Here is a 72,089-nt window from a genome sequence, read left to right on the forward strand (position 1 = left end):
CACACTCTGTTACAATACTTAATCACTCAATCCACTGTTCATTCTCTCACATTTATTCTACGCTCTCATGCTCTCTCAACTCTCATTTCCCTCCACCCTTCCACCCTCCTCCTCTCCCCCTGCCTCACTCTCTCAAATATTTCATAATCACCTTCTCTTTCTCTCCTAATGACCGGGAACTAAGCGTCTTTCCCTGACTTCCCATTATTCTGAAACGTAATAGCTTTGGACCCAGACGACACGCCCATTTATATATAGCATAATTTTTTTTATCGCTTTTAGTGGGCTATGGGCCACATTATTTTTTGTCGAGGTTCATTTGTTATAATGATCTATAGGCTTTATTATATTTACTAATGATATTTTATTGTTCTTTATTCACTTTGAGCATTACTAAATTCTCTCTCTCTCTCTCTCTCTCAAAGGTATGAGTAAGTCACTTTGCTAAGGCCTCTATGTTCCCAGTGGAGCAAGAATTAGTAACAGATAATACATAAAGATGAAAAAATGATGATAATGATAATGGTGATGGTGATGGTCATAGTGATAGTGATGATGATGATGATGATGATGATGATGATGTTGATGAAGTATATAATAAATTACCGCCATCGTAATGAAAGCGTCAACAAACCAATCCAGCAGAAACATACCATTCCATGACTAACTAGAAAGCAATTAGAGAGGGCATACCTCCGCCAATGGCTATAAAATTAACGAATTATTTGTCATTCTCCTTTCCTATGAGACGAATACTTTTACCGTCTCACACAGCCAATTAATTCTACGATCTTCATCTGCCCTGTTAAGCGATATCAGAGAGTGCATATATCCGCGACCGCCAATTAAATTTACGATCTCCGGCATCCAGAACCGGACCCACCTCAAAATCTAAACAATTCTTGCCTGACTCCCTGCCTACCTATCCAACAGAGTTCATCAAAATCCAATAACAACTTTCTTAGATATCTTGTACACAGACACACACGGACAAATACATAACCTCCTCCAACTTCATGGGTGAGGTAATTATACTGGACCCGAGAAAAGTGTAGCTTGCTAACTTTTGCCCGTGCTGTCGCTGCAGAGTAAAAATCGTCTGTAGGCAGCAGGAATAAAGGTAAAAATGTTTACACACAGAACAAAGTTGCCATTTCGACCACCGTTCATATTTGGCACCAGAAGTGCGGTTAGCTGAGTTCTTCCCCGCTCTTTGTTTCAGTCTGTTCACAGTGCGTTTCTTAATCTGGGATGCTAGCACCCCAGGGGGTGCTGAAGTCAATTTTAGGGGGTGCTGGAAAATGCAGCATATACAGGCATACCCCAGTCTAACGATGTAATTGGTTAGGTAAAACCCCATCGTTAGGCAGGGTATCGCGTATCAGGGTACTTTTAACATGTTAAGTAATGGGAAGCGTTTACCAGCCTTGGGTTTCCCCCCAATCAAGCCCAAAACTCACCCAAATGAGCCCAAAAACAAGCTTAAAGCCAATCTAAACGACCTAACAGGAGTAAAACAAGCTAACCTAAGCCAAAAACCTGCAATTAACTCACTAAAACCAACAAATAAAGTCTGAAAATCGTCAAATATAATCTGGAAAAAATCAAGTTTAGTAAACTGTACCCCAAAATGACAATGTTCACTCCACCTATGGCTAAAACGCATTAATCTTAGTCTAAAAACTGTTTATAAATCAACCTAAACACACAATTTTAATCAAAAATATCACCAAAATCGATTTACAAAAATCAAACCCATCATTATACCGGGGTTTGGCCATGGTTAGGCAGGGTATGGTGGTATTTCTACCCCCATTGTTAAGCTGGGGTATCACATCAAGGGGTATCGTATAATAAGGTACAGTATTACTGTATTGGTTTTGCTTAGCATGGGCAGCATTGATATTTTATTTTGGGATAATGTACAAAATAAATTGTCAAGGAGTACTTCACTTTTCTTTATCCTTGTAGTAGTAGTGTAGTAAGAGTAGCAGTGTAGGAACTGTAGTCCGAGTAACCAGATGTAAAGGGGTGCTGGACTGTGTGGCCTTACTGCAGGGGGTGCTGAGGTCGGAAAAGGTTAAGCAACGCTGGTTCACACACACACACACACACACACACACACACACACACAGCTCGCTGGCTCAGTGGTAGCGTTCTCGCTTGCCTTCTGGCAGATGGGAGTTCGCGCCTCGTTCGGGTTGCGAAGTTTCATTGACGAAGTGGACGGTTACTGTCCCCCTTGAGCAAGGGGATGGGTGTGTGCGTGTGTGAAGGTCACAGCCTTGCCCTTAGATCGGGCTATATGAGCTCTCAGCTCCCTTCTGGGAGGGTAAAAAGATGACGATCACGACCATCAAGTGATCCTGACCGACCCGGTGAAATACACACACACACACACACACACACACACACACACACACACACACACACACACACAATACACATAGTAAAGTCGACAAAGTAAGCTGAATTAACGAAAAAGAAATCAAGGAAATTGCTGACACACGAAGATGAAGTTGAAGAAAAAACAAGTTATACAGGAACAAATCAAAACAGTCCAAATGAGGAGTGTGAATGTTGAAATAAATCAGGGAAGTTGCTGATAAATGAAGATAAATGAAAAAGAAGTATAATGTCAGTGTGTTCGTCGAATACGTCAAGAAAATGTTAAACAAAGAAGCTTAAATGTCGAATGAATGAGCTTGAATGTCAAACAATGAAGCTTAAATGTGGAATAAATAAACTTGTATGTCGAAAAAATACGCTTAAATGTGGTATAAATAAGTATAAATGTGGAATAAGTAAGCATAAATGTTGAATCAACAGGCTTAAATGTTGAATAAATGAGCTTAAATTTCGAATAAACAAGCTTAAATGTCCAATAAATAAGCTTAAATGTCCAATAAATAAGTTTCCATATGGAAGAAATTCATGTGAATATCGGTTACATTCAACCTCCCATCACTACTTGAAAACTGACGCTAACAGGAAAGCCGTAATTTTGACTGGGACGTTCCAACCACTACACCAACAAAGGAAAGAAGAAACTGTCATTTAAAGGTAATTAGTATCCCACAAAACAAAGGCTTATTTAAAATTTCAGGTAATGCATGAACACTAGCCTAAAAAAAAAACAATATATTTTTAACGAGGTGAGTGAAGTACCCGACCTAAATCATTCAGGCATCGGGGAAGTACACTAAAAATATACGCCTCTTTTCGGCAAATTCCTGTTTCAAAATAATCCACGGGCCCGGTACCCCTGCGTTATATCCTGGAAAAAATAAATGTGGGTTATAAAGAAGGCTAAATTTTTGAGAGGTGAGGTATCAGCATCCTCATTAACACTATAAGCTCATTAGGCTTTATTATATACCGTATCTATTAGGAAGGGTTTTTTCTTTACTCTTTCCTAATCTACTTTCAATAGCGGTTCACTGTTTCCATGCTTACAGTGTTCTGTTTTGTTTTAAATTCCTGATGCCTCTGACGATTTCACGAAGTAATTTGGGGTGGCTGGGTATATACATTCTTTAATAACCACTACACTAAAAAAATCTCTCCCTACACTAAATTATATCTCCTGATAGTGGTAATTATGAAGTGTGTTAAGACGTCACCACTGAAGTAACTTTACACACTCTTCAGAATTTACTGTACATCTTTTTCAGGGGAAGTTTATGATGTTGATAATGATAATGGTGATAATGCTAATATATTTTTACGCCCGTGTCTTGCGGAACGAAAGTGGTGTTGTTTTTAGGTGTGTGTGTGTGTGTGTGTGTGTGTGTGTGTGTGTGTGTGTGTGTGTGTGTGTGTGTGTGTGTGTGTGTGTGTGTGTGTGTGTGTGTGTGTGTGTGTGTGTGTGTGTGTGTGTGTGTATTGAAAAAATAACTTGCACAGTTTTTATTTGCTTTGGACCAAACTCGGCGTACGGGTAGAAGGTCAGCAGTGAGTAAACCTTCTGTTTCGTGAAAATTAGGTCAGAGGTCAAGGTCACATGACATATCAACTTATTATTATTATTTTTTTTTTTTCGATTTAGACCATACTTTGTGGAAGGGTTCAGGAGGAGACAAAAATAAGAGGATTCGATTTTGAAAACAATCACTCAAATGTCAAAGTCACTGAGAAGAGTCAAAGGCCATGGATATAGGGCATGATCAACTCAAACAATACTGATCTGATTTATACCAAACTACTTGATGGAAGGGTTGAAAGTCAGGCAAAAACGATGGGATCCATTTTTGCAAACAATCAGTAGTGGAGGGTCACAGTACATAGTAAAAGTTCAACCGTGTATCTGTGTGAGAACAAAATAAATGAAATGCTTTTGTTCTTATTTGGAGCTAACTTGGTGGATGAGTTGAGGAACACCCAAGAAGCTGACTTTTTTCTTTCCTCTCTTTCTCGAAACAATAAATCAAACCTCAAGGTCACATAGCAAGGTCATCTTAAACAGCTTTTATATGATGTAGACGAAACTATGTAGAAGGGTTCACTCTACATAACGATGAAAGGAGACGATTATGGGAAACATGTCAATGGTCAAGGTCGAAGGGAAAGGTCAAAGGCGAAGGTCACATTGCAAAATCAACTCAGTTTTGATTTAATCTGACTCAACGTTGGTGGAAGGAATCTCAGCTAGGCAAAAATGAAGTGACGAGTTTAAGATTAAAATGTCAAAGGTCAAGGTCACAGGAGAAAGTCAAATATTCTGTCAATGGACCAGTTGGTGGGCGCGGGTATTGCACTCAGAGTGATCCTTCTTGATTATTTATGTAGAGTTTATGAAGGAATGATTTATTATTATTATTATTATTATTATTATTATTATTATTATCGTTATCATCATTATTATTATTATAATTATTATTATTCTTATGAATATCATCATCATCATCATCATCATACCACCACCACCACCACCACCATCATCGTCAACCAGATGACAAGGCATTATAATTATTATTTTTTTCAGGCGTAATAAGGTGACCAAATATCCCAGACTAACCACTGGTAAAGAAGCACAAATCCACGGAGGCCAAATAAGTCAGTAGTGGCAACAGATATAAATTTTGGTGTGTGCTGCCTAGTTCATTAGCGCTGTACCGGCCAGATTGCAGACCTCACTTGTTTACGGCCATTATACCTTTACTTCAGAGTGGATTGCCCCACATTACTAAAAGTCACTGATTATTATTCTGTAATTATTGTCTTTAAAAAATGAAAATTATTGTCAAGTGCAACGGGTCTGTGTTATCAAGAGGCGATCTGATTCAGATTAAATTGAACCAGGGGAGCCTAGGAGTGTTAATACTGTCACCATTATTCTTCTCATGATGGAGACAACTCTAGCAATTACAGATCCCACAAAACGATAATATTTTCACAACAGGGAGTTTGTGGAGCCTGAAACTACAAAAAACCAAAGAGAGTTGTTTCATCCCCCCTCCCTCGTTCCTTTAAATGGCTAGTACAAAAAAATCATCATCGTAAACGTCATCGTCATCATCATCATCGTTATCGTCACTATCATCATCATCATCATGGTTGTTTTTCCCCACTTCAGCCGTATATTCCCCCATCCCCTTGTTTTTAACTTGTATAAAATCGTCGTCGTCGTCGTCCTCCTCCTCCTACTTCTCTTCCCCCTCCTCCTCCTCCTCCTCATCATCATCATCATCATCATCATCATCATTCAGGTCTTTTCCCCTTTAACCGTATTATCGTTAAAGCTACACACCATGCAACGCTCACTAGTTCACGGCAATTATACCTTTATTTCAGAACGGCCTGTGTGGAATTATAGAAATAATGGGTAATGAACCTGCATTCTGTCGAGTTTCTGCCTTCCCTCCCTCCAAAAAAAAAAAAAAAAAGAATTATAATTGACGGGCAATTATTCCTCTGACAATAATTTTTTCACAGACAATTATTCCCTTGTTTCCAGCAGCTTGTGGAAAAATCAGCGAATTTCTGTACCATTTTTCTATATTTGTCAAGTCTGTTTAAAAAAAATCATAATCATAAACAGTGAGGTGTAGGGACGGAGTGGAGAGGGGGTGTGTGATCAGGAGGGAAGGCAGCGAAATGGCAGGAGACAGTGACATGGAGGCGATTTGTTTGTGGCCACCCCTTACGGGAATAAGGTACCTGCTAACAGACAGACAGATAAGTTATTATTCATTTCCAACAATTTCTAGAGTGGCTTGTGAAGAACCAGGAAAAATTATGATTATTCCAGGGCCGCAATACATAATAGGACTTACGATCATTTCACTCTCGTAACTCAGATATTGAATTGCAGGAAGGACAAGGAGGTTGTCGAAAATTTCCCTGTCCCCTATTCTAACTTCATATATAAATCTTAGTGGCGAGACGAAAATTACTGCAGGTTCTAACTATTTTCTGCAGGATTATCAAGGTAAGGAGTGAAAAAAAAAAAAAAGAAAATCCTCCCTTGTCTACTTCTTCCTGTAAAATCGTATCTAAATTACGACAGGGAATCATTATTTAATAATTCTGAGAATCCCACCCTAGTAAAAAAATACGTTCACTCGTTCCAGAAAGTATCGGTGTACTGTGGGTCCGATGTCATCCAGAATGACTGGATCATGTGGCGGTGACAGCCCGTTAATACCTGTATATATCATAACATTTACGGCCATTCCCTACACATTATGAAGGACACAAGTGATATCTGATGTAGCTGTCATCTATCGTCTGGGATACCTGCGTGAGGGAGGACAGAACCGCAATTTCCAGTTTCCTTTGTTTCGTGTGTCAAAATATTTCACACACCTTCTGCACCGATACTTTCTGGAGGGAGTGTACGTACATTACGATTATTCTCTGTTTCTGCCGAGTCTCTGAAACCCATGGTAATTACGGTCTCTTATCCCAATTACCTTTTGATTACAATGTGCAAAATTAGGGAAACTACAGACAATTATTTTGTACGTCTGCTTATATATTCAAAATCTTAAAAATTATAGACATATAGAAAAATAATTAGATTTTCCATATTTACTCTATCGTTTTTTATTCCTTCGAGCTTTTTTTTTTTTTCGACACTGGTCATAGTTTACATAGCCCATTCCGTCATGCCCGGCAGTTCAACAACCAACACTCCTACGCATGTCATGGTGTGGGAGGCGTAGGACTAATGGGCTGCAGGGAGAGGAGTATTACGCCTACACCAGAAGCTACAGCAGATTCAAAAAGAAAAAGAAAAAAGAAAAGACGAAAGAAAATGAAAGAATAAAAGAAAGAAAGCTTCAGCAAAATTCGAGAAATTTCCTAGTTCTCTACTTCTGTTCGTCTCCAATAAAATCACCCACAGGTATTGTATATTTCCCAACTGCCTTGTCATACAAAATAAAGAATCATTCCTTTGTTTATTATCATCATCATCCTGGCTTTGATATCTTAATATATGTTGTACAATGGACTCTCAACCGTACAGTAATGCATAATTAGGAGAGCGTGAACCCCTATTCTTTCTCGGGGGTCAACCTCGCTCTTAAAAATGAAAACGATCAGAAATTGGTGAAGGTGTGCACATGGATGTCAACAAAATCGGCATACATATCACGGGACTGAGGCTGAGGTTTCCTTGTGTTCCCTTAATGCACAGGAGGAAACTGCACTTTTTTTTTTCTTTTTTTTCATTTTTCTATTTTTCCATTTTGTTTTATATACTTAAGAAATTTTCAAACCGGTCTGAGTTGCCTCCAGCACTCGGATCTGCCCCATTATACGGCAGCCTTGATGACCCCTTCAGTACCAGAGGGTTTTACGAAGCTGAATAAAATCGTCTGGAGGCAGCAAGAAAAAACTAAATATTTCGTCTTGAAATTCTAAAGGCTAAATATATTATCGGACAAAAGGGGTTAATCGAGATAATTTTTAATCCTGAGTACTTAAATCTCTCCTTTGTCAACTCTCGCATCTTGTCTCTCTATCTCGTTCTTGGTCTCCCTCTCCTCTCATTCTTCTCACTGCTAGATCTCTCCCTTGTTAACTCTCACTTCATCTCTCTCTATCTTGTTCTCGGTCTCCCTCTCCTCCCATCATTCTTCTCACTGCTAGGATCTCTTTCTTCTACACTCTCCAATCATACCTCTCCATCTCCTTTTCGGCCTCCCTCTTCCCTTTCCCCTCATTCACATAAAACAGGCTGTAGCTACATGACATTGATATGCACCGCCGGAGTCAAAAGTTGTGTCTGAGACGCTGTAATGGAGGATATACAGTTGGGGTCAGAAGTTGGGGTGAAGAGAATGGCGGTGGAAGCAAGGTACTCCGTTACCACTAATTTTTGTGACAACTTTTAACCACTACGTTACCTCCATCTGACACAACAACTGACCCCGACTGTACCTCCATCTGACACAACAACTGACCCCGACTGTAGCTTCATCTGACACAACAACTGACCCCGACTGTACCTCCATGTGACACAACTGACCCCGACTGTACCTCCATCTGACACAACAACTGACCCCGACTGTACCTCCATCTGACACAACAACTGACCCCGACTGTACCTCCATCTGACACAACAACTGACCCCGACTGTACCTCCATCTGACACAACAACTGACCCTGACTGTACCTCCATCTAACACAACAACTGACCCCGACTGTACCTCCACCTGACACAATTTCTGACGCAGACTGTTCGCTCCGAGACATTTAAAATTTACCAGAATAATAAAAGGTATAATAATCTCTGTGCCAAAGCAATCTCTCTCTCTCTCTCTCTCTCTCTCTCTCTCTCTCTCTCGTCAACAAACATTCACCATACCAGGGGCGCGGAGAGGTAATTGGTTCACAAATATTCATTAATCACTCACTTGCCTAATCACTGTTTACCGTTCACAAAAGCACTAACTACACCCCAAAGACAAAACAAACACAAAGAATTAAGCGTTAAAAACAAGAAAGAAAATGAAAATAAAGTTACACAAATGGAAAGACTATGAAAATGCTGTCTGGGGGAATAGTTCACTAGAAATGACATGTTGGCTTTTATTTTTTTTTATGCAAAGAAGAAGGAACCAAAGGCCAGGGGTCCGCAAACCGTTCCTTCCAAGAAAAAACCAAAAACAATACAAAAAAGAGCCACATTCAAGATCTACTCCCAGTCTTGCATTTTGCAGCTGATTAACTCTGTAAATGTCGTCCTTACTCTACTTATCCCACTGCCTACGACATCCTTCAGTCTTGTAAATGTGATTTGTCTAAGCATCTCGAAAGAAAGGGATCTTTATTTTGGCTTTTTTTTTGCAGACCTTTCAATGGAAGACTCCGTAATACTACTGGATGCTTTACTGGGAGAGTTGTGTTACACCCCAGAGCCTAGTTGACGTCTCTGTCTCTCGTACAATCTTTCAGGGCAAAAAGAAGAGAGTTTCCTTTGTGTGTGTTACCCAGTGTCATGGCTACGCTGTGTACACATGAAACAGTCTTCTTAGCAGACCTGGCAAAGAAGGCAGCCGACCAATGCCGATCCATGACATTCTGGCAGCGTCTGAGTCATGACGACCATGCAACAAACATCCGCTCGCTGACAGCTCAGCTGGACAGTTCTTGTCTTTACACATACTATAATTATACAATAAAAAACACACATACACACGCATGCATAAAACACACACACACACACACACACACACACACACACACACACACACACACACACACACAGATCGAATACTGTTCGTCACTGTGGAGTGGATGTGGAGTAGTTGCACTGAGGCAGTTGGACAAAATTCAAACTAAAGTCATTAATCAATAATCCTTCCATTACGCAGAACCTTCCTCCATTATCAGTACGTAGAGATGTTGCATCTTTAGTATTATTTTATCGATATTTTTACCGTAAGTGGTCCGATGAACTTGCGTCAATTATGCCTCCCCTTCACATTTTCTCCCGAAATACTCGGGCAGCTGGAGCGCCCATGAACTCACACTCTCCCCCCCCTCCCCACGCAATGCAGAACCTCTGCGTATCAAAATTCATTTATCCCCAGAACTACTACTCTCTGGAATTCACTTCCTGGGAGTTGCTTCCCACAAACATTTAATCCACTTTTATTCCAATACAGTTGATATAAATATTTTATGAATGGAGGATGCCTCTAGACACATTGACTTTTTTTTTTTTATTTCCTTTGTTTTTCCTTCCTCCATTCATTGTATCTAAAAAAAAGATACATTATGTATATATATATAAAAAAAAGATACATTATGTATATATATATATATATATATATATATATATACAAGGTAGGGTAGTGGATGTTGGAGTGGCCCTGGTGAGAGAGGATAGTGTTTGGAAACTCCCTGTACTGTTGTTTGCAGATGATACTGTGTTGTTGAGTGAAGACGAAGGGGAGCTGCAAGGCTTGGTGGATGAGTTTGAGAGAGTGTGTAAGAAACGGAATCTAAAGGTGAATGTAGGGAAGAGTAAAGTGATGGTCTTTGAGAGAGGTGAAGTCAGTGAATGTACAGCGAGGTTGGATGGTGAGGAATTGGAAAATGTGAGTACGTTTAAGTACTTGGGTAGTGTGATGAGTAAGGATGGAGGTTTGGAGGGTGAAGTGCTTGAAAGGGTACAGCAGGGCAGAAAGGTTGCTGGTTCTTTGAAAGAAGTGATAAGAAACAGGGAAGTGAGCATGGAAGTGAAAAAGTTACTACATGACAGTATTGTGATACCAACTCTAACGTACGGAAGTGAAGCTTGGACGTTGTTGGAAGGACAAAAGTCAAGAGTGAGAGCAGTGGAAATGAGTTATCTAAGAGGAGCCTGTGGGGTCACATGGAGAGACAGGCTGGCGAATGAGGATATAAAGGAGCGTTGTGGTGTTGATGTGGATGTGATAGGAAGCGTTATGAGGAACACACTGAGGTGGTTTGGCCATGTGGAGAGGATGGAGGGTGAAAGACTGACGAAGAGAGTGTATGTGAGTGAGGTGGAGGGGGAAAGAGGGAGGGGGAGGCCGAGGATGAGATGGAGAGATGGGGTGGAGAGGTATATGAGAGAGGGGGTGTGAGTTGGGAGCAGGGGAGTGAAATGGCGGGGGACAGGGCGACTTGGAGGCGATTTGTTTGTGGCCACCCCAAACGGGATTGAGGCGTCTGGCAATAGATATATATATATATATATATATATATATATATATATATATATATATATATATATATATATATATATATATATATATATATATATATATATATATATATATATATATATATATATATATATAATGTTTATACGAATATATACGGGTACAGAAACAGGCATTCACATCTGCATTTCCCCCGAGGAGGAGGAGGAGGATTAATTGTAGTAAGAACAGTATGAAGAGTTAGAGATGATGGTATGGAGGAATAGGAGCAAGAGAAGAAGTACTAAGAAAAGCCCGAGGAAGGAGGAGGTGCAGGGTGAGGAAGAGGTTATGGAACATCAGATCTCAGCGCTAGGGAGAGAAGGTGAAGGGAAGGAACAGAAAGAGGAGGATGACGAGGAAAGTGAACGGAGAATGAAATGGGGAGTAAGAATGGGGAGCTAGGAGGAGCAAAAAAAAAAAAAGAGAAAAAGGATGACGTGGAGGAAGAAAGAGGAGTAGGAAGAGGAAGAGAAGATGGGACACCAGACCTGAGAGCAACTAGAAGAGGAAGAGAGAGAGAAATATGAAGAAATGCAGGAGGTGAAGGTGAAAGGAGGAGCCAGAAGAAGAGGAAGAGGAGCAAGAGGAGGAGAAAGGAGAAGCAGGACGAAGAAGTTAAGCATGAGGAGGAGGGAGGAGGAGCAGGAAGAGAAGCAAGAGGAAAAGAAGGAGAAGGAGAAACGTGGAGCAGGAGAAGGAGAAAGGAGGAGCAAGAAGAAGTAGACGAGAACAGGGAACACGAGGCCTAAGAACAAGGGAGAGGGGGCAATGTAGTGGAAATCAATTGTACTCAGGTGCGACATGTTAGGAGGAAGGGTACGAGCGGGAAAGGTGGGGTGCGTGATGGGTGCAGGGTACGTGTGAGAGGATAGGGACATCACAGGGATATACAGGGACATTCCAGGGGCAAGGTAAGATGGCTATAATGGTACGTGGTTTGTTTTCACCTGAAAGGACTGGGCCACTAGCATAACATGAGTACCAAGAAGTGGCTGCATTTACAGTAAGTCGATGAGCTTCAGTTATGTGGCACGATTGAGTCTTCTTCATACTAGTTAAATTAATCTTCCAATCTGACTACATGGCCATCAACTGAGCAAACTCATTTATCTGTGTATGTAGCCTTCCATCCATTCGCTTAGCATCTATATCTTTCATTTATCTATCCATCCATCCACCTATCTCTCTTTCTATGTCCATCTAGCCTATCTGTCTAACCCTAACATTAAATTAGTTCCAGCAAAAAAATTATCCACTAAGAGCTACCTTCAAATTCATGACAGACCTACCCCATCAAAACTCATACTCAGATCTATACAAACTTACACAAAGTAATGGAAATTTACCAAAAATTAGTTGAAATTTTATAAAACAAGACATATCTAAAAAATTGTGCCCGAAAGCAAAACTCTGGGACACCGAACTTCTTCTGAAATCAGCCAATCAGATTTCAACCTCCAATACACATATCCAAAGGCAGAAAACCGAATTCTTTAAATTTCAACTGCCATGCCTACGAACTCACGACAGTCACCGAGACCCATGGTATGACAATGTACTGTACAGGTGTTCTGGATTCTGAACTGTCTTGCTCATGTAAGATAGTTGGTGCTTCAGTAATGCAGTAAATAAATAATTCAGTGACAAATGTGTTTTTAGGTCTAGCACCCGGGATGGTCCAACAAAAAATGAGGCTTGTTCACGCCTTCAAGCTCTATAAATTAAACCTCTTCAGTATGGTGACTTGTGATGAAGTATTTTGTGTAACTGTGGTTCCTCCTGTTTATTTCATTCACTTTGGGAAAGATCTATGGTAATGACCGGGCTAATGAAGACTGTCTAATCACTCTGATTTGAATGTCTCCAAAGTACATAGTTTTTTTTTGAGGTACTACAGACAAACTACACTATACATCACTGGACTGAAGTGGTTAACAATACAGGGGTGAATCTGTATCTACATTAATTTGAGGCTCATTGCATAAAGAGAGGCAATGATAGCCAGATATAAACCATCCCCATGCTGACATAGTACGAATTGGAAAGGGGAACAAATGTCGATCCTCAGTATTTCTCAAATAAATTAAGAAGGAATATAAATACTCAGACTTTCCTGCCGCTAAAAAGAAGGGGGAGGAGGGGGAGGAGGAGGAGGAGGAGGAGGAGCCATCTTACCGTATGAGAGACATCAACACCCTTCGTACATACCTGTGGAGGGAAAAAGGAGCAATTAGTGTAGGTCCAGGTTAATCAGAGGTGGTAGTAATGACGAATGTGGATTAATCAGTGGAACAGGTGGACGATATTAATGACAAACGCCAGAATTAATGGGAGGTCGTAATGATATGGAATGAGGATTAGTACAAGTGTATGAAAAAAAAAAAAAAAGGATAAAATAGATGAAACAGGTCTGTGTAATTAAACAGACAAGAGGATAGGTGAATTTCGTAGTAATTAGGAATGACGATTATATCAGTGCAACAGGTGGAAGAAATTCGTCCACACTAGAGGATATGCCGGTGTACAGTGTAAATCGATATGGAAGAGGTATTACAAAATCTTTCATGACGCTTACAGAACAAGCCTCAGTCTGACAGGTGTCAAACTTGTTCTGTAAGGAAAAAGAAAAAACGCCTCCCCCCTCCCCCCAAAAAAAAGGCCAATGAACCGGGTGAAATAAAGTGCTAAAAATATCATCCACGAACCAATTAATCAACTAAATAAAATCAGTCTGGTGGTATCAAGACTAACAAGAACGAAAAACAACATAAGAGACTAACGAATTAGCACCACCCAACCAACCCCCTTCATTTAAATACAGTGGCGTGGTAGTAAAAATAATGAAAATATTACTACCTAATACTGAAGAATTCAATGGTTAACAAATTAGCGCCCTGTTCCAGCCCCCCCCCCCCATCTCCTTCCTCCTTACCTCCCCCACTCTGTATGTATGAGGAAAGGCCATTGTATTTCCGATGTCTTAGCGCCCCCCTCCCCGACCTCGTTGCCGGGGTCGTGAGTGAGCGATTTCCCAAGAGTGACCGCGACAGGGAGACGAGACGAGAAGGGGAGTTGTAGCGTTTCTTGGTGGCCTTCCAGGGACAAGTTTTTATTTATTTTAATAGCGATTTTACAAGCTTTGTTTAGGCGCTTCTTTGTGTGATTTTTTTTTCCAGTATTATCTGATATATAATGAATAATTTGGGGGCTCTTATTGTATTTGTTTTATTATTGGTATTATATAGTTCCGAGGATCAGTATTTTTAGTATTTTATAGGACTGTGGTTCTGTTTTATAAGAGATTTAGTTTCTTCACAGATAAAGCCACGACGGGGAGAAGAAAAAGTTGTTTTTCTTGATGTTGTATCCAAGGTAAGTGTTTTCTGTGTGGTTTCGTTGTTTTTCGAGTAATTTAGTTTTGGGTTATCTTAATGTCTTCCGCTCTGTTTCTTTTTTTTTTCTTTTTTTTTTTAGGGGGTTCTGTCTCTCGAGTGCTTTTGTTATGTATTGTTAAGGAGGCTGTTTGTGTAGCGGTTCTGTTTGTTTGTTATGGATTTCTATCCTGGCTTCTCGAGTGATTTAATTCTACTTCCAGGAGCAGAGACTAGAAAGACAAAAGGAAAAAGAAAGCAGTATAATGTATCGTGATTTGATCCAGTTCATATGTAAGTATTGTTTAAGTGAATTAGTTTTCCCGTTTTTTCTTTTCTTTTTTTCTGGCCATTTTGCTTCTTCTATATCTGTGTTTTTACACTTTTTATAGCTGACTGTTTTCAGTGTTTTGTTTTTCTGTGCGTCATAAGGGATTTCTCTCTCTCTCTCTCTCTCCCCCCCCCCTACTTCTGGACTTTTTGTGATTTTTATTTGAATATATTATTTTAATGATACACCTTTCTCAGCTTTTACCGAACGACAAAGGTTTCAGTGCTCTGTTGTGTAGGTAATTCTGCCTACGCATATCCTTCACAGTGAGTGATTTACTCTAACAAACATTCGGTGATTTGTGCTTAGAACGTCCTAGGACAGTATTCTCGACGGGTAAGAAGGCTCCCTAACATATCTTCCTTAGCTATTTATTTTTGGATATGGATGGTTAATACTCTTGCGTAGGTTACTTATGCAGAAAAAGGCAATATTGGATGGATTTATGCGACAGAAGAGAGTAATGTGTAACAGACATAATAAATCACTTGAATAAAGGTGTTAGGGGTCCTCAATCGACAAGAATGCCAGCTCACAGTGACAGACTTGCACACGTTCGATTCTTCAAAAGTAACTGAAAGTTGGACAGTAATCGTAAGGTCGCTGGACTGATCCCTTCAGTACGATTGTACTTATTGTTTTTGACCATGTAATGCAAAGGAAGAAAACTGCTCACCTTCCACTAGCCTTTGGTGGCCTAGCCTAGCTACCCTACACCTTTATGAACGTAAAATGGTACTATATTCCTCTCACGTTTACCTGGCCCAAATATTCGTCCTTTTGCAGCTTATTTCACATAGCGCAGTGGCAGAAAAAGACAATACTACCGCTCTACATCCCTTCCAAAGCAATTTTCAATGATCACCATCGTATTCTAATGTTAAATTTTTGCGACACCTCAGCACTGAAGATGGTGAGATGGGAATTTTAGGCCAAGTTAGAGTAAAAACAGTATGGCTGTCTGCGTTATTTTTCAATATTTTGCTAAGTTACCGAAACATAAAGAAAGGAATGACCAGCCTTATCCAGAAAATAAATACACGGTGGTCCATAAATAGGATTTCCCTAGAAACTCTTTTTCCGGTATCTAATGTGTTGGAAGGACGGCTCAGTCTACCAGTGTGGGCATGATTGTGGAACTGGGAGTAGGAAACGAACACAAATTTGGAGTAGGAAGTGAATAAATGAAACAGGGTAGATACTGACAACACTGAGCCGTCCCCGCAACACACTAGAAATCGCCCAGCGGAGTTTGAGTGCAGTGTTATGTATGGACCACCCTGCATACAACACGAGAAAATAAATCGGGACAGACTACACATAATAAATTCTCCAAACACTGTATTCAGTTGATTGCATTTTACAGCGGGTCTTAAATCCAGCGACGGTATGGCATCCTACGTTCCCAAAAGTTCACAGAGTATCGTAAGTCTGGCGAAATCGTCAAGTTGTCGTAAATCCCGGAAGGTTTTACAGGTTACGTAAGTCTGCAGGGTTACTGTGAGTGCCGCTGGGTTCCGCAAGTTTCCAGACCACGCCACACCATACCATATCAGATTACACAACACCACACCACATACCACAGTACACCACACTGCACCACATCACATCACCATCATTCCCTACCACACCACTACTATTACTACATAATACCATACCATACTATGCTACGGGATCACACCACGCCACACCACACATCACACCTCCCCATGTAACACTACAATACCACACCATCTCTCTCTCTCTCTCTCTCTCTCTCTCTCTCTCTCTCTCACGGCGTCCCCACCAATCCCACAGCCAGCCAGAGGGACCAGCACTGTTTTCACCGAGTTGCACCGTCGCCAGTGTTTTTCCCTCGCGGTCCAGTTAAAGGATGTCACTAGTTAGCGCGAGTTGCAGTTGCAGACGTTGCTGCTTGTTGCATCAGAGAGAGAGAGAGAGAGAGAGAGAGAGAGAGAGAAGGGAGAGACGAAAGGGAGAAGAGGATATAGGAGAGACCAAAGAAATGAGAGAGGAGGATAAGACAGGAGAAAAAACGAGGTTAGAAAGGAGGCAGGAGGAGAGACATGGGAAATGAGAGGACAGACAGGGGAAATGAGAGAGGAGGAAAGGTGAGTGAAAAGAGAAGGAGGGGAAAGGAGAAGGGGGGAGGAAGAAAGGTGAGTGAGAAGAGAAGGTGTGACAAAGGGGAGAGGACAAAGGAGGGAGAAGGGGAAGAGGGAGAGGAGAGATGGGGGAAAAGAGCAAAGGAGAGAGGATAGACTACGTGAGAGGATGAGGCAGAGGAAAAAGAAGACGAGAGAGAGAGAGAGAGAGAGAGAGAGAGAGAGAGAGAGAGAGAGAGAGAGAGAGAGAGGAGAGGAGAGGAGAGGAGAGGAGAGAAGGGAAGGGAGGGGAGGGAAGGGGAGGGGAGGGGAGAAGAGAAGAAAAAAAGAGAAGAAAAGATAGTTCTCTTGTTAGGTAACATCTTGTCTGTCAGTCTCACAACTAATATCACTGCTTCCCGGAAGCTGCTGTCCAGGCGAAGGTTTCCGACCCTGTGTGTGTGTGTGTGTGTGTGTGTGTGTGTGTGTGTGTGTGTGTGTGTGTGTGTGTGTGTGTGTGTGTGTGTGTGTGTGTGTGTGTGTGTGTGTGTGTGTGTGTGTGTGTGTGTGTGTGTGTGTGTGTGTGTGTGTGTGTGTGTGTGTGTGTGTGTGTGTGTGTGTGTGTGTGTGTGTGTGTGTGTGTGTGTGTGTGTGTGTGTGTGTGTGTGTGTGTGAGAGAGAGAGAGAGAGAGAGAGAGAAAATAAAGCCAAACACACCACGGTACCTAGGATGAAGCGAGTGGAGGCAGCACCCGAAAAATACTCTTTTCTTTTCGTCGTCTAAGGATGTGCCCTAATTCATTTTTCTTACCGGGTTACTTGTGGATGTGGCGCGTTAATAATCTCGTGTGTCTTTTGTGTGCACCCAGTTTCGACGCTTATCTTATACAAACAATATAAATGAGAAATTTAACGCGCTGTATGGCAACTAAATCGCTAAGGAAGAAGTGCTGGTAAACCTCCTATGCCTCCTAGAGTACGGGTTTAGGTACACATGATGATGATGATGATGATGATGATGATGACGTTTAAGGTGAGGAAGATGAATATGAAGACGACGATAATGATGATGATGATGAATAGCCATAATATATCGCAAAGAAAAATACGCTACGAAGCCTTGAATGTCACCTAGGACTGAAGGATGGAGGGACGTGTATGTCCAGACCTCCGGCCGATTGCACTTCCTCGCTGCTCGTCCGCCAGAAAGTCCGCCTGATTTGCCAGATTTTGACGCGGAATTTTCGCGCTTAAATTTCAGAGGCCCCGTTTTGGCGTCTCAAACTTTTTCCATTTATTCCTGAACTGTTTATACTTCAAGATTCGGAAGGAAGGGTTTCACAGTGTTAAAGCTACTATAGTTTGCTTCTTATCATTATCTGTAGTGAACCGTCAGCCAGAATTAAACTGATGTGCAACCACGGTAACCAGAGTTGATGAAAATAGTTATGAGCGAATTCCCCTCAAAGGAATAAAATTGTTTTGTTATAGACAAAATAAGGAAGTGAGTATGGAAGGGAAAAACTCACTGCATAAGAGTACTGGACTCGACGTACGGAAGTGAAGCCTGAGCCCTGTTGGAAAGACAAGTCACGAGTGAAAGCAGTGGAAATGTGTTATTTAAGAGGGCAATGTGGAGTTACCTGGAGAATCTGTTACACGAATGAAAAATCAGGTGTGACTGAAAGCGTTAACACAAACACTCGGGGACGGTTTTGCCATGTGGAGAGGATGGAGAATGAGCGACTGATTTGAAAAATGTATGAGTGTGGTGGACAAGGAGGGAGAGACTGAGGATAAGAAGGAGGGATGGAGTAGAGAGATAAGTGAAAGGATGATGAAGTTGTAGGGAGGGCAACCAAATGGCAGAGGATAGGGCAACGTGGAGGCGATTTGTCTGTGGCAACCCCTTACAGGATTAAGACGTCTGACTATACAGCAGAACGAGAGACAGCTCGAACAAAAATTGCAGTAGCAAGGAAGCAACTTTACTATTTTACACAAGTTGGTGTCCGGCGGCAATAGTGAGGTTAATCAGTACTGTTCTGAAGCCTTTGCTGGCTGGGATTTCCCTCCGGTTTCAGCTTGAATAAAACACCAAGGAACCCATACGGTGAAAGGGATGACAGCAGGGTTTGGAGCACGGGCACAAATTTGCTAGTGTGTGTGTGTGTGTGTGTGTGTGTGTGTGTGTGTGTGTGTGTGTGTGTGTGTGTGTGTGTGTGTGTGTGTGTGTGTGTGTGTTTTCAAAGAGACACAAACATTAGGAAACGAGCCTAGGATATCGGGGAAAAATTCAGTTAGCTTTTTTTATTTTATCATATTCATTATATTTACATTATAACCATTTAGACGCATTTAGTCATAGTTTCATATTTGGAAAGTCCTCATTACCTCCATCACTGCTTGAGTGCTCCCTTGGGCTAAAAGAAATAATAATAACTAGAATGGCACCCAGTGGAGCGCATACCTCCGCCAAGGCCCAACATGCAGTTCCTTTTAATTCAGTCAAGTCTAATCCAATATCAAACTCATAATCCTATAAGCTGTAACACCCGCGCCAAACCGTAAACGTTCGTAGATACCAACATCCTAAATATGCCTGATTTTTTTCATCAAGATCCATGCAATATTCACTGAAAATTTTAAGAAAATGTCGAAAAACGCCCTACCTCGCAATGTTAAAGAAACTGAAAAAAAAAAAAAAATCCTGGATCCGCACCTTTATCCGGATCCGCCCTAAAATTTAATGAAATGTATTCTGGGCCAAGGCCCATTTTACCAAGTTTCGTGGAAATCTGTCTGGTAGTTTTTGTGTAATCTTGATCACAAACCAACCAAAAAAACAAACAAACAAACGGACAGTGGTGAAAACAAAACCTCCTTGGCGGAGGTAAAAATTTGAAGAAAACATTATGGTAAAAAGACGTCCTCGTACTGAACTGCTTCGGAATCGTAGGGCAGGGGACGGAAAGATTGGGAAGCGGAGCCCAGGATGCCGGGAGAAAATGCGGACTTGTGAAGAAGGCGAGGGTAACGAGATCACGCCAGGACACCCCCTTCACCCCCTCCCCTAGCGCAGCTCGGTTTAGTTTCTCTTCCACCCCCACCCCCCCGTTCTCTCTCTCTCTCTCTCTCAGTTCCGTGCACGTCCTGCCTTCTTACTTTCTCGCCTCCCCAGCGGTCTCAATCCCTCCTAAACAGTGTTCCTGGAGGTATAAAAGTTTAATCCTCACGCGTAAGAATCTTAATTTTGTTTTCGACTCTATTCCCCACACTTCGCCTCGATTTGTCTGGTGGTCACGTGGGACGACAGGAGGAAAGAAGGGAGGGGGAAGAGAGGAGGGAGAAAAGGGGAGGAGATACTGGAAGAAGGGAGAGGGAGGGAGGGGGGTGAAAGAGGAAGAAGAGAAAGGAAAGGGGACGTGAGGAAGAAACGGAAGACAGATGAGGGAATATGAATAAGAGAACTGAGGTAAAAGAGGAGGCTGATGGGAGGGAGAGAAGGGAGAGAAGGAGGAGAGGGGGAAGGGGAGAGAGGGAGGATAAGGGGAAGGATAGAGGAGGAGGAGAGAGGGGAGGGGAGAGGAGAAGGATAAGGGGAAGGAGGACAGACGGATGGGGAGAGGAGGACAGGGGGAATGGGAGAGGAGAGGGACAGGGGGAAGAGGAGAGAAGGAGGATAAGGGGAAGAGGAGAGACGTAGGAGGAGATGGGATGAGATGAAAGAGAGAGGCCGGGGAAGATGGCAAAAAGAGAGAGATCGATAGAGGGGATGATGAGAAGGGAGGGGAGGGGGACTTAATTAGGGAGGAAATAGGTACAGTGGAAATGCAGAAGGAAGGGAAACAGAGGGAGAGAAGAGAAAAGATCAGGATGAAAAGGAGGAGCGGAGTGTAGGGAGGAACCTGAAGAAGAGTAGAGGACATATATGATACCTGCTTCAATGATTTAATGATGATAGTAAAGTAGGACGACTACCCCTACCCACCAAACACTACAGTGGAAGGGGGCAGAAAGCAGGGGGGACAGGGGAAGAATTAGCTGGTGAGGAAGAGAATTTCAGTGGAAGGAACAAGTGTGGGGTCTTAACTTACGCGGGTGGTATTCTGGGGGCATGAGTCGATGGAAGGAAGGAGGGGGACAGGGGAAGAAATGGTTGGTGAGGACGGGAATTTCAGTGGAACATGTGTCGGGACGTAACCCAACATAGCGCGGGCAGTATCTTGCGAGCAAGGAACAATTATCAGGCAGGTGTGATTGCAAAGACAACCATCCAAACATTACCCCAAACAGCGACACACAACCGTCAAATTTACAGCCACGTCCCCATTTCAGTTCTAGGTACGAACACATTGGCGTGAAGGAGACCTTACCCAATGGTCCGTGTTTGGTCATGGAATCGAATCCAAATCCTCTCACTTACGAGGCGGGGTTGCTTCCTATAACACCACCGACACCCACAACATGAAATGGAAAGTGTGAGTGAAGAGAGGACATAAGAAAATAGGTCTTAGGGGTGTAATAGGGGGGGGAGAGAGAGAGAGAGAGAGAGAGAGAGAGAGAGAGAGAGAGAGAGAGAAAGACAGACAGACAGACAGACAGAATGTGTAGGCAGACAAATAAACAAATACTCATATCATTTTAATCACAAAAACTTTCATTACACCTGCACTCTCCAAACGAGTGAGAGTGGTATGTTTTGCTCGACGCGAGCGCGCGCGTGCGTGCGTGCGTGTGTGTGCGTGTGTGTGTGTGTGTGTGTGTGTGTGTGTGTGTGTTTAGTATGTAAATTTCGTTCCTGTGTTCTATCCAGGGAGGCAGGCTGCATATCCACACTTAAATGTACTAGATTCCAAAGGAGGTGATGTGGGAGTAGCTATTGCCTTTCTCGTTATTCTCTCTCTCTCTCTCTCCCCACCACCTGAGTTCATTCAGTATGCAAAGTCTGATCCAATAATGCCATCAAGGGAAGCAAGCCGGTCATCTATCCTTAAATGTACAGTCGGTATCAAAAGTTCTGCCGTTTCTCCTAGTCTTCTCCACTTAGGCTTTGAGAATAAGTAGGTTAAATGAGAGCGACCCACACTGGACATTAAATTAGACCAAAGATCAATGTCATCGGTGTAGCTGCTATGTATTCACCATACAGATTTTTATACACCAAAGGAAAAAGAAGCATGAGAACGACAGGACTTTTGATGCCGACTCTGCGTACCTGACCATGGTAGCCTAGCCTCGGGTCCCTACACCATTAAAGGGGTAGGCCAGAGGATGAATCAGGTCGTGCAATCTCATGGCAACGATAGGCAAAGTTTCAGAGAGGGAGGAGTTGTTGCAAGATTTGGCAAACTTTTTTTTTTACATCAGCTCCGCACTACGATTAGCCTATATTGCTACCTGTTAAACCTTTTCTATAACACACTTTCATAGTCTTTTTATAGAAGAATATAGATTAGAAAAAAGATCTAAATTATCTCCCTGTATATGATCACGTGTCATTTTCCAATAATCGCTGCCACCATTTGTTTATGTTCAGATGAGGGGAGATTTTCTTTAACTGGAAGGGCAGGGGGGGTCAAAGCAGCCTTCATCAGCACCTTCACAATGATAGCACTCCCTGAAGCTCAGCAAAACCACCCGGGATCAGCAGGAATATAATGAGGAAGGCGTCAAAGCAGGAGGGGACGAGTGGGGCGGTTCAATCTGCGAGCGACGAAACGGAAAGTTAGTGGAAGAGGTTACCCAGCCTCAGAGAGGTGGTGGGCCGTATCAACTGTCCCTTATTCTGCTGACTCCTCAATATCCCGTTATATAATTATCATTAGGCAAAGTATGTCGATATCAATAACATCAATAACAAAGTAGAGGAGGTTACGATCCCTTGGCTTAAGTAGGTTTATGAATGCTGTGCCTAAACTCAAGAATTTTTATGAATACACTCCAACACTCATGCAAGTTTATGAATACGGTCCGTAGGCTCAAGAAAGCTTATGAATTCGGTCTCCTGACTCAAGAAAGTTTACGAATACGGCACCAGTCTGAATGAGTCTGGTAGGAAACAACTCCAGCCAGTCTCGAAAATGAAGGAATCTGCTCCCTTTGGCTATCATTTTCGGAAAAGTTGGGTTCGTTTGCGAGAAGTCGGAACATCCAACCGTAGTAAAGGCAGGATTCCTCGCCGTGCTGGTAGTTCTCATACTTTTGTACGACCCGGTTCCTGCCTCTGCATCCCTCCTACCCCGTGTATTTGAGGATAATGGTGGTGGTGGAGGAGGCGGCAGAAAAAGGCCTTGGGATTCTGGTAGTCCTGCTGATCATAAAGATAATGATGATGATGATGATGACGATCATGATGATGATGTTAATGATGATGATACGTAGTCCCGTAGATATTCGTCACGATCCCAAAAAGTTACAGCATTTTCTTTGCAAAATAATTTTTATGTGCGCTGACAACGACGACGATGATGATGATGATTCTCATCTGGAGCTGAGGATCAGTAAGGGGATGCTGGAGGAGGAGAAGGATTGGTGGTAACTTTCATTCCTGCTGCTCTTCGTTTTACAAGCAATAGCCGTCACTCGCTGACTGACGCTGCGTCCGAGTATTCCTGCAACTTGGTTAAACTTGGCGTCAGAGTTAAGTGATCGTACAAGTGACTCAGACAACCATCTGCGACTGGCATTAATAAATTCTCCTCTACCTTGGTACACATGGTCAAGATTTCTTAGCCTGAAGTACATCGTCCGGTGTGTCACAGGGTTTTTACTGTATATTCAATATTTAAGGATAATTTTCAATAATACTGAGAGCAGGGACAATGAATTGTCTTGTGAAAATCAAGCAATGATTACTTTATGCCAGCTTACTTCGCCGATTCTCTAAGGTCGAGAATTTATAAACTTTCTCAACAGTACACAGCAGAGACTAATTCCTCAAAACTGCTGTTTGTTAGTACTGTTAGCCTCTGGAGAAAGTGACTTCACCCCTGACAATCAATAACTAATGCTATTAATGATAACAGATTCTTGCTGATGCATTAACTCCTAGATGGCAAAACGGATTTTAAGCTTAATACAAAAAGACTGGCCTAAATACCAGTTATGAATAGCAAAGCGTTTATGCAAACTAGGAGCTATAAGTGATATAAGCTTAATATGGAAAATAAAACATGAGTTTACATTACATTAAGCTCAAGAAAAAGAACTGTTAAATTTAATGATTACAAAGAAATGAATTTATGTTACATTTCAAAATGAATTCAAAATAAGGAGACCACACTCACTCGCACACTCAAAAGCTAAACTCTTAAACCTAGGAAAAAATGAAAAGAAAATACTGGTCAGAAAAGTGGACAAAGCGGATGACTGGGCGTCGTTACTGGAAGGACACTGCACACGCTAAGTCTCTCGCCAATCACACTAGGTGGGAATACGGCGGCAGTGGGAACTGTGTCGTAGGAAGGACACTGCCACACACTACCTGCTTCCGCGGCGTACAAATCTTGACTGACTTCAAATCGTGGGAAAGAGGCAAGTGTCCAGTCGCACTGCTAACGGCTAGAATGAGCGAAACACGCCCATAACAAACCGCTCAGCAGAAGTGCTAATGTCTCGCACAAAGACGATCACCAATGACACATTGAAAAATTGCCTGAAAAACACTCCCGACTGGGTGAACACGCAGCGGCCAAACTGAACAACAAACACTGGGACTCCACTAGAGTTCGCGGCTTCCCACAAAAGTTGATGTCACGAGCCGACCCGTGACATTACGCCCCATCAAAAGTGAAATTTTTTTTTTTCAGGAAAAAAATTTCAATATACATATATATAAATTCCACTCAATCACACAAGACTCACACTGTGGTGTGTGTGTGTGCTATCCTGCTAAAGGAGAAAGTCACAATCGCCAGTGAGAAAAAAATAAAACTCGTATTTACGTTAATAGAAGCAAGCTTGAGGGAAAAACTCCGTGACGATGGTGAAAAATCCTGTACTCAGGTCAAACTGAGTGAAAAATTTGCTACATTTATAATAACAACTAATTGTTATGTAGCGTGATGTATGTAATACAAGGTGTAGGTGTGACAGTTGTGGTGTAACTGTACCTACGTGTAAAATTACATAATGCAAATTTATAGTAAATAATGACGACGAGGCAGAAGAGAAGGGGCGGCAGCATGCGAGAGGGACGACCAGTTGATCTGCACGGCAATGCTGCACCCACCAGCTGCACCTGCGAAAGGAATTAAGGTGGAGCATCAAAAGTGTCATTTCTCTCTCTCTGCCTAGCAATCAGTACTTATGTCATTATTAACCAGGAAACGTAGTCTTAGGATTCACAAATAGCTCAGGACCCTTATAGTTTACTGGTTAATGCTTATTAACTAGGAAAAGTGCCAGTTATTGAACTGCTCAAATCTCTTGGAATGGGTAGTTTACTAGTTAACCTAACATTATTAACCAGGAAACATTCCAGTTCTTGAATTGCTCAAATCTCTTAGAACGGGCAGTTTACTGGTTAACCTAACTCTACACTTACGACTAATAACAGGAAGCTGAGAATCCCTACACAATCTTGGGCAGATCACATTTTAACACCCACCGTGGGTGTGAACACTCATGTGGATATTGTGCATTCTCCGGCAATCCTCAGAGAGGCCCACAACTCGAGACATTCCACAAGGTAATTCATACACAGCCTCGGACTGTCTCTGCAGAGTTCTCAACCTTTCCCCCTTAACCTACGATACACAGGTATGTACAGGCCCTGGACACACTGTGTCCTGTGGGGCCAACAGGTGAGACGTCAGGTCTACACTTCTAACTGGGAACCAGGCTGGTCCTTGGATTACTCAAATCTCTGAGAATGCCTATCTTATGGAACCCAGCATACAACAGTTGTCCATGTTAGTTAGCAGTTAGCAGGCGAGACATCAGGTCTGCACCCACTTCACCACTGCCCTGTCTCTCAACTGACTCAGAGATTACGGGTGTGGTTTCAAACGGCGCAGGAAGGACATGTCCCTGATTCGTGGTACGTGGACACACATTGCAGGAACGCACAAAACTATGTATTTCTTGTCCCATCCCTGGCCAGAAAAAGTCAGCTCAGATATGGCCCTGGGTTTTCCTTTTGCCCATGTGACCTCCTGAGGCTGAACAATGACCCCATTCTAACACTGCTAGGCGGTACTTAGCGGGAACGACAAACTGCAATCGAACCTCGCCCTCAGGTGTTCGTGACTCATGGTACAGCCGTCCTTGTTTGCGAAGGAACTTGGCTTGACCTCCCCATGAATACTTTATCACTCTACCCTTTTGTTTCTTTCACACGGCAGCAAGTATTGGGTCAGAGTGTTGTTCTTGAACAACAACTTGGCTACACATCAGATCTTGCGGCGATTCAATGGTCACAGGGGTGACACAGTTTAGAGCCTCAGCCATGGCTCGTGTTACTGCAGCCGAAGTCTGAGTAGCGTCATCTTCAGTGCAACTATACTTGGCACCAGGAATATTGCCTATGATTAGGTCATATAAAGGTTCTGGTATGAGAACTGCAAGTGTCGTACCAGTGTAAAATGGAGATGCCACCTGGATACGAGCCTCAGCGAACGATCTCACTGATCCATCAATAACTTTAGCTTGGATCTGTCGACCTGTATATTGCTCAGGCCGAACTAGACTCTGCCTGACAGAGCAACCTGAGGAACCATTGTCTCTCAGGACCTTCACAGGAATATCTCCCACAAACCCTGGCTGAGCAAGGAAGGTACTGTCACCTGTGGGAGGGCCTGTGGAGGAAGCAGCTAGCCACTGATTAGGCTGCTGAATAAATGATGCAGCAAATGTGATGCCCTGAGAACTTGATACCTGAGGGGTCGTGCTCACCATCTGAGGAGCTGGAGCACTGACCACCTGTGGAGGAGGGTTCACTGTCGTTGGGGAACCAGTCAACTGCGAAGTACCTGTACTGGTGGGGTTGGCACCACTGTACGCTTGTTGTGGCATAAGGGCTGCATTTGCACCCTGCCTCTGATACGTTAAAGTCGATTGTCCTGACTGAGGGTTACGTGGTTTGTCTTTGCCCTGCTGCTGCTTGAAATACTGGTACTGCTGCTGGTTAGGGTTCTGCTTATCGTACCGATTCCACTCAGGTTTCTGAGTGTTTTGACCCTGGTCCTTCTGTGGTTTTGGATCTTAGCCATTATTCTGAAAACGGCCTTGTTGCTGGGGTTCAGTCTGAGACGGTTTCCCAGATTTATCAGGTTTCCTGTTCCAGGTATGCTGCTTGCGAGTTTGATACCCATATGCAGTAAAGAATGTGTCAGCCTTCTTCACCATTTGGCTGGCATCTCTTACCAGGCAGATCTTAAGCTGAGCCATAAGTTCAGTAGGCCACGACTTTTCCAGCTGCATGTACAGCATAAGGTCAATTATCCCCTCACACGTGGAAGGAGTTTCATCTTTCTCCATCCACTCATCTAAGTAAGCAGTAAGCTGGTCAAGAAACTGAACGGCAGTCTCTTTATCCTGTAAACGCGCCCTCATGAACTGACTCTTGGCGTCGTCAACTGTGAGACTGTATGCTTTGATGAGTGCAGCCTTCATCATCTCATACATGAGATTGTCTCCACGAATTCTGTGGAGAATATCGAGGGCAGGTCCCTCAAACAGGCTAAGAAACTGAAGCCACTTAGCTGCATCATCCAGCTGGTACAGTTGAGCCATGTCTTCAAAACGAGCTGTGTATGGCTCGATTCACTCGCCTTCTTTGTATGGGGGAAGCTTGATGTGTGGGGTCGCCATAACATGTGCAGGGAGAGCGCTCGTGGAGCTTGGGCCAGCTGCACCAAATGTGTCTGAAGCCAAGGAATCTCGCTTGAGCTTCAGCACTTCAAATTCATGTTTTTCACGTGCCTCTCGCTCGGCACATTCATGTTCTCGTTCTCTCTCGCGTAGTTGTAACTCGTATTGACGTTCTCTCTCTCGTTCCTCACGGTGTTCTTGCTCATGTTCTAACTCGAGCTCGCGTTGTTTTTGCTCGTGTTCTAACTCGAGTTCGCGTTGTTTTTGTTCGTGTTTGCGCTGTTCTCATTCGTGTTCGCGATGTTCTCGCTCGTGTTCGCGTTGGATTCTACGCTCTTCACAAGCATCACTCTCATGTTGCTGCTCGTGACTAAGCCAAGAGAGGACATAATTCTTAATTTCAGTTGGGTCTGTAAGACCCATACCTTCGGCGTCCTGTACATAGACGCTGGTGGACATGATGCTAACTCAATCTAAGCAAACTAGCGACTCAGTACTGACTGCAATTTTTTCAGAGAAAGATGTCAATAATCGAGAATAAAGAATATAGGCACAGGTTAGTGGTGACCAGTTTTATCTAATTAAACTGGTAAAGAAAGAAAATTAAACAAACAACTGACTGTGAAAACTATTATGTAAAATAATAAAAATGAATCAATAATCACCAGTAAGGTAGTGCCTATAGACTTTAATGATAAATACCTAAGTATGAACGAGTGAGTATTATCTCGTGAATAGCTTTAGAGCTAGGAGTTAATATCCTGGAATGAGGTCACCAATTGTCAAGGGGTTTTTAATGTATATGCAATATTTATGGACAATTTTCAATAATACTGAGAGCAGGGACAATGAATTGTCTTGTGAAAATCAAGCAATGATTACTTTATGCCAACTTACTTCACCGATTCTCTAAGGACGAGAATGTATAAACTTTCTCAACAGTACACAGCAGAGACTAATTCCTCAAAATTGCTGTTTGTTAGTACTGTTAGCCTCTGGAAAAAGTGACTTCACCCCTGACAATCAATAACTAATGCTATTAATGATAACAGATTCTTGCTGATGCATTAACTCCTAGATGGCAAAACGGATTTTAAGCTTAATACAAAAAGACTGGCCTAAATACCAGTTATGAATAGCAAAGCGTTTATGCAAAACTAGGAGCTATAAGTGATATAAGCTTAATATGGAAAATAAAACACGAGTTTACATTACATTAAGCTCAAGAAAAAGAACTGTTAAATTTATTGATTACAAAGAAATGAATTTACGTTACATTTCAAAATGAATTCAAAATAAGGAGATCGCACTCACTCGCTCACTCAAAAGCTAAACTCTTAAACCTAGGAAAAAACGAAAAGAAAATACTGGTAAAAAAAGTGGACAAAGCGGATGACTGGGCGTCGTTACTGGAAGGACACTGCACACGCTAAGTCTCTCGCCAATCACACTAGGTGGGAATACGGCGGTGGTGGGAACTGCGTCATAGGAAGGACACTGCCACACACTATCTGCTTCCGCGGCGTACAAATCTTGACTGACTTCAAATCGTGGGAAAAAGGCAAGTGTCCAGCCACATTGCTAACGGCTAAAATGAGCGAAACACGCCCATAACAAATCGCTCAGCGGAAGTGCTAATGTCTCGCACAAAGACAATCACCTATGACACATTGAAAAATTGCCTGAAAAACACTCCCGACCGGGTGAACACGCAGTGGCCAAACTGAACGACAAACACTGGGACTCCACTAGAGTTCGCGGCTTCCCACAAAAGTTGATGTCACGAGCTGTCTCGTGACACGGTGTTAGATGGAACAAGTATAGAGTTCTTCCCTCTCGCAAAAATGTTGATGTTCGATAAATTTTTACTTTTTTGGCAGTAGTGGGTATGTGAGAGAGAGAGAGAGAGAGAGAGAGAGAGAGAGAGAGAAAAAAAAAAATACAGCATCCGGAATACTGTTCTTATCACACTTCACAACCGAAACAATAACTCACTGCCGGCGATATACGAAGTTGGCTTAGTACAGAATAGCGTTATACGATTCCGCTTGTCTCTGGGAAACCTACTACTACCACTACTAATAGTACTACTACTACTATAACAGTAGTAGTAATAATAATAATAATTAATAATAATAATAATGAAAATAATAATAATAATAATAATAAAATAATAATAATAATAATAATAATAATAATACAGTAATAATACGCTCCCACAAGACTGTCTAACTCAGCTTACGAAGGCCGACAGCTGTAGTACTCAGAGTAATAATAAATGCTATAACCTTCATGATTATTTTCAGTGTATCAAAAATCCAATTCCTAAGTCAAGCAACCAGCCAAAACCATTCACAATATTATACATTAATATTCAACAGTCCACAACACACCTTCACCGTCTCTAAATATCATGGGGATAACTTTCTCTCGAGATCTATTACGGAAAAATTTCATTACGTCCCTTGTAAAATCCATTTCCCGGGGACTAGGTGTGCTAAAACGACTCCGTAATTTCTTTATCCCTGCGAACTTGCTGACTTTGTACAGTGGATATTATTCATCCTAGTAAAGGACACCGCTCTTCCATGTGGGGGAGTTCCACCAACATGCAGCGCTTCTCAGCTGGGTGGAAGCTAAGGATTTTCGCCTCTCTCTCTCTCTCTCTCTCTCTCTCTCTCTCTCTCTCTCTGACTATCACAAGCTCTCTTGTATTCAATAGTCGCAGTCCTTCACGTATGTAAATGGTTAACTCTATTGTCGTCCTCCTTTCTCTGATTTTCCCTCTGCTTATAAACTCCAATCTGTTAAACGCAACGTGTCCTGGGATTTTGAAAAAAAAAAAAAAAAAAAATCAACTGATGCAATGTTGTTTAGTTTTCCCATGAAAGAACATTTTTAAAAGTTTTCAGCGTCAGTTTTGTTTTCATTTGTTTCCATATAACAAACAGCTATATTCCTTGTCACTCTCATTAGTCACTATCAGTCACTAGAAGGCAGCACCACATGGACTTAGTGGATGGTGGGAGCCCTAACCTATTTACAGTCATCTACCCCTTCAGTACCAAGACGTACGGTACTTCTTAATTCAAACGTTGCTTACTAGAGATTTTATTCTGCTTAGGAAAGGCTTTTCGACCAGTCGGTGTTAAACTGAGTTTTTATTAACATCTTCATTAATAGATGTTTGTCGTATAAAAAGCAATACTAAATGTTTGTCATAAAAAAAACAATAATAGATGTTTGTCATAAAAGGCAATAATAGATGTTTGTCATAAAAAAACAATATTACATGTTTGTCATAAAAAAAAAAAATAGATGTCCTAAAAAAAAATCTATAATAGATGTCTGTCATTAAAATCAATAATAGAAGTTTGTCCTATGAAAAAATCAATAACATGTTTGTCATAAAAACTTAATAATAGATGCTTGTCATCAAAAATCAGTAATAGATATCTGTCGTAAAGAAAAAAAATCAATAACATGTTTATCATATGGGTAAAAATCAGTAACAGATGTTTGTCGTATGGTAAAAAAAAAAATCAATAACAGAAGTTTGTCGTATGGAAAAAAAACAAAAAAACAATACGGTAACAGATGTTTGTCATTAATTGGTCATTAACAGTTGGTGGTCGTAAGAAAAAAAGAAACTTTAATATTAGATGTTTGTTTAAAAAAAAAAAAAAAAGTGAAAGTAGCAATTTAAACTATACTATTAACTCTAACTTGGTCTAAAATTGAAATTAGTCTATTTACAGTACGACACTAAGGTGTAGCAAAAACAATGGATTTACACTAAAATATGGTGCTAGGCACAAAGAAGTGCTGCGGAAAGGATGTAGACGCGTGGAATTGTCCTTGTTTTATGTCAATGCGCTGCATCATATAAACTGCAAAAGGACGAAAATTTGGGTAGTTGACGAGAGAGAGAGAGAGAGAGAGAGAGAGAGAGAGAGAGAGAGAGAGAGAGAGAGAGAGAATTAAACAAAAACATTTAAAACATTCCAATACCAGCATCACCATCATCGTCCTCAACACTGTCCAATCCTGTATTGCCCCATTAGTAACGTCGAGGTCAGACGACACGACTCTCACTCCAGTTATTAAAGACGAGTGACCGGTCGCCCTCCCAAGACTGACATTATGCAAACAGTACACACTAATCATCTCTCGAATTTAATCCCACTTAAGCCACATCAGGCTGGAGCGCCGCAACCCACTGGACCACCACAATCCAAATTAAGAATAAAAGACAAAGGAATAACACGCAATAATTACCATGACAGAGAAAGAAAGACGAACAGAGGAGACACAAGGAAAGAATGATAAAAGAGGGAAGTGGAGAACAATGAGTGATAAAAGGCGATAATGTCACACTGAGGGAGGAAAAGATGAGAAAAAAATGGAGATAATGACATGAAGATGAACTAAACAAAGACAAGAGAGGAAGACGGAGGGAAGTAGTACAGGAATAAGAGAGATGATTTATTGAATGGTATAACAATGAAAAGGAAAACTAACGAAAACAAATGGGTGAATAAAAAGTATATTTAGTGGAACGAATATATAAACATATATGCTAAGATAATAAAATGTTTATACTGTACACACACACTTACACATGTGTATTTATGTATTTATGTATGGATGCCTATATGCATGTAGAGTATGCATGTATGAATGCATGTTTGTATGTATGTATGCATCTAAGTATGTATGCATGTATGTAGGTATGTATCCATCTAAGAAGGGAGGGAGAGAGGAAGTACAAAAAAAAGTACAAAGGAAAGCAAACAGCAACAGACCTGTTTGTCCTTTCGTGACTCTTTTGTACAGGGAAGGTTAAAACTAACAAAACTATTCAATCTGCTAAAGACAAGGACAGAAAAGCAGAGAGAGAGAGAGAGAGAGAGAGAGAGAGAGAGAGAGAGAGAGAGAGAGATGGCTAGATACAGATAGGTTAATAGACAGAAAGCAGAAAAACAGGTAGGTCAGTAGACAGAAAGACAGACCGATTGAGAGGCAAACAAATAGATCAACTGATTGGTTTAGAGAGACACATAGACAATTACACATACAGAAAACAACATGGTCATATCGATGGCAAAAAAAATGAAGAATAAAATGACGAATATGGAAAATGGGTGAAAAATGAGATAAATTATTTAATGTGGTGTCAAGGAAGAGGGATATGAATGAGGAAAAAGGTGTGAAAATGAGACGATGGGGATGAAGAAAAAAGGTGGAAGGTGAAAATAGGTGAGGCATTATGATATGACAGAGAGAGAGAGAGAGAGAGAGAGAGAGAGAGAGAGAGAGAGAGAATTTACCCTTTCAATTCAATCCACTAAGCTGAATAAAATCTAGAGAGCCAGAACATGGGTAAAAAAATATATATCACTAGACACAAGGAGTTATGAAATGAGGAAAAGCAAATTAAATAAAAAGAAATGGAAGCAAACGAAAGAGGAAGTTGGAAAAATAAAATAAAAATTATACAAAAAAGTTAGAACGATATGTTTGACAGGAGAAACGGTTATAAATTTTACAGGTGTCCAGTCAGGGAATATGTAATGTGAATAAAAGAATAAAGAACTGGGAATGACAGATAGACAGATAGACAGACAGACAGACAGACATACATACATACATACAAACATATAGATAGGCAGACAGACAGACATAGAGACACAGAGATACATGGACAGGCAGATAGATGGATGGATGGATATTCAGACACACGGGTTGATATAGATAGATAAAGATAGATAGAAGACAGACTCACAGACGGAGATATTCAGACAGGTAGGTAGATAGATGGATAGATAGATAGACAGACAGACATGTAGACTTGGAGAAGGACAGACAGAAAATACCGAGACAGGGAGATATTCAGACAGGCAGACAGATATAGACAGATAGACAAACAGAAAGGAAGACTGACAAACTAGGAGATATTCAGATGCAGGTGGACAGACAGATACAGACACAAAGACAGATAGATAGACTGGCAGACTAACAGACTGGGAGATATTCAGACAGGTAGGTACAGAGATAGATAGACACTGACGGACAGACAGATGGATATTAATAGAAGCTAACATAGATAGTTAGACACACTGACAGATCGACAGGAAGATATTCAGACAGACAGGTCAATATAAATAAACATGAATAATCGATTGACAGACGTTCACACCGAGAAAATTAACAGTGACAATTAATACTCTTAGGCCCTTAGTCTTGTCGGTTAAGGAGGTTCCCTAACACCTCCTCTTAAGCGATTTATTTTGCTTATTACACTTCTCCATCCTTTTCTGTTATGCTTGAACTATTCTGATATCACCACAATCTGCATAAATAATGTACAAAACGTATATTAGTCAGCCGTATCCAAAAATAAAGTGGTAAGGAGGAGGTGTTAAGGAGTTTCTTCACCAGATACCCTAATCCCGGAGAGGGTGGCTACTAACAAGTCAACTTCCTGCCATCCTGTCCACCGCCATCAGGCTGACCTCTCTCCAACTCACACCATCCTCATTCATATACATCTCCATCCCTATCCTTCATCTCATTCTCTGTCTCCCCCTTTCCCACTCCCTCCTCCACTTCATTCACATACACTCCTAGTCAGTCTCTCACCTCCGTTCTCTCCACACGACCAAAATGTATCAGAGTAATTTTCCTGATACTTTCCAGCAAATCCACTAGAAATAATTTACAGGAAGTGCCGCCATCTTACCGTCTGAGGGAATATCAGGAGTACAGCACCTTCAGCACATACCTGAGGAGGCAGAGTGGAGCAATTAGTGTGGATCCAGGCTATGTGGAGGTCGTAGTGATGAGATATGTGGATGAACCAGTGGAATAAGTGGATGAGACTAGTAGCATCCGAAAAATATTATAGAAAAAAATGTATGGAAAACTGACAGTAATAATAATAATAATAATAGTAATAATAATAATAATAACAGCAGAAGGTAGGTGACGGTGGTAATAATAAGGAAAGAATATTAATCAGTGGAACATCTGAACGAAATTAATGAAACAGGCCAGAATCCATTTTTGCTAATGCATATTCTGTAAATTTTTCAAGCTGGAACACAACACATCCCCATTATTATTATTATTATTATTATTAATATATATATATATATATATATATATATATATATATATATATATATATATTTTTTTTTTTTTTTTTTTTTAGGTTCAGTAGTACTTCACCATTCCAACTTAACGAATATATACAGGGTGACTCAATACTCAGAGACTCCAAAATGAATTCATTATCTTCGTTATAAATGAACCTATAAAAGTAAAAATTGATGTTTTCTTTATTCGCTTCATTACAGTTTATCCAAATTTATACTAAGGGTTCAAAGCAGTCCGATTCCGCGGTTTTTTATGCGAGGAAGAAGGAACCAAAGGCCTTTAACCGACTCATTATTCCAAACTAATTCTCTGTGCTACATAATTACCGGTATTAGTACTGCTGCACTCCCTAATTTTTTTTTTTTTTCTAGTTAATAATGTAATATTAATTTTGCAGTAATTATTTTCTTAAGGCATTTCCACGGCCAGGAAAAATATCAACAGCAGTCGTGGTGGGGGAGTATTATATTATTACCTCCGCCAAGGAGGTTATGTTCTTGCCGGCCTTGGTTTGTTTGTCTGTTAGCAGGATTATTCAAAACGTTTTGAACGGATTTTGCTGAAATTCTCTGGAGGGGTTGGGTATGGCCCAAGGAACAATCCATTCGATTTTGGTGGTGATCCAGATCATAATCGGGATCCAGGAATTTTTTGTTTGTTTGTCCACACAAACAATGGGAGGGTGGGCCATCGGCCAACAAAGAGTTGATTAAATTTTGGGACGTATCTGGATACGGATCCTGTAAAGGCATTGGCGGAGGTATGCGCTCTACGAGTGCTTTACGGTTTCCCGCATGTGTTTCATTGATTTTTAAATGTAATGGTGTTTTCCACTGCATTATAGAGTTGATGTTGACCGACGACTGTACGTGCAGAGTATCATTTAAATCCGTTCACTATACTCTTTTACTCTAACTTGGGATATAACTGCCATCTCTCCATCCTGAATGCTGAGTTGTAACAACAGATTAATACAAAAACATGATCGGAGTCACGATGTAGTCCTGTGAAAAGGATGCAGAGCCGTAGTACTGTCTTTTGTCTGCCACTGAGAAACGGGAAATAAGCCGAAAAGAACAAAAATCTAGGCCAAGTTGGAGTAAAAAGAGTATAACGAGTATATTGGCGTTGTCCTATAGTGACTGAAGCTTCAGAGACAATAATTCCCATGCACCGATCGAATAATTTAGTGGTCAGGTCACCGTTAACCCTTTCACTATGACGGGGTAATTCTAAGTAAATCGTTGGGAGGTAACAAGAATAAATGTATTTTTAATATGTTCGACCCTGGGCACAGACTGGAAAGTCCGTTCCCTTAACCACAAACCTTTCCATGTCACCACTTCGGCACCAATACCCACCGTCAACAATGAATACATGTTAGTCCTATCGGCTTCGCGACTGGTGTGATTAGGAAGGGTGTTTTTATGACATCTGGGTGGGTCTTGTGGGAGATAAGTAAACTGTGTTTTAGCGAATTCACATCAACAAACCGTTCCCTGCTCCAGATGGGATTCGAACCCGCGTCTTTTCAGACATCAAATCAATCCTCTGACCACTGAACCCCTGTGGTAGCAAAATGGAAACTATATTTCCTTCAGTCAGTGTGATTCCTTCCTCAGCCGCATTAATCGTCCGAAGGTTGACAACAATAATACCAAGGCGTCATTGCACTGAAGAGGTTCAACAAACAGCATAAAGACAGCCATCAAAAGGAACAGGGGTAAATCATATTATAACATTAAAATGATCGACGTAATTTTTCTTCTTTTGGTTGTCTGAAGGATTTAATGGAAAATATGTGAAAAGTTTTACCTGAAAAATTCTCTGGCTTTTCTTTTTCCTCTGCCTTCCTTCTTCCTTCTCCTCTCCTCCACCTTCTCTCTTCCTCCATTCTTTCTTCCCTCCTTTACTTCTTGGTAGTCTTTTTTCCTTTATTTTGTCCTTTCTTTCTCCCACCCTTCTTCTTTCCTTCCTCCAGTCTTCATTTTTTCCCCTTCTTTCTTCCCCATCTTTCCTGCTCCTTCCTCCTGTCTTTCATTCCTTCTGTTCTCCCTCCTTCCATCTTTAGTTTCTTCCTCCCATTTTTCCTACCTTCTTTTTTTCCTTCCCTTCCCTGCCCTCCTTCCTTCTTTCTTTCGGTCCTCCCTCTCCCCATCTTTAGCTTCTTACTTCCTTCTTCAGTTCCTTCCTCTGCCCCCCCTTTCCTTCCTTCTTTCTTTCTTCTTCTGTTGTCCTTCCTTCCCTTCATCCTCCCTGCTTTACTTTCAATCCCTCTTTCATTCCTCTCATCCATAGTAACTTTACTTTTTCTTTCACACCTCCTTGCCTTCTTTCCTTCGTCCCTACCTTCCTTCGTTCTTTCATTCATTCATTCATTTCTTCCTCCCTCCTTCCTTTCATTCCTCACTTCCTTTCATCTTCCTTCTGGCCCTGCCTTCCTTTCTTCCTTCTCTCCTTCCTTCTTTCCTTCCTGTCTTTCTCCCTCCTTCTCTCCTTTCATTCCTCACGTCCTTCCTTCTTCCCTCTTGCCCTGCCTTTTTATCCTTGCTTCCATCCTTCCTCCCTCCCTTTATCCGAAGCTCTCATCCTCCCTTCTTCCTTTCATTCTTTCCTCCCCTCCTTTCACCTTCATTGTAATCTTCTCAGAAAATTTCAAGAAAGTGACACAGAAAACCCAATATTCTCCTTTCCAGTCGATCCTAAATATAGGGATGCGGAAAAGCATAATATTAATACTATAAGCATTTACAATAATAATAAAATAATAATAATAATATTCTATCTATCTATCTATTGCCATACGCCTCAATCCCGTTTGGGGTGGCCACAAACAAATCGCCTCCACGTCGCCTTGTCCCCCGCCATTTCACTGCCCCGCTCCCAACTCACCCCCCTCTCTCATATACCTCTCCACCCCATCCCTCCATCTCATCCTCGGCCTCCCCCTCCCTCTTCCCCCCTCCACCTCACTCACATACACTATCTTCGTCAGTCTTTCACCCTCCATCCTCTCCACATGGCCAAACCACCTCAATGTATTCCTCCTAACGCTTCCTATCACATCCACATCCACACCACAACGCTCCCTTATATCCTCATTTGTCAGCCTCTCTCTCCATGTGACTCCACAGGCTCCTCTTAAATAACTCATTTCCACTGCTCTCACTCTTGACTTGTGTCATTCCAGCAACGTCCAAGCTTCACTTCCATACGTTAGAGTTGGTATCACAATACTGTCATGTAGTAACTTTTCACTTCCATGCTCACTTCCCTGCTTCTTATCACTGCTTTCAAGGAACCAGCAACCTTTCTTCCCTGCTGTACCCTTTCAAGCACTTCACCCTCCAAACCTCCATCCCTACTCATCACACTACCCAAGTACTTAAACGTACTCACATTTTCCAATTCCTCACCATCCAACCTCGCTGTACCTTCAATTACTTCACCTCTCTCAAAGACTATCACTTTACTCTTCCCTACATTCACCTTTAGATTCCGTTTCTTACACACTCTCCCAAATTCATCCACCAAGCCTTGCAGCTCTCCTTCGTCTTCACACAACAACACAGTATCATCTGCAAACAACAGTACAGGGAGTTTCCAAACACCGCCCTCTCTCACCAGGGCCACTCCAACATCCACTACCCTACCTTGTACCTCTTTTTATTACCCCATCCATGTACAGATTGAACAACCATGGAGACATAACACATCCCTGTTTCAACCCAACCTTCAAAGAGAAAAATTCACTTAGTTCACCATCCACACACACTGCAGCCTTAGCACAATCATACATACTCTTCACAGCATTCAACAACTTCCCATCTACTCCATATATTCTTAATACTTTCCACAATCCTTGTCTATCCACCCTGTCATATGCTTTCTCCAAATCCATGAAAGCCGCATACAACATCTTTCCCTTCTCTAGAAACTTTTCCACTAAAGATCCAAGAATGAATATCTGATCTACACAACCTCTTCCCTTCCTAAAGCCTCCCTGTTCTTCTCCAACTAATTCCTCTGTTCTTTCTCTAACTCTATCAATGAGTATCCTACCATACACCTTTCCTATTATACTAAGAAGACAGATGCCCCTATGATTACCACACACTTCTTTTTCCCCTTTTCCTTTGTACAAGGGGATAATTATACCTGACTTCCAATCCTCCGGGACTCTACCTTCCTCCCAGGCCAATCTGCACATTTTCCACATCCATTCTGCTACTATCTCTCCCCCATACTTCAGCATTTCACCACACACTCCATCAATCCCTGAGGCTTTCCCCAATTTAACTTTCTTCATTGCTTCCACAACTTCTATCCTACTGATTTCTTCCTGTCTTCTCACCTCCCTCCTTCTCCCAGCCATTCCCCAGCCACTTATACTCGTATTACTTCCATCCTCTATGTCCAACAATTCCTTAAAGTGTTCTCTCCTTCTGCTCACTTTTTCTCCCTTCTCCACTAGTAATCTACCATTTTTATCTTTCACTCCCCTGCTAACTTCATTTCCACCCTGTCTTACTCTTTTCACCTCTTTCCAGAATATTTTCTTACAGTACCTCCACTTTACACTCAAGTTCCTTCCAAATTCCTCATCCGCTCTCTTCTTATTCTCTCTTACTAATCTTTTCACCTCTCTCTTTCTTTCTGCATATAACTCTCTTTTCCGCCTCTCAACTTCTTCCACGCCCCTATTTCTCATCCATTCATTGTATGCTTTCTTCTTTTGTGCCACAGCCTGTCTCACCTCTTCATTCCAGCAAGGTCTTTTTTGCACCCCCCTCCGTCTTCTCTTCATCCCACACACCACATCACATGCTGCACGTATTTCTTCTGTAAATATCCTGCACACACCTTCCACGTCCCCCATCTGCTCCAATTCATATTTGCCCAATCGTTTCTCCACTTCTCTCTTATACTCTGCCTTTTTCTCATCCTCTTGTAATCTTTCTACTCTCCTTACAAATACTTCTTCTTCCCGTCCTTCCCTTCTTCTATTTCTCCATCCTAATTAGACCTTGATTCTGGCCACCACCAAGTAGTGGTTAGAAAGTCCACTCCCCCAACCTCTATAAGCCCTTGCATCCATTACACATTTTCGCATCCTTTCATCCACACACACATAATCAATCACTGCCTTCCTTTCATTCAGTTCACCACCCACCCTTCTCATCACTCGCCATGTATACCTGTGGATCATTTTGTGCCTGAAAAGGGTACTGGCTATCACCAACCCCTCCCAGCACAAATGTCCACTAACGCACTGCCATTCTCATCTATCTCAGCAGGCACACCCCACTCACCAACTATTCCATCCACCTTCACATTCCCTACTTTACCATTCATATCACCGATCAAAAACACTCTCTCATTCCTTCCAAACTTTTCCATGCACACTTCCACATTTGTCCAGAACTCTTCTCTCACTCTACTTGCACGATCTTGCGTTGGTGCATACACACACACAATCGCCCACATAAGTATTCCAACTTTCAATCTTACCCACACAATCCTTGACCCAACTGATCCATACTCTCTTATGCTCTTCTTCCATCTTTTACTCACAACTATACATACTCCTTCTTTTGCCCTCTCATTCTCACCTACCTCTGCATATATACCCCATCCAGACTCCCATTCTCTCACATTCTCACCTCTCCATTTCGTTTCAGTTATTCCGCATACATCAACTTTCGCACCCTCAAGCACCTGGACAATCTCTCTCTCTTTCACCTCATCATTCGCTCCCCTTACATTCCACGTTCCGATTACCATGTCCTTTGTCCGGTCCTTGGTCATCATCTTTTGGTCAGTCCTTGTCCGAGGCTTACTGTTTGTCTTTTTAGTTAGTTGTTCTCCGGGGAGGGGCACTAACTCTCCGCCAACCCTTTTAGTTGCCTTTTGCAACAAGCAGGGATACTGGGGGAGTATTCTTGAAAAAACTCCCTGCCAATAATAATAATAATAATAATAATAATAATAGTAAAAATAATAATAATAGTAAAAATAATAAATAATAATAATAATAATAATAATAATAATAATAATAATAATAATAATAACAATAACAATAATAAATATAATAATAATAATAATAATAATATTAATAATAATAAATCTGACCAATATTTCTCACACAAAGTGGGGTAGACAGAATGTAGAAACGAAAAGGAAGATTTAAATAAAGGTAAATACTAGCATATCCTTATAACCTCGTGTGTGTGTGTGTGGGGGGGGGAGCAATATTGGCTTCTTTATGACGTGGTGGTGCTGGGGGGGGTTGGGGGGAGAAGGGAAAATGGTAAAGGAGAGATGTGGAAGGGAAAGTCGAAGGGAAGGGGAAGGAAGGAGAGGGTAGAGGAGAATAGGAAAAGAAGGAGGGAAGAGGAAACAGGGAGAAATTGTGAGGGTGTGGGGAGAGGAAAGACGGATGAGACAGACAGAGAGAGAGAGAGAGAGAGAAAGGAAACAAGAGGAAGGAAGGAGGGAAGGAAAGGAAGTGGGAGAAGCAATGACAGAGAGAGAGAGAGAGAGAGAGAGAGAGAGAGAGAGAGAGAGATAAAGAAGAGAAGGGGAGGAGAACGGTGGGTCTCAGGCTTTACCCCATCAAAGCCCCTCCCCCCCAAAAAAAAAAGCCCGTGGGAAAAGATGCCTGCGATTTTTCAATATATAGGACCCATATTTATTTTTTCCACATTTTTCCATATAACTCTGTAACATTTTTGCATATACTTTCATTCACGTTTGTCATATATTTTTCATATATTTTTAGTCTTACGCTATTTTTCACTCATTTTCGTATGAAGTTGTTCATTTAATTTAAACACATTTCCCCGTCTTTCTCAGTATACTCTACAGTTTTAGATACATTATTCAGAAATACTTTTCCATACATTATAATAAACACTTTCGTATTTTTTTTTTCACAAGCAGGTTGTCATAGTTTCCACACGTGTCTATAAATTATTTCTCTCAAGATACATGTGTTGAATACAAATTCCAATGCAATTTTTTTAATCAATAGTTTTCCGTCAATATCCATAGGTTATCTTTTCCATAAATCTATCTATCTATATCTATATCTATCTATCTATCTATGTCTATCTATCTATCTATCTATCTATCTATATATATATATATATATATATATATATATGAGAGCAGAGTTGTTTGTTTTTTTGTTTGACCTTCAATCATGCCCAAACCAGGGGCCGGAGACCCCCAGACCTATATATATATTCTGAATCAGGGTAACCCAAGGATGGTTTTAGGGGGGTCAAAATTCAGATATCGGTCATTGGAGGTCACCAGTATAATGTTTGCCATTTTGGCCCGGGCAACGCCGGGTACCCTAGCAGCCCAACCTTTGGCATGAAGACTCACATGACCTCCAGTTCGGACACAGGCTACGTGAGGTTGACCTCCGAGGTCATTTGAGGTCACCAGTGGGAGGTCATTTGAGGTCACCAGTGGGAGGTCATTTGAGGTCACCAGTAATACAGTAAACAACTGCGCACAAATACTGTGCGGTAGTCTGCTAATGCTGAAACAGAAAGTTCCTGGACCTCTTATAATCCCTCTTCAAAATCATAAGAGGTACACCCAGAAGTGAAAGTCTCTGGGCAGGGTTTACCCCTTACTACCCCTACCCCAGTCAGTAGAAAAGGGGAGGGGGATGTCTCTCCATTCCTTCTTCCAACCCCTCCCCTTGGAAAGACTAAACTACCAGGCCCCCTCCCCCTCCCACATCCCTCCCTTACCCCAGACATAAGGAAAACTCCGATTCCAAACCTTGTAGCTCCACGAGTTCAGAATAGAATAGCCTCACAATGAGGCTAAAAGTCAGTAATTAGTGATTAATAAACATATCATAGGCAGAAAAATTTGGTTTTATTTTAATATTATAAATATAAATTATCTTATACCTATCTGTTGCTCGTCAGCACACACACACACACACACACACACACACACACACCTTCGATTTGTGTGTAATAACTATTAATGCCCCAGGTTTGACATAATTGATATTACAGATATCATGTGCTCTTCTCGTTATATTAATAACCATATCCGTTCCACCACTCCGCACAATTTGTATCGCATTTTAACCCAATTACTAATTAACAGGCTAGCCTCATAATTTGAAGGTGTTTACTCATACATTGTATTTGGCCAAAATAATAAAGGTTGAAGATGAGGTTCTAAGTGTAATACATTTTCGTTTAAAATAATTCATACCACCTTCAGTTCTTGGTCAGGCTATTTGATGTTATATATTATCGGGCGTTGTTTCATATCTTCATATCGATAACTATCATTCAAAGCTTTATTTCGGAGCTTAGCTTGACATTCCACAGACAAACGGTGATTTCAGTACGACACGACAAGGATGTAGATCACTTCAACGTCAGATGTAGTGAAGGTAAGACTCCGAGCTTGTATAAGGAGTTTCTTTTCCTATGAGTTAACTAAGTGTTTATATACCCTAAGGAAAACTATTTCGATGACTATAGTTAATAAGGTAGTTTTGAGCTTTGACCGTTATTACTCAAACCGCATAATCTTTCATTATCATAATGTATAAGATGATTACATAATCGTTCGCAAACATTTGTTTCATCCTTCCGTCAAAAAATGTATAAAGTAGTAGGTGATACATACGATTAATATATGGCAATAATGATATTCATCACATAACATAACCAGCAACAGGTTTACTTCACCTTTAATAAGTTATCTTAAATGAACAGCTTAAGCTATCACTACACCCAATTCCCTTAAGCCAGACACCTGAGATAGATGAAATGACGGTCGTGACTGACTGATATAAAACAATGTGGATCGAAAGCTGGTTGTTGACAAATAGATGTCATTTTGGTTACCGAGCCTTGCTGGACACTTGCTGAATACTGCGAGACTCCAAAAAGCACAACCTAACTTCAGCACCGTTTTATGTCGTTTTCTTTTATTTTACATTTTTTTCCCGTGTCAGTAATACATACTTTAAACGATAATACATTACCTAACCAAGCAATATACAGTATGTTTCGTGTCACAGTATATTTTCCTAAAGAAATGATTGATAAATTTTTCGACTTGGGACGAAACTACCTGTATATGAAGCCAGACTGTGATTACTGGATGATTCAGGAATAACATTGCGATTACTGGAACACGCATGAATAACATTAACTATTAACACTGATTTTCTTTTAGAGTAAGAAATGTTTCTCATCTTTAAGATATACGTTACATCCACTGAATATCCAATCAATCGGAAAAAATCCATTATATTATCCCATTATATTATACATTAACTTTAATACCGTTAGTAAATAATCCTGGTTTGAAAGTCCAAACTCATACAAGAAATTATTGTAGTGTATAAAAATGATTAATCTTACACTACTACTTCAGATTAAGGGAAAAAAAAAAGGGGGGGGTAATTAATTAACTGCCTATAGACGTTCTCAGTCCGCCAAATGACAACCCACAGATACTTCCTAGGTTTTAAAGCCGTAATACAGCTAGAATGATATATAAACCAGTCCCACGTATTGAAAAGGTTCGGTGATATTGTGAAGATATGGTGCTTGACGCTATTGTGTCCGCCTACACTGGCGTAGGTAATCGCTTTAGTCACCTGAACTGAGCCACATCTTCCTTGTCTCGCATCATATCGGCCCACACAAATTTCATGGCAATCCATTCATAACTGTGCGAGATAGCCGTGGCAGAGGTATGCGCTCTAATGATCAGCTAGATCTGAATAGTTTTTCCTCAGCTAAAATTGATGTCCTAATATTTTTTTCACAACAATTTCGCACACTAAAATGGACATTTCGTATGCGAATACGTTATTATCACTTATTGAAATAAAATAAACAATAATTTTACTCAGTATGGTAAAAAGTGTAGGTTACAGTTAAATACCTAGGCTAACAATGTTAATGAATGAAACTGTATCAGTGAGTATATTGCGACTGACCATTTATACTACTATTGTCACAAACACTAAGAAAAATAAAAGCATTAATATTTCACATTGTAATCATGGGTATCGTTAACCATAATTTGCAGATATGGGAGAATTTGCATTTTATTATTGATCCATATTATACTGTAAAAGTAACAGACTACTATAGTAAATGAGCTTCTTGTGCATATTGCAATATTTCCAGGTCCTCATGACTAATTTTCATTTGCTATGTATTTTGTATTTAATTCTTTATCATAGTAAACGATATTTTTCCTCCATGATAAATTATATTTTACCCTGTTTCTTAGGTTCAGACATGGATGGAAGGGGACGTGGTCGGAGACGTTACACACCGCGCACATGGGCTAACAGGCCTGAGGTTATAGCATGTAGTACAATGATGGCTGGCTTAAGGAAGGCTGGATTATCTGTCTCTGCAGTATCACGTGAAATGGGTGTATCTCGAACAAGAGCACAGTTGTGGTTGCATCGCTTTGAACAGGAGGGCCACGTGAAGACAAAGCCAAGATCAGGTCGTCCAAGAGTGCTTTCGGCAGAGAAGGATGAAAGGATACTGAAGGAACTGAGAACTCGCCCAAAATCAAGTGTTACGGATGTAACCAGACAACTGAACCTGCCATGTCATCCCTCTACTACACGACGCCACATCAAGGAAGGCGGCTTAGACTGTTATGTGCCAGCAAAGAAAGAAACCTTAACTGATGCAAACCGAGAAGGACGCTTGAGATTCGCCGAAGAATATATTCACCGTGATCTTAATTTTTGGAGAAAGGTTATCTTTTCTGACGAAAAGACTTTCACTTCCGTAGATTCACCTAAGCGTGTGTGTTGACGGCCTCGAAACGCGCTACCAGCGTGAGCACATCTCTGAACGCACAAGGAGTGGAAGGGTATCTGTGTCTCTGCACGGCTAGATGTGGTATGGAGGGCCTGGCGAGTTGGTGACTATTGATGGTCATTTGAATAGCGAGGAGTATATAAACATCCTAAAAACGTCACTCTTGCCTTAGGTTATAATGTATGCCATACCCGACCCGGACCCAATATATATAATGCACGACCGATCCCCCGTCCATACTAATAGAACAGTCAGAGATTGGTTTGTTCGTCACCCCGTGGTAATAGCGATTGACTGGCCGCCGAAAGAATGTGACTGTAACCTCACTGAAAACCTGTGGAGGATAATGGTAAACAAGTAGGGGGTAGAGAAGAAAACCTGAGCGTCAGTCGACAGGAAAGCCAGAGAAGTATGGGAAAGGATAAGAGTGACACCTGATATATGCAGCAACCTGGTTGATTCGATGCAGACTCGACTGCAGGAGGTAATAGAAGCTGAAGGAGGGTGGACAAGATTCTAAGGGCAAATATATGTAAACTATGTTTTACATAGCAGAAATATGTAGACTATGCTTTGTGTTGTGTATAAAGTATTTATATATTAAAGATTTATTTCCGCGAGAAGTTTGTTGCTTTCGTAATTGTCTAATAGGCTGATTTGTTAGCATATTCTTAATGTCAAAATTAGGTTGATATGTTTACTTCCTTACATAAAGACATAAGTATTATGTGGAAATGATGCAATATTTAACCAAATTGAAATTAAGCGTGAAATAAATAATTTCATTCATTCCTCAGTGTATTTTGTAATCACATCTAGAATGATCTCTACAATGCAATAAATATATGGACACGAGAATATATAAATGTTTACATACTAAAAAACCACTACTAAAAGTAAATGTATAAAACAATAAATAACTTAGTAATATATACACTAATTACTTTAATAATTAAGGGTATTCAATATTTTGCACAGTAAATTAGCCACATACTTCTCCGTAAATAACATAAATGAAAGAATAAGAATACAACCGTGAAATTGGTAGAGACAGATATGTTCGAGAAAACTATACTGTGTTCCGTACATTTCTGGGAGGATGTGAGGAAGTGAGCTTTACATTATTACCCGAGCAACTGGGTAACCAAATTATTGATCACTTGATAAGGATATTTCCATCAAAAGATAAGCAGATATCCAAGTGATTTATGAGTTATGACTTGTATTGGTGATAAGGGTAAAATGTCTTCACAACAGATAGAGGAAACCTTCGGTAAACTCTAAAAAAGTGAACATGGTAATACTTTTAAAATATACTTTAATGGAGTTTTTATAATAGCCTAACATCAATGCACTTGGACCTAGTAAGTTGAGTTAAAGCTTCGGTCACAAGAAAAGACAAATTCATAATCATCATTAATTCCCATACGCAAAATACTGAACGCTGAAATCAAGAACTTTACCACGCCGTGGTTTCGGCGACGGCGCTGTTCAAGAACTCCAATTGTAACCCCAACCGCGGATCGAACATGCTGACTCTCTGAATATGAGACCCGCGGAATACTATGGTCAAACCACAGCAATCATATCCCGGATTTCATGATACTGGGCAGGGCTTAACGAGTTCTTGAATAGAGTTTTCGCCGACACCACGGCGTGGTAACATTCTTGAATCCAGCCCTGATTTCAGGGGGAGAGAGAGAGAGAGAGAGAGAGAGAGAGAGAGAGAGAGAGAGAGAGAGAGAGAGAGAGAGAGAGAGAGACAGACAGACAGACAGACAGAGACAGACAGACAGACAGACAGACAGAACGGAAAGGAACTCTGTCTGTCCCTTTATAGCAACAACCGTCATTACCTTATTATCGATAATACATCAAATGGCCTGACCAAGAATTGAATCTGAAACGAAAATGTATTACACTTAGAACCTCATCTTCAACACCTTGAAATTATGAGGCTAGCCTGTTAATTAGTAACTGGCTTAAAATGCGATACAAATTGTGAGGAATGGTGGAACGGATATAATTATTAATATAACGAGAAGAGCACATGATATCTGTAATATCAATTACGTCAAACCTGGGGCATTAATAGTTATTACACACAAATCGAAGGTGTGTGTGTGTGTGTGTGTGTGTGTGTGTGTGTGTGTGTGTGTGTGTGTGTGTGTGTGTGTGTGTGTGTGTGTGTGTGTGTGTGTGTGTGTGTGTGTGTGTGTGTGTGTGTCAGATTTTAATTTGATGGAGTAGCGGGGATATTTTAAAAAGTATGATTCTCTCTCTCTCTCTCTCTCTCTCTCTCTCTCTCTCTCTCTCTCTCTCTCTCAGGAACGACCTCCATTTAATTCCTCACTATCAAGACGTAATTTGCGTAGTATTCTCACTACCATCTAATATTTTAATACAATTTTTCAAAGCCCTGTGGCAGTCAATGTATTATTAATAGTATTTTTATCCATACTACCAGGCAGACTTTTTTTTTACCATTTTCTTTTCCTTCATATTTTGAGACCTATGCTTCGTGAAGGCTGTACTGCATTTATTTTATTGTCATTTTATTCTTCCCCCACCAGACAAGTTCGTTTGATGGAAGAGTTAAATGTTGTTTATACATATAGCTTATGGAGAAGTTTGCTGGTGAAGGTGTTATTGTGTTACCTGTGGTGGTGGTGGTGGTGGATGTAGTGGTGATGGTGGATGTAGTAGTAGTGGTGGTGGTAGTAGTGGTGACGGTAGTGGTACTGGTGGACGTAGTGGTGGTGGTGGATGTGATGGTATAAAACCAATGCCCCTTTTAGCATTCCTTTTACAGCCAGACGATTTTACGAAGCAGATAAAAGAGTAATTATTTTGTCGTCTATATCAAAGACGTTTTTCAGCGTCCATTATATTTTTATTTTTATTTTCGATCGCTATTCATGCTCAATTGCTGCTACCTGTGCTGGTGAGTTTCTTGTTGTTCTGCTGATGTTCTGTTGTTGTTGTTCATCAGTAGCCATTAATTTTTTGTTACCGTACCTGATATGAAAACTTAATTATGGTATTTTGCTGCAGGTGATGGCATTGTTGTTGTTGTTGTTGTTGTTGTTATTGTTGTTGTTGTTATTCATACCGACTATTATTTATACACACTGTCCAGTCTTCCTAAATTATTTACCGCCCTGCTACATGCATGTAAAATGAGGTGGAACTTGTAGCTATTATTATTATTATTATTATTTATTATTATTATTATCATTATTATTATTATTATTATTATTATTATTATTATTATTATTGGTGTTAATTCCCTTGTGTTCACTTTTCATTAACGTTCAGTATCTAGTTGTTTTATAAGCCTAATTATTCCTTTACGTGTATTTAATCGCTACTGTTGATATACATGTTGCTGATGTTGCAGGCAGCTGGACAACTGTTTTGCATTGTGGACGAACGAGCTCTCTGGCAGTTGTATGCGACGTGTACCTATAAAGGAAAAATTAGTGCAAGTGATTCCGTTTATGCGATGGAGCCAGGATTCTGGGGGTTTGGATGAGTGATTTTTCTTTCTCATTTTATTATTATTGCTACTCCTCACCCTGCCCTATGGTGGGAAAGGAGGTCCGGATAATGATTATATTATTATTATTATTATTATTAATTATATTATTATTATTATTATTAGTATTATCATTAATTCTGGATCCTACCTCACCTCATTGGTGGTTGGTGGTAACAACCATCGTACGCTCACTTGATATAGTGCTGCCTACTTCCTCCTCCACCTTAATTATTCCATTTGTATGTCTGCTCTCCTCTCCTCCTATTTTTCAAATCCTTCCTGTCACTTCTTATTACTCTTCTATTACTTTTATTTCTCCTGCGGGTAGCTCTACATTCCGTGACAAGCATAATGGTTTCCTGTAACCCATGAGTCCATTTACATGATTAGGTGGTAACGATACAGTCAAATAACGAGTGATCTGGAGTGTACTAGAGTGCTCCTGTTAACTGGGTGGAAGTAAAAATGCGGCGCCCATCCGGGAGCCAAACCTCCACACTCTTCCCTGCGCCTCACTGTAGCGAGGCGCTGTCTATCGCAATGAAACACTGATTCACTGAACGGGACGGGTCTGAAGGGGCGATTGCTTGCCTACGGTAGATAAGTCTACTCGGCCAGACAGACCGGCCGCGGCGTTACCCTTCAATAAACATCTCATCTCAGCCTTTAGTGAGAAAATGGTCAAGATGAATTTCGTTTTAGCTCTTGTTGCTTTTTATGTTTTTTGATATTATTCCTATTTTTATGTTGCTTTTGTTGTTGTTGTTGTTGGTGGTGGTGGTGGTGAGTGTGTTGCTGACTCTCTGCATCAACAACTCTCTGCAACAACAACCCTAGATCAGTTTTCATAAATGTTGAACGCATTTTTACAGGTGGGTCATTTGTGTTAGGAGGGTGATATGTGTTCTCATTAACGCCACAGTGTTATGTGTAGCACCTGTATCACCCTGCGCCAATATCATAAAACATCGAACTAACTGTGCCCTAAATTGGTTTTTAGTTATGAGTAAGTAAGTAAGTAATAAGAACTAGCACCAAGCCCAAGAGGACTATATGGCACTAAAACCGATGTATAAAAATGACGGGTATGCTATGGTGCACTAAAAGCAAAGGGGAAGGCGGGGTAGACACTAAATGTGAGGCAAGATACGGGTTTGAGATAGGAAGCGCATGAGGTGTGTGATGGAAAACACAGGGGATTCGCCAAGAAGATCGGCTAAGGTAGGGGGACGTCCAAGGGAGTAAAGGAACGGAAGAGTCCGTCTGCGCACGGCGTGGAACCGAGGGCAATCAAGCAAAAGATGGTGGACCGTGAGTGGAGCCTGGCAACATTGACAGGTCGGAGGAGTGCCTCCTGACATTAGAAAGCCATGTGTGATACGTGTGTGACCAAGGCGCAGATGGGCTAGGGCTGTTTCCCAATGCCTGTTGCGAGGGGAGGACGACTGCCAGGGAGTGACAGTATGTGTGATGGAGCGGAGTTTGTTATCAGTCGTAGATGTCCATTCTGCTTGCCACCGTTGGCCAAGGAGACGGGTAACAATCGGGAAATAATCAGTTGCTGGGATAGGCCGAGGTGTGACAGAGAGAGAGGTGACAGCTGTACATGCCAGGCAGTCAACCCTCTCGTTACCTGGTATCCCAACATGGCTTGGGACCCAACAGAAGGAGACAGACTTCAATCTGGTGGTAATACGAAACAACCATTCGTGTATCTCCAACACTAGCGGGTTGCTGGCCGGGACAGACTGAATACCATGTTGTGCACTAAGTGAATGTGTGAAAATAACAAAAGTGTGTAAACTGGAACGGTATAACACGAAGGGCCAGTAAAATGGCCAGCAGTTCGGCAGTGAAAATACTGGCAACTGGTGGAAGGCGGATCTGATAGGTATGGTCTGGGAAAAGAACAGCAAAACCCGGGCCCACAGAAGACTTAGAGCCGTCTGTGTACACTGAGGTCGCTGAGGAGTGACAATGCATATGATCCATAAAAAGATGATAGAGTTCATGTGGGGTGGAAGAGGACTTTGGGCGGGAGAGCAGGGCATCACAAACAACAGGGCGAGGAAGAAGCCAAGGCAGAAACATAGAATCTCTCAGAGGGAGAACAGAAATAGCAGGGAAAGAAAGGGATGCAAGTAAGTTGGAGACCCTAAAAGGAAAAGGTGAAGCTAATGAGGGCGGAAAAGGTGGGGAGAGGCACATAACAGAGGAAGGGAAACCTGCAGATGGGTGTTGAAGAAGGCGAATGTGGTAACGGAGAATTAGCTTGACACGTCTGGAGGACAGAGCGGGTATACCCGACTCAACATAAAGGCTCGTTATTGAGGTAGAGCAAAAAGTACCCAATGCCAGACGTAAACCATGATGGTGAACAGAATCTAGGCGCCAAAGGGAGGAAGATGAAGCAGATGCATAAACCTGACAGCCATAATCAATCTTCGACAAAACTAAGACAGTATGGAGACGGAGCAGAGTTGTACGGTCTGCACCCCACGACATATGACTAAGAGTTTGTAATAACCGAAGTCTGAGGGAAGCAGAGGTCTTAAGGGAAGTGAGATGCGGGGACCAAGTCAGCCGAGAATCAAAGACAAGGCCAAGGAAAGGGGCTGATAATCGATATGGCAGGGGGATACCATACGGTGTAAGAGGGGGTTGAGGGATTGAATGACAGATCGTAAAAGTTATAGCACAGGATTTTGTGGGGGGAAATTTAAAGCCATGATCCGTGGCCCACCCTGCAGCGGCATCTATAGCTGATTGAAGCAGGGTTCGTAAGGCCAAGACATCCGCTCCAGTGGCATATATAGCAAAATCATCTACATACAGTGAAGCACGAACACCATGTGGGAGAGATGAAACGATATCATTTATTGCAAGGATAGAAAGAGTAGTGCTAAGCACACATCCTTGTGGGACACCATCATTCTGTACATAAGACCGGGATAAGACATTCTGAAGGCGTACACGGAAGGTCCAGTTACAAAGAGAGTTCTGTAAGAAGACTCCCATATTCCCATTAATTCTGGAGTCTTGTAGAACACAGAGAATGTTATACCTCCAGACCGAATCATAGGCCTTTTCGAGATCAAAAAACACAGCTATGACCATCTTTGAGTTAGTGAAGGCTTGTTGGACGAAGGTTGCTAGCCTCATCAGGGGATCTAGGGTACTCCGCCCCTTGTGGTACCCATATTGTAAGGGCGAGATCGCACCACGTGATTCTAAATGCCACCTTAGGCGAGAGTTTACCATACGTTCCATCAGTTTGCATAGACAGCTAACAAGAGCAATAGGGCGATAATCTCCAGGTGACGACCCAGATTTGCCAGGTTTAAGGAATGGTAGGAAGTAGGCTTGCCTCCATTCATTAGGGAAGTTTCCAGTGGACCATATAGTATTATATATTCTAAGCAGAAAGTGAAGGGCTGCCTGGGACAGAAGTTTTATCATGTTGTAGTGTACACCATCAGGTCCCTCACAGGTAGAACCGCAAGCAGTTAGAGCCGCTTTGAGTTCTGAGCTGGAAAAAGGGACATTGTACGCCACATCTGACGACAGTGTGAACTGTAAGGGCGTCCGTTCTGAACGTCTTTTGGTTGTTAAAAATGTAGGGGGGAGATGGGACCCACTGTTAATCTGACTAAAATGGTGACCCAGAAGTCTGGCAACCTGAAAAACATCGCCTATGGCTCCATCATTGGTGGTGAGGACTGGAGTTGGGGTTCGTGACCGTTTACCCGCTATTTTTCTGATGTGGGACCATATCCGTGGAATGGGTGTGTCTGAGACAATAGTAGAGACATAAGACATCCAGCTGTCCTTTTTTGCTCGATGGATTGTGCGGCAAAGGAGAGCATTAGCTTGCTGAAAAAGTATAAATGCTTGAACCTCCAACACAGTGCCCTTTTTCTTACAGAAGCTCTTCCATCTGGCCCTCTTGACCCGGAGGGCTGAATTGCATTGGTTATTCTACCATGGCACACATTTCGATGACATGGGACGGGAGGTACGCAGAATAGAGGCTCGGGCAACCGTAAGGAGAAAGGCACAGAAACAGGAAAGTATAGCAGTTAGATCATGGTAGAGCGGAAGAGAAGTGGGAGGAACAGCTTAGGATGTAAAGGTTGCCCAATCTGCCCTATCAAAGCGCCATCGAGGAAGGCCGGGGACTGGATAGTATGACGTGGGGGTTAGGAGGATTGGGAAATGGTCCGTGGCACAGTAATCATTCAAGACCGACCAAGTGAAGTCCAAGGAAAGCGTTGGGGTGCAGTCAGACAAGTTAATGGCAGAGAAAGTTCGAGTACGGTTGTCAAAATGGGTTGGGGAATGAATGTTAAAAATGTATAAATCATGGGCAAGGAGGAAATCCTCCAAAGAGCGCCCACATGCAGTTAAAACAGAGTCACCCCAGAGGGGGTTCCGACAGTTAAAATCACCTAAAAGCAGGATAGGAGGGGGAAGGTCAGATAAAAGTTGATCAAGGTCAGTAAAACTGATGGGCACTGAAGGGGAGAGATATAGTGAGACAACTGTAATCCACCGAGATAGAAACACTCTGGCGAAGGTACATTTGATAGTAGTCGTAATCGAAAGGGTTTGAAAAGGAATATCAACATGTATCAGGAGACAGGTATCATACTGGGAATGTGGCTGACTCAGATATGAATAAGACGGAATGGGAGGAGGGGGGGTGGTGACGCATGTCTCTTGTAGGCAGAGAATCGGGGGGGTTATACTGTGAAATTAAAAACCGGAGGTCTGGCCGATGTGTAGTAAAACTGCGGACATTCCCGGTTCCATGGTATGATGGAAGCCATTGTGTAAAATAAAAACTAATAACTGTTTGGAAGAACGAGGTCTGGTTGGGAAGTTTGCGGTGGGCCGTAAGACTATGTATGTTACTAAAACTTTAAAACACCAAATAAAAGTAAAACCCAAAAGAGAAATAGTGTCTAGGAAAGATAAAAGGAAATTAATACTAAAGATAAAATATAAAACACAGGAAGTAAAATATAAATACATAGGAAATAAATTACACTGGAAGTAAAATATAGTACACTGGAAGTAAAAATATTACAGAATAATAAATCATCGAGTTGTTACGATAGTAGGAATAAGGGTAGAAGGTGGAATTGGTGGGTGAGCAGGACGGTCACCATAGCCTGGAGGCATGGGGAGAGATAGAGGGGATGGATTACTGGAAGTAGAAGAGGAGGGGGGTAAAGAGGAGGAGGAGACAGAAGGTGAAGGAGGGGGAGATGAAGGAGGGGGAGATGAAGGAGGAAGAGGAGTAGGAGGGAGGTCAGGTGACACAGGATGAACTTCAACAGAGTGGGTGGAAGGAGAGGGTACAGCATTGTCTGCTGAATCTGGCATAGATGTTAAACTGTAATCCATAATCTTGGGGATCGTTTCACTGTCGTCATCTCCAGAGGGTTTTGTGCAACAATTTGCCGGCTGTGGAGTAGTCCGGGGACGTGGCTGAGGAGACTGCCGAGATGTAGACTTTGACACGGGAGAGTGTATCGATTTAGAGGGGCGGGTATTCGTCGCACGAACTTTATGAGCTGGAGAAGCAGGATGATGGACAGGAAAGGTTTTAGAGTCTGACACAATGGGTAGTCTGCACTTACCACCAGAGGAGGATGGGGGTCAGATGGTACCGTACGTTGGGCCAGAGGCATCAAACAGCCGGTATGAGAGACAGAATTGGAGTGAGAGGAGGGACGAGGTTGGGAATGAGGGGAAGGACGAGGAGAGGGAATAGGTAAGGAAAGGGATGAAGAGGAGGTAGGGGTAAAGGAATCTAAAATAGAGAAAGAATTAGAGACAGGAACAAGAGGAGTCTGTAAGGGGGGGATTGAGGTAGAAAGGGGTTTAGGTAGAGAGGAGGGAGAGAGGTGGAAATAGGAGTGCTAGGAAGAAGAGGAGAGGAGACAACAGTTACAGGAGTAGGTACAGTATAGAGTGAGAGGTAGGAAGGCGAGAGAAGAGAGGAGATGAAGAGGGGACAGATGCAGAAGGGATAGAAGAAATAGTTCTGGGATTAGAAGTTATTACGGGAGAAGGACGGACTACACGTGCATAAGTAACATTAGAGTGATGACCGAGACTGCGAACTCGGTGACGAGCCTCACGAAGGGAAAGGCTAGTTTTCCAAAGGATGCTAGACACTTCTGCTTCAAAGAGGTAGGCAGGACAATGTCGGTAGGAGGCAGAATGGTCACCTTGACAATTTGGGCAGCATCAGATGATGGAAATGCAGTCTGAGGTCGTATGACTGGCCAGTGCACAGTTGGCACAGACTGCGGATGATCGGCAGTACTTGGCTGGTTGGCCAAAGCGCCAACAAGATGTGCACTGACGAGGAGATGGAATATATTCGTGTACAGGGAGAACAGTGCCTCCAATGATGACTGTGGGAGGCAGATCACGAGAGGCAAAAACTATTTTAACAATATTAGCCGGTTCTTGGCATCGTCCACGAGGAGGAATTGTATAGCAATGAATTGATCATACTGAGTGATGTTGTTCCGATAGGATTAGTTCAATATCATTAGTACAATCCGGGAAAGCCCTCTGGCCGAAGGACATCGAAGATGGTAAACGTAGTGCCTGTGGAAGAATTGAGCTGGATGTCTGGGGACACGGAGATGGGTTGTCCCGCATTACTGACCAGGGATGTAACCTTCTCAGCTTGGGCAGCACTGTGAACGACAAGGAGGCAGGAACCATTCGGACAGGCCGAGAAGGTGACATCCCTGCCTACTTGTCGAAGGAGATAAGGGTGGAGTGAGAGGTCGTCGGTCGTGTCATATACGTTGAAAAATTTTGGTCATGTCTGCGTACCGAAAATTGATTTGCCCAGCGGGGCCACACTGGACTGTCCGTCTTACCTCAACCCCCCTACCAAAGGAGCGTGTTGCCCACCACAGGGAACTACACCCTGACCCATGGTGGACTCAACTCCCAGATAGAGGGGCGGCGGGAATATACGGGTCGCCACGCACAGCAAACACGTGGGGAGGGAGTAGTCTCACCCGAGATGACAAAAGGGGCGGAGACTAGTATCATCACCTAAGGCCTCCACTATTTGGTGATGACAGGGGAAGAGGAAGAAGCAATAGGATAGGGAAAAGGACCTCGCAAAATTAGTTGAGGCAGCGACAGGGACCCAAGGAGAGGGGAGAAGGTAGAGTAGAGACCCCACCACAGCTTCCCCACCCATCAAGACCCAATCGACGTCTCCGAAGCCCCCCCACGACAACAGCGAGCGAGGAAATGGGGTGGTGGGTTTAGTTATGAAAATACGAAACATTTAAATGGCACGAGGTAGGGTCTAATTTGCCACTACCAGTATAGATATTAGCTCCAGGGTCAATATGGATTTCATTAAGCTAATTGGCGTTTTAATTAATACAGGTATTTCAGTTAACTTAATGTACAGTCCCATGCAAAAGTTCCGTTCCTCCTCCTGACATGCAGTATTACACTGCTTCATCTTAGTGTGAGTACAGTTGCACACGTCACTGTTATCAGTTCAGTTGGTTAAATAGTTATTTCCAACTATATCTTACTCTTAAATACTAAATCTTACTTTTAATTATGACAGAGGCAATTTGTTTGTGACCACCCCTTACGGGATAAGGCGTCTGGCAATAGAAAGACAGAATAACGAAAACTAATATAATGTTATGAGCTACTGACAGAAAGGAAGAGGAATGGAACTTTTGAAAACAACAGTACAAGTGCAAATGTGCACTGGACATAAACAAAGTACTAACTGCAGTATATATTTACTCACACATTTCGGACATGATATTAGCACTTATGTTCCTATGACTCACTGTAGGCTGCATTAAATCGTCTGGCTTTGAGAAATAGAATACTGGAGATTTCCCGACAATAAAGAGGTTAGTTATAGCAGGCTCCTATGACTCATCTCCACCTGAACTGAGTCGTTGGGAATTACAGTAGCTGGAATAAAATACGATAAAATACGCTTGTGTGTCAAGGCTAACCTCTTCACTACGATATACGGAGTGGTTCATATATAGCGCTTCACTGGAAACTCACCTGGCCGTAGCTATCTCGTGTGTTGCGAGGAGAGCTCAGTCTGCTGGTGTGGCAGTGGGAACATGGATTAATTAAGGATGCGGGGTGGACACTTAACTGAGCTGTACCCGCAACACACAAGAAATCGCCCGGTACAGTGTAAGAGTGGCGTTATAAACGGATCACTCTGCATTTTCTTCCATTTTATTCTGACTACTGCAAGACGATTATCTTAAGATAAGGAAGGGTCTCTGCCACTAAGAGAGAAGATTAACCTCTGAGCCTCTATCATCACGAAAATTCTTCTTAAAAACCTTCAATCCGAGGACGTACTTTTAATAAGGGAGCATCTCTTGGAGCTGTCCTGCCCGTCTAACACTCACAAACATCATTTCGGGAAAGAGGCGCTTCATTCCCACAGACTTCAGCGATTGTAGAGAAGTCCCACATTAGAGCCCTGAAGTTCCCGCATCTACCTAGCAAATCTGTACTTGCTTTATTTTTTACTTGCTACCACCATATGGTTTTATTCAGCGTAAGGGGAGGCCTGTAATTAGTGGAGGGGATAATGAAGGCTGCATCTAACCCTTACAGTTAGACAAACCCCCCTAAGCAGAATAATAAAAATGATCTTGTGTTATCAGGAAGTGAGAGAGAGAGAGAGAGAGAGAGAGAGAGAGAGAGAGAGAGAGAGAGAGAGAGAGAGAGAGAGAGAGAGAGAGAGAGAGAGAGAGAGAGAGAGAGAGAGAGAGAGAGAGAGAGAGAGAGAGAGAGAGAGAGAGAGAGAGAGAGAGAGAGAAGTCATCGAACTGGAGAGACTCATCCTACAGTGCGCACCATCCACCATCGACAAGTGTTAAACGATTTCGCAAGTTAACACCTGGGATATTCCTGGGGTTCGTTACAATAAGCCTATAGGCGAAGGGTAGTACGCTGAGCACCTTTCCCTTATAATTCCAAGAAGAGTCTGTGTTCTAGGCAAAATAATAATCAGCAGAATGTAACAAGAACTTAACTTTTGTGCAGTATAATTTAGTTCCTTCCAGGTGAAGTAATCTCAACTGGAGGCGGCAAGATTTTAATATGAAGGCTGAAAAAACATATCCTCTTTGCCTCCTATCATCTCGACCGCCTTTCCTGCCTAATGAGTCAAATTAAGATGGAAAATACGCCAGCTTTATTTCTTGAGGAGCTCCAGCCTTTAGGCCTTTTTCCGTCTGCCTCCAATCTCTCCTTCTCTCTCTCTCTCTCTCTCTCTCTCTCTCTCAGCCCTCTTGCCCACTCTCCCATTCCCTCCTCCTTCTCTCTACGTTTCCATTCCGTTCTTGCCTACTTTAATTCCTCTCCCGTTCCCTTTCTACCCCACTCCACCTCCCTGCCCACCTTTCCTCCATCTCCCTGTCTACCTTCCCTCCACCTCCCTGCCCACCTTCCCACCACTACCACTCTCATCTCATATCCTTGACTTTGTATATTCCCCTTCTTCAACTTTTCATAACATTCTTGCAGCTGTCACACGATTTTATTCACCTTCAGGACATATCTTTCGAATTTCAGGGTTTGATGTAGTCTTTAAAACCACATCATTACCAGACGTCTCTTCTGAATTGGTAAAAAAAAAAAAAAAAAAAAGTGGAGACCATAAAAAAAAACTTGTCCTTCCTACTTCCTCGCTCACTCTCCCTCCCCAACACTCTCTACCATAGAGGTACCCTCCCCCTCTCCCTCCTCTTCTTTTCCTCCCTCTCTCTCCCCCCATCCTCTATCTCCTCCACCTCCCTGCCTTCCTCCCCACCCCCCATCCTTGAGTACCTCTTGAAATGAAAGGGTGAGCAAACAGAAACAAGAGGCGAGAGTCTAACGTAATTATTAACTGGCATGATACTAAGTTCAACCACACCACACCACTACTACACCACAAACCACACTATACCACACACCACACCACATCGCACCACATTATCTATACAATACCCAACACACCACACCACACACCACCACACCACACCGTACTGTACAATACCTAACATACCACACCACATCACACCATACCATACCATACCATACCATACCACACCACACTACACTACACCACACAACACACCAGAACACACCAAACCATTCAGCACACACCACACCACACTACTCCACACCACACCATACCACATCCACTACTCCACACCACACCATACCACATCCACTACTCCACACCATACCACATCCACTACTCTACACCACCCCCCACTACTACACACACACACACACACACACACACACACACACACACTCACACAGACTGAATCTCGCGCAACGGTATAATGCAAGCTGCCGCAAATGATACCATCCTGCTTCAGGGGGTGGATAAAAACAAACACTGGCAGGGGTGGCGGGGGAACTAACTCCACCTACAATCCAGCCAGCCAGTTTTTACGACTAACCATTAACGAGTGTTGTTAATTCTGGCATCAATGGCAGTGCCCGGCCTCATCCCAGTCCACACACTATCACCAACAACACAATGGCGGAAATCCAAGGGTACGGGAAATTCCTCTCCCTCTTAATGCCTTTTTAATGTGCCTCTTTTCAGTGATATTGCCAGATAACAATGTCCTCTATCATCCCCTGCACATTACCTCGCACCCAAAACAAATGTGCCACTCTTACTCGCATGCAAATTATCTGCCCAACAAAGCAGAGGAAAATATCTGAAGGCAGGCCTTTTTTTTTCCCAATGGCAATTTATATCTTGTGCACAGATCTGGTTTCAGTGATGACTATATCCTGTTCACTTTATGTATAAAAGCAGTCTCACCATCACGTATACTGTGCTGTAACAACTGATTACCACTATAATATGGTGCTAGTCACGAAGATGTTTATGGAAAACATGTAGAGCCGCAGTATGATTCATTTCTGCCATTCAACTACAAAAGAAAAAAAAAACAAACAAACTTGCCGACATGTTAAGATGAACGAACAACAGTCACAAAGAAGTGTTATGGAAAAGATATAGAGCTGCACTACTGCCTTCTCCTCCCACTGAGTCATGGGAAATGGGCAGCAAAAGGACGAAACTCTCCGCCAAGTTAAGGTGAACAAACTACAAGAAGCACCACGAGCATCAAAGACCAACTTTGACAATTTTTACTCAAGTCGCCAGATGCCAGGAAAAGTAAGCTATTTATCTGAAACCCTGACTTTTTTTTTTTTTTAATTAAAGAAGCCTCCATATCATTTAACTAATATCAGAAATAGCCTTTTTTTTTTCTTTTTTTGCCTTACTATTAGCTCTAAACTGACAGAAGTGAGTGGTACCAGATACAGCAATAAACTGATTAGCGAGAGGTGGTGGGGAAAGTCGACGAGAAGACAGAGTGACCCCTGTTCTATTGCTTTCCATCCTACTCTGTCCTTTTCACCCCCATTCCCATCCCATTCTCCCAGTTTCGAATCCACGCCATTCCCCCTTTCCAATCATAACTTTGAACAACTCTCTGCCTCCCTTCCTCGCAAATCCTCTCTCACTCCAACCCGAAACTCTCCCTATCCCATCGTTCCATTTTGTGCCCTGCTGCAGCTCAGCTCAGGCTTACTTTTTACAACCTTTACTGCGGTTTCTTTGTTTTTATGTTATTCTGACTACGATTAGACGGTCTTTCCAGCCTTAGGGATTTGTCTGGCAGTGAAGTGGTTTAAAATAGTGTCTACTTTCCCCTTCAGTTCCATGACGTCTTGTGTATTTACCATTCACTGCCACAGAGGATTTTATTCAGCTCAAAGGTTTCAAGCAATCCCCATTAACCCCTTATAAAAGATAATGGCTTTTTATATGCAGGAAAACATCTCAAGGACCGGCCCCGTCAGTCAGTAACACCCTAAAGATTTTCACGCGCAAAGTGTATCTATCTATCTATTTGTGTGTGTGTGTGTGTGTGTGTGTTTTTACAGCCAGATGAGTTTATCCAGCTTAGAAAAAAAAAACAGGTAGAAAAAGGGAGTTAATAACAACTACATCTAGTGCCTCCAGCTCGAAGGATGAGAAAAAAATATCAAACATCAAATTAAAATACAAAGCATAATGGAAGTGGAAGCATTAGTTCCTTCACTCCGATGACGCACTTTACAATGAGCTCTTGCTACCTTTAGATAATATATGAGTTTAAAAGAATTGTCAAGATGGAGCGATCAAATATAGCCTTCTCACTCCGCCAACAAAACAGTCTGTCGTCCGCTTCAATAAAAGAACCTAATGGAAATGCTCGTCCATGAGATGATTAATGGTGACGGATTAACCCCTACACCGCGGGCATGTTTACCAATGTTTTGCGTGTCCCGCGGGGTTATTCGGGCTCCGACAGACTCTCAAAAAATATTTGCCAAAAATCAGTTATTAGTCCTAGAATATTAAAATTACATATGCTTATGGCACATACCTTCAGCTTTCTTCTGGAATGTTTGTTGAGCCTTCGTCGATTACCGTAGGACTTGTGGAGACCTCTAAAGTTGGGTAACGAAGTCTCCACTTTACATCTTCCTCCAACAACCCGTAATATGAAGTTACACCACAGCCAGATCTTAATACTATAAACACTACTCACTATGATTATCACAGTAGTTTGGGATCCATACTCCAAAAAAAAAAAAACACTGTGAAAGCAATGAAAATTACGAGCGCGTCTGACCGTCGCACTTGCACTAGTTCGCTCTTGGTACTCTGTCATTTATTATTCATAAAACCCCTCACACTTTATATTTCTATTACTACTATCACACTTATATATATCTGGGAGTTTTTTCTCCATAAGTTTCCTTCAGTAGTATTTAGTTTATTGTCACTGAAGTCATTCAATTTTTCATTCAAGTAAAATACGTAGGGAGCCAAGTATGATTCACTTTCCCACTGTTATAACATACAAGTATTTGTACTCACATATTCTTATATTACACTAATTACTTACATTACTATTTACATTTTCTATTGTATTTTCAATATTTACCCCTTCTATTTCACTTACCCACTATGTTAGTCACTGTCACTTACCCAGTAAGAATAAAACTATAATACACTGTTCAGTCATATGTAACTTGAAACATCCATTGCTTTCACTTGCTATTTATATACGTTATTTACATATTATTTCACACATTATTTCCACCTTATTCTCCTTTCCCACTTGCACTTTTAGAACTTGCTTCTGGCTGTGGTAATCAAAGAAGCCCAGGTAACACAGAAGGGGAACCTGGCACTCAGCGCACTGCCAGGGAGGTGCGTTTGTGCTCAGGTGGGCGGCGTGGTGGTATGTGCACACACCTGACACCTGCAGATCATGGCAGCCTTCCTTTTACCTGTGGCAGGCATTGGCTCCAGTCTGTGCCGATCCACATACGCCCTCTGCTCAAGTCGGTCGGGAAGTGTTACTGGATGGTGCCTTGGAGTTGCTGCTGTCACCCTACCATATCTTTCCAGCAGCTGCTGGACCACAAGTCCCTGGTGAACAACCTCAGGGAGAAAGGACTTGGGTGAAAGCTTGGACCCTCATCTTGTACAGGATGAAGAGCGTTCAGCATCGTCATATCTACAGTGAGGATGCAGAAAAACTTTCCTGTACCACCTAGTATTCTTCCTGAGGTGCAGTCGATCTCACTCAATCATCATGTCGGACTTGTCCACCAGCCGCATAAGTTGATATTGTAGTCTAACACAGCATCAGGTTTCATCACAGAGTTCGCCTGTCCTATGGTCGAGCAGCCTTCCCACTGTCTGTCATTTCCCCCTAATGTACGGTGGTGAGCATGTGCACAACCCTCTTGTCATGCCACCGTATTGCCAAGCATCTTCTCAGACTTGCATAGGTGCCACCGTCTCCCTCGCTGAGGTTCCTGCCTCTGTAAATTTCGGGAAGTGGAGGCACGATTACTTTTGACAGTGCCGCCAGGAGCCAACGCCGCGATGCTCTGAAAGGTATTTTGGCAAGTTTCGGTGCTGTATAATAGTTGTCTATACCTGCAGAACATGCCGTTCCCACCAAAATACTTTTCAAGGAGCACTTTCACTACACAGCCTGAGAAGCCAAGGGGTGTGTTTTCAGATCCAGATCGACAGTGCTTGGCTGAATAAATGACGCAGAGTCAAGGATGTACCCCGTCTTACAGTTGCACCAGTACAAAGAACTTAATTCCAAACCGATGGCGTTTGCTTGGAATGTACTGTACAAACCGAAGACGTCCTCAAACGGAACAAAACCAAGGATAAATCGTCAATGACAACCTTCTGAAAGGGGTGGAAAGAATGACATAAACTTATCCTTCATTCTGCTCAGAATCTCCCAGATCTTCCAGAGTGGGTCGGTTTGGGAAGCTACATCGATTTGTCGAAGCAAAGTGCAGGTTTCCCATGATGTTCCGGAAGCGATCTCCGGCCATGTACTTATTGAAGGTGGGTGAGGGTAGTAAAGGGGGTCCATGGACCAGTATTCTTCCAACTCATGCTTCTTGGAGCGTGGCATGAGAAGCATGAGGGCAAAGAAACACATACAGCTCCTGCACTCCCAGCATGGACCACTGTTGCATCTTGGCTGCACCTGTACCACTTGCAGCACGTTGTGATTCATACCCTGTTGAGTCTCATCACATATGTGCTGCATGACTCTCGTCATCTAGGAAGGCCAAAGGTAGTCCACACACTCAGCATTATCGTCAAGAGTGAAGAGCAGGCTGTACTCTGAGGGAGCTCTCATCAAAAACTAAATGTTCTGGCACAAAATCGGACCCTTCCATCCACGCGAAGCTAGCGTCCAGGATTCCCTGTCGTGGCGGTGTAGGGTGGGTGGTGGTGGTGGGTGGCTGTGAGGCAGGATTTACCCCGTTCAAGCGTAACTTGCACTGACCCTGGGTTGCCCGTACAGCACTAGCAGCCCTTACTCTAGTAACACCAACTCTCACTTTTACTTGTCCGGGGATTTACCTCTTCCTCTACGGCCTGCCTTCCACTGTTGATGCTGGTGGTGACTCCGGCCGATGAAAGCACTCCGGAGATAACTCCAGAGGCAGACGAAGAAGGAAGAAATGAGTGAAGTGGGGCTTGGGGAACGGGGAGAGGTGAATCCAACTCGGGACTCATGGCGGGCTGGGTCACGCAGGGCCATTGTTCTGGGGCCTAACACGCCAGGTTGCTCTTTTTTCACTATCCCCCTTTTCCCAAATTCCTTCCCTTGCTGCACTAACGGCTCCCTTTCCCTTGGAGCTAGCGATAACTTCCGACACTGAAGCAATCTCGTACTAGCACTTTCTGGCACGATTACCTCACCCAGCTCATCACACGATTCACCCGAATTGTCAAAATCACTATCCATCATCACCATGTCCAGACAATTCTGCCGCTAGATTCACGTGCCACTGCAGTCACTACAAGTCACTTTCCTGCTTCCCTCACGACTTTTATGGGTGTAGAGGTCACGCGGCCATTTGCAATGGGGCGCATGAAAGGCGGCACAGAAGATATGGCGGGGCGTGAGTGCGACAGATGGTTTGACCACAGCGGAGGACAAGGAACTAAATGCCACGGCTTATCTGAGAAGGCAAGGGTTGACAATGACACTGAGGCTGACACAGCTGCTAACTTACATATGCTAATAAATTATTGGTAGAAAATCTCGGCAAATACATAAAGAAATAGAGTAGCTCCAGGTGAATGTAAATGTCACTTGAGGCTTCTCCCTTCCTTTCTGATATATATTTTTATTACAGACATAGATTACAAGGCATAATTCAAAGGGGAAATTACCGTGGTAATGTACCGAATGAATGCACGTAGAGGTGTTGTCCAGGTGATAATTAGCCAATTCCTGGTGTATAGCACTTATCACTTACCTTATTATTTTTTGGTATACCTATTATTTTGTATAAGTATAGGGCATAGGGCTTATTTCAATGGATGAAATCTGTGGAAAAATCCGGGGAGATTTGCTTAGCGCAGCGCGGCCTGGGAGGTGAGAGGACAGGGTAATGGAGGGCAGGTAGGGAGGGAGTCAGGAAGGGGGAAAAATCGCTAAAATATCAACAATGGAATGGAGTACAGAATAGATTTGGAGTGCTGACTAGTGTTGGAAATTGGCAGTACTGATAGATGATACAATCCACCACTTGAAAGCCCGGCATAATTCAAAATAACACAGAATCACAAAAGTGACGCCCGCAGTATGACCCATTGTCGCCCGAAGCGTCACGAAAGTGACGCCCGTGGTTAAGGGAGTTAACACTCTCAGGCTCCTATGACTCACTCTCAGCTGAATAAAATCATCTGACGTCAGTTGGAATACAGTACTGGAGTTGTCAATTCAGGAGAGTTAATAGTGAGAATATGACATTTTCTGGTTTTTACTTTTTCAGCAGACTAAAATCATCTGGCGGTACCTGGCATGAAATACTGAAGATATGATCATTAGAGTGTTAAGCCCAGCAGTGACGATTCTCTCTTTTTTCCAACCCATTTAACTGTTTCTATATGCAAGGACGTCTTTTGGTAGTTTTACTCTTGCTGATAACAAGCGATTTCAGCCAACTGGTAGTGAAGGGAACAATGAAGGCTGTGTCTACTCACCCATCCCCCTTATTTTGAAAAACTTCTCCCAATCACTAAGACGCAAGGTCATTTGGTGTTGTGCTTCCTAAACTATACTGCATAGTCCTTTTACTCTAACTCTGACCTAAAACTGGTCATATTTCCATCTTGAATGCTGAGCTGTAACAAGAGATTAATACGTGAATATGAGCCTAAATCATGAAAAAATGCTATGCAACTTATTGACAGTTTTCTTCAGCTTGAGATGAAGGGGGTTAATGAAAGGCTATTTTTTACTCTTCAAGTTTCCAGAGCGTCTTCTAAAAGGAAAGATGTTGTAACATTATAGACTAGACCATTGTAGTGAAGTGTTAACAAATGACCGCAACACCAACCCCATGACAGCTGAACCTTTCCCCACCGGCATTAGGTAATCTCCCGTCGCAGTCTTTTTGTATTTCCACTCATACTGTACGACCTGCGGCTGTATACCTCGGCTATCACAGAATCCAAATACAGCCTTATGAGTCGACTTGAACGTGAAGCTCAAGGCGAAATAGAGCAATATTTGAAATCACACACGTACGCATATACGCTCATCACAGTTTTCAACTCAAATGACGCTCGAACCCTGTCATCTGGACAGACTGACAAACACCAGAGGGGAGGAGAGGGGGAGAGGAACACGAAGGGGAGGGGGGGGCAAGGCATCATGTGTAACAGGAAACAGGAAACATTGCAATATTCTCTATTATGAAGGCAAATCGCATAGAAGCCTCTTGGATACCGCTCTTGGCAAGAATACAATATGGTACGCATAACCTCCCACGGGTGTACCAATCGTGGAGAAGTATGATTTAAGAGAAAAAATTACCTTAACCTTTGTTTTACACCTGCGCTTCGCGGAACAAACGTGCAGGCGTTGTTTTTAAGCAGTGTGTGTGTGTGTGTGTGTGTGTGTGTGTGTGTGTGTGTGTGTGTGTGTGTGTGTGTGTGTGTGTTTCTACTTAAGTTATGTGTTCCGTGTTCCGCCTCCTTCAGGCGCTCAGACACAGTCACAAAGGGACAGTGAGAGGAACCTGATGATGATGAGGAGGAGGAGTTGGAGTGGGTGAGAGGGAGAAGGGTAACAGGCATGATGATGAGAGGGGGAGAAAGGTGATAAGGGGAATAAGGTATGAGGAAGAGAGACAAGACAGTAGAGGAGAAGGTAAGGGAAAGGAGGGAGAGAGGAGGGGAGTAGAGAGGGATAAATAGTGAGGAAGAGGACAGACGAGGGAAGAGGGGTAGGTTGACAGGAAAGGAGTAGAGGTGGATGTGTAGGAGAGAAGAGGATATAGAGAGAAAGGCAAGAGAATGGAAAGGGAGAGAGAAAAAGAGGAGGGTAAAAGTGAGAGAAAAGAGTGGCAGAGAAGAACGAGAAGGAAAGCAAGAGAGAAAAGCTTAAGAGGAAATGGAAAGTGTGGGAGGAAACCAGAGAGAAAGAGAGTGAATGAACATATGAGGGGAAAAAGAAAGAGGAGAGATGAAAAAGAAGAGAGGAGAGAGGAAAAAGAAGAGGAGAAAGGAGTGACTGAGGAAAAGGAGAAGAAGAAACTGGCGAAGAAAAGAAACGGAGGAAATAAGTAAGGAGGAGGAAGAGAAGAAAACACGTGATGGAGAAAGTGGAGAGCGCTGATGATGAGCATGATGATGATGATGGAGAGAGGTAAGAGATAGAGAGAAAAGGGAAAAGGAGAGGAGTGGATGGGGAAGAAGGCAAGAGGAAGAGGAGAAGGACGACGATCATGATAATAATGAAGAGGAGGAGGAATCTGAGAAAGAGAGAGAGAGAGAGAGAGAGAGAGAGAGAGACAGACAGACATTGTGACAGTAGCAGACAGACAGATCCGTATTTCTGCAATTCACGTCATGTCACAAAAGCCACACAATTTCAACATCCAGGTTTGTTTATGTGACTTGTTTTCTGAATTTCAAACATTAATTAAATCGCCCTCAATTGATATTTTTTTCCACCGGGTTACATGGAGAAATAAATCTGACTTTATGGTAGTGTTTGGTCCAATTTTACATTTTCCAACGCCAGTCGCTGATGTCCAGTGTAAATAAGAGTGCAATTTTTGTGGATCTTTTCTCACGTTGAATTTCAGGCAAAGTTACTTGCTGATGAAGTTACCATGGGCTGAGTTTTGACGGACTTAGGAGGCTCCCTGACACCGCTTCCTTATTCTTTATTGTATACAGTACCTGTTCTGGTGGGTTTAGGAGGCTCCCTGACACCTCTTCTCTTTTATTCTTTTTATATACTGCACATTATTCTCGTGGGCGAAGGAGGCTCCCTGACACCTCTTTCTGTCCATTATTTTTGTATAGTACACATATTCTCGTGAGTTTGGAAGACGCCTTTTCCTTTGGATTATTTATTAAATACGGCAGCACATAAGCTTCTTCCTGTGTTTTGGAGGCTCCCTGACACAGCTTCCTTAGATTATCTTCTTTATTGCATAGTACACCAGTTCTGCTGGACTTAGGATGCTCCCTGGTACCACTTCCTTCGTTTTTGTTTTTAACTATAACAAACTAAATTTCTGTGGGCTTCAGAGGCTGCCTGACACAGAATCATTGTATTATTGTTTATTGCATAGTGCTTTTAGGAGGCTCCCGACACCTCTTCTTTCGTTTTCTTGACATTATGTTACACCTGTTTTGGGGGGCTTAGCAGTTAGGTTATACGGTACAGCTGTCCTCAGTGGAGTTTAGGAGGCCTTCCGTGGCATCTCTTTCCTTTATTTTTAAAAATATTATACCAGTTCTCGTGGGCTTGGGAGGCTCCCTGATACCTCCTCCTTGTTTATCGTTACTGTGTGCAGTACACCTTAAACACCCCCAATCTAATGACGTGTTTTATTCTTTGTATTCTTGCTGTGATGAGATGATTTTAATTCGCTGAGAGAGAGAGAGAGAGAGCGAGTGTGTGTGTGTGTGTGTGTGTGTGTGTGTGTGTGTGTGTGTGTGTGTGTGTGTGTGTGTGTGTTATGTAGACGCGATTTCTGCACACTGTTCCTAAACTCCGTAACTACAAGTGATCTATCCAAAACTTGAGGAAATCGTAAAAGGGATGCGGGAATACACACACACACACACACACACACACACACACACACACACGTCATGGGGGTGAAGTGGTTAGTCCCGTAAGAGCCGTATTCCCGTCAGTGTTGTGATATTCTGTTGTGCATATTACGCCTTGATATTCTGTTGTGCATATTACGCCTTGATATTCTGTTCTGCATATTACGCCTTGATATTCTAGTTCTAATATTATGCCTTGATATTGTTCTGCATATTACGCCTTGATATTCTGTTCTGCATATTACGCCTTGATATTCTGTTCTGCATATTACTCCTTGATATTCTGTTCTGCATATTACGCCTTGATATTCTGCTCTGCATATTACGCCTTGATATTCTATTCTGCATAACGCCTTGATATTCTGTTCCGCATAAGCCTTCCCATCTTCTCTGTCGGTCAAAGAAGTTCCCTAGCACCTGTTCCTTTAGCGATTCATTGCTTGGACACAGGGGGAGTGAGTTGATGGAAGCGCAGTCAAATGGTGGGTGACAGAGCGACTCGGAAGCGTTTTGTCTGCGGCCACCCTTTGCGGGATTAGGGCGTCGGGCTGTAGATGGACAGAGTATGGTGATATCTGAATGAATTAAAAAACACAGGAGAGAGTAACTAACCAAAAATAAATCGCCTAGGGAGAGATGTTTGGGAGCTTCCTTTACCTGACGAGAAAACGAGACTAAGCGACTTTGGGAATTCCGTGTTATATCTTTTAGCGATTTATTCTGTATATTAATCCTTAGCACCTTTTTTATACTGGGTTACTGGGGGAAGGGATTCTGGTAGTAAAACGACATCATTAACATGCAAGCGAAGGTGAAAGTGTAACAGGCACAATAATTCGGTATGAAGCAGGCGCTTTACGGATACAATAACAAAGATATACTGAAACAAATTGCAAGAACATCAGACAAGCTAACATATAACTGCAATATGGAAAGAGAAACTGATCAGGAGACAGTGATACAGGCCCGTACTCTCGTCAGCTACGAAGGCTCCCTAACACCTCTTCCTAAGCGATTATTTTGCTTATTACACCTGGGCCGTCCTACTTTTGTGCTACTTAAATCATTCTAATATCACCATACTCTGCATAAATTATATACAAAATAATGTTAAACAGCCCTATCCAAAAATAAATCGGTAAGGAAGAGGTGTTAGGTCAGCTTCCTTACCCAACGAGAAGACGGGCCAGAGCCACCAAAGATAAGACAACTGTCCATTTAACCCCTTCAGTCCGCTGGCGTGCTTTCAGTTTTATCCTTTCTTCAATAAACTAATTCAGGTTAGAGCGCCTCCCTCCCCGGAATAGACAGGAGGCCAATGAATCGATAACTAACTCTTAAAATTCGAAAAATTTATAAGAAGGGGAATTAACTCGTCTAGAAAAAGCAAAAAGAAAAAATGCTACGGATCAATCTACTCTGAACTTGAACAAAAAAGTGCGAAGGGTACCCACAGCACTCAAAAGGTAAGAGGTTGTTGACAGAGATGCTGGGGATGGTAATGGTGGTGGTGATAGCGGTGAGGAGACTGACCTGGAGAGCGTCCCGAGACTGGCTAGAGAAAGAAGGGACGAGGGAGAGCGAGGACGAAGTGGAGCGGTGAGATAAAAACTACATATTTTTTTAGTCCTTCGAGTATCTGGTTAATCCTTCGAGCTGAAGAAAAAACGTCAATATTCAGCCAGAATATAATGAAACGACCTTATCGTTCTGAATGGGTATGCTATTTGTCTCTTTCTAACACGGACAAAAATTACACATCGGCACTGATAACACAGAAGTTACCGTACCCTATTATCTCTCAGTTCGGGGTCTTCCGCTCTTGTTCACCTCCTACGCATACACTGCAAATTCCTGTTCTGATCCCTTCCAAATACTCGGGCCCAGTCACACCACGCTCAATTGTCAAGACGTCTCAAGTACACAAACCAAACAATCGGGTTCACCAATTAGATGTCACACCCTCATTATTAGGCTCTCCCTTCACATAAATAAAACAGAGTTTACAACCTGCAAACGCGTACTGGGTAAAAACAACATAGCAAGTATCTATCCACGTGCCACTTACACGCCCCTTATACAGTGACAAGGGAGCCTAAGCGACCCTCTCACCACTCACATCAAAAAAACAACTCAGGGCTAACAAACACAACTCCTAACCTAACTCAACAAAGTCTAACTCAACACAACCCTAACCTAACTCCAACAACCTAATCTAATTCAACACAACCTGGCAACCAATCCCATCACAACCTAACCTTGACTTAACACAACCTCCCTAACTCAGCACAACCTAACCTAACACAGTCTAACCTAACTCCAACACAACCTTGTACTGTCGACCATAACACAACCTAACCTTCAACTCAACATAACACAACCTAGCCTAACTCAACATAACACAACCTAACCTAACTCAACATAACACAACCTAACCAAGCTCAATGTAGCACAACCCTAATCTAACTCACACCCATCACAACCCATACTTAGCCAAACCCATCGCAACCTAATCTAACTTAGCCAAACCCATCTGCAACCTAATCTAACTTAGCCAAACCCATCACAGCAACTTAACCTAACCTAAGCAAACCTAAGTGGCAAAACCTACCTAGCCGACAGACTACAGAGACAACACAACAGAGCCTTTCCATGTACTGCCTTAACAGCCTGTACATGGGCGCAACACATGGTCTCTCCCCACTGGTTAATAAAAACACACTATCCACCCACATTATTCAGCCCTAACTATGTAACCTACCTACGTACCAAACCGTCATTCCAACCCAACAAAATACACAGCCCCCTCATCACTCACATCATAGAACACAAACCACCTAAACATAATCTGATCCAACCGAACCCTGCCTAACCCAACCCAGCCTAATCCTAAACTATAACTCAACCTAACCTAAACGAACGTAACATAGTCCAACCAACTCAACCTACAGTAAACTGACCTTACCAAGGGCAGTCTGCCGTAGAACCTAACCA

This window comes from Coenobita brevimanus, chromosome 1, assembly GCF_032717465.1.
Source record: "Coenobita brevimanus isolate Jiangsu-jjx chromosome 1, ASM3271746v2, whole genome shotgun sequence".
Classification (NCBI taxonomy): Eukaryota; Metazoa; Arthropoda; class Malacostraca; order Decapoda; family Coenobitidae; genus Coenobita; species Coenobita brevimanus.